This window comes from Canis lupus, chromosome 3 (genome assembly GCF_011100685.1).
Source record: "Canis lupus familiaris isolate Mischka breed German Shepherd chromosome 3, alternate assembly UU_Cfam_GSD_1.0, whole genome shotgun sequence".
In the NCBI taxonomy this organism is placed as follows: domain Eukaryota; kingdom Metazoa; phylum Chordata; class Mammalia; order Carnivora; family Canidae; genus Canis; species Canis lupus.
The window spans coordinates 66,696,640-66,768,728 of NC_049224.1; the positions used below are offsets into that span (position 1 = coordinate 66,696,640).

The following is a 72,089-nucleotide window of genomic DNA, read 5'->3' on the forward strand; positions in this document are numbered from 1 at the left end:
TCTCTGGCAAGCCTGGATACATGATTAATATTTTAAGCCTCCCAGGTTCCGCTTTCCCTAGTTTCAAAAGTGCCTGAATGTTGGACTTTTAAAAAATGTATTTATCTCCCCATCCAGACCACTGAGGAGGAATTGCAAGTAGAAGGCACAGCCACGGGGGCCGAAACAAATCCGGGCAAATCTTTAAATTGCTTCTGCAGTCATCTGGGTTTTCTTTCATTAGCATCTCAGATGCTACTTCTCTCCCCTGCTGACCTTCGTTTTGGAAAGGAAGAGAGAACAGTTTTAGGAGGGTATTATATCTTTTCCTTCTGAAATGTGGACTTGAAATGTATGGTGAGTGTTCTCAGCTCGGTTCAGAGAGAAATCGGTCTGGCTTCTCCTGTCCTGGGCACTGCCGTCCTCTTCAGCTCAGCTCTCAGGAGATTCTTCTAATTTCCCCCTCTCTTTCTCTCCCTCCTTCTCTCCCGGCAGCTCTACTGAAGTTTTCCCTACCAGGCTTCTTGCATTCACCTCACGACTGGCTGCAGGCACTTGGTTACCTCCTCATCCGCAGTCTCCTTACAGCTTGGTTGTTTGGCTCCAGAAGCAGAAATAGCCTTAGATATGGAGGCAGGAAGGGCTGACCACATACCCAAGAACCTGGGATCTGAGTATTTATGTCCAAGTTCATCTTTGACACTAATTCCTAAGCCAGAGCACAGATGTTGATCACGTTAAGCTTCAATTTCTTCACCTGTAAAATCAGGGATGGTAATAATAGTAAATGAATAATAAAGAACAAATAAATAATAAATGAGAACACAAATATGATTCAAATGTCACAAAACATGTGCAACTTGTTACATAGATCTATTGTGTGCATCTACTGCACGGGGGGGGCTGTCATTTGGGAGACTTCAGTCTGGAAAGATGCTCACTCAGTGCAGCCCTTGCATCTCTAAATTCCTAAGCATTGATCCATATAATAGACAACTATTTATTGAGAGACCATATCTGTGTTAGGTACTGGAGACACAAAGAAAAATGGTATTTGTGGTATTCACAGTCTAGTGAGACAAAGTCACCAATAGCCCCAGGAGAAGCTCTGTTCACTGCCCTCCACTTAGCTAAGTAGCCAGGACAATGGAAGCCCTTCTCTCATTGAGAAATATAGACTGACTCATTCCCAGAACATACTGAATGTCTGCAACTAGTAGAGTCTTCTCTATACACTGTGTTCTTCTGCCCCCCACCAGCATTTGATTGAACACCATTGTCCTGATTTCATAGAATCAAAGATCTCTGTGCATTGACAATATATTATGAGGACTTGGAATGCTACAAAGGAGCGCAAAGTAGCAGAGGCACCAGCCTTCAAAGAGCAGTGCTGGAGAGCAGGACAATAACAGGACTTGAAAGCCAAGGACCCAGGAGGAGTCATGGCACTCCCCGGTTCTGTGAGTTTGGGCGATGCACTTGACCAAGCCCATATTCCCCATTTGTAAGATAGAGATAAGTCTACCTGCCTGTCAACAGTGTCATGAGAAATAAATGATACAACTTATATGAAAGTATTGTTTAGATTATAAATGTTCTCTTGTTAGTTTCAGAGCCTGGCATAAAGAAGATGCTAAAGAAAATTCACAGAAGGAATAAGGAAAGATGAAGAGGAGAGAAGAGACAAGATCATAGGTATATTTTTCAAAACTATGAAACAGAAAAATATCTGCCAAGAGCTAGTAGGCTCTAGGAATTGAGTAGGAATTGATGACAGAAGCATATTAGGAGCTGGTTTGTATTTTAGTATTAATTTTAAAATACTCTAGTAAGTTTAAGTATGGTGGATCTGTGAAGGGAAATATCAGAGATAAAAAGACAAGCTAAAAAACATCTATAATAGTCAATAATAACCTAAGGCAACATCATTTGGAATGCACTCAATATATTGGAGGAGCATAAGGAGGACATTTTACGATGTGGGAAGGAAGGGACATGTTGAAAATTAATTTTCAGATTCCTCACTGGGAAGCTGGCTGGAGGAGCATGTCATTTAACTAGGACAGGAAATATATGAGAGAAAGAAGGTTTGAGGAGGCAGTGATGAATGCAGTTACAGACAGGCTGAGTGGCAGTGTCTACAGGACAGTCAGGTGAAGATGGTGGCACCTAGCTGGATGCAGAAATCTGAAGCTCAAAATCACATGTGTGGGGCCGATTCAAAGGGAGTGACTGAGGTCATCCTCTGTAAGCTGTGTCATGTGAGAATAATAAAAATGGGCTCAAGACAGAACCATGAAGAAGTCTGATATTTTCATATGGTTCTAAAAAGTTGTCATCAATCAAAGCTAGACAATTTATATGCAATTTTCAAAGATAGGCTTAAAAGCACCAAATCTGGAGTCAGACTGCCTGGTCTCCAGTGCCAGCTCCACCACTTATTAGCCTGGGCAGGTCAAGTCAGCTCTTTGAACCCCAATTTTGCCATTTGTCAAATGGGAACATGAGAGGAAGCAGCTGTTGGGAGCATTAGCCAAGTTAATGTGGGTAAGATGTTTATCCCAGTGCCTAATTCATAAACACAAAAATATATTTAAAATATTAGATATTTTAAGAGACTTTGGGGGCAAGACTCACATTTGTGTTTTAAGCCTTTTTTAAACTCTGAATGAGAGTTGTTTTCCAGGCCACCAGTCTAGAAAAAGATCAATGAAAGGGTCATTTGTCATTTCCTCTTAGTTTGGTCTTTGAACAGCCTCCAGCCTCCCTCCACCTCTTTCCACCTCTCTCTGCAACCCTCCACCCACCTCAGACATCAATGCTTGCTCTCCATGCTAGAGCTCTCAGTGCTCTTGGCCTCTATGCATACTGGAGGCTCGCAGTGGTACCACTGGGAGTCCTGGGCCAGCGTATCTGCTGCCTGCCATGCAGAGGCCTGCTGCTACCTGCCCCCCAACACCACCACCACAGACTCCTTGTCCCAGCAAACCAGAATAGCCATCCCTCCTGTGCAGGCTATTCCAATACTTCCTGCCTCTGCTGCCCCATCTCTGCCCCAGCTTCCACTTCTTGTAAACAGTGGTCCTATTACCCTTGTCTCTGGCCACCAACACTTCTGAAATTTGAGAATTCATTCACTCCTTCAAGAAATATTTATTAAGTTCCCATCATGAGCCACTGAGCTAGGCATTATTGAGGAGAATAAAACTTTCCCTTATGGAGATTATCACAAGAAAATAATATGTTGTTTTAAGAAAATAATATGTTAATCAACCAAACATAAATCAAGAAATAAGATAATTTCAATGATGAAGGAAATAAATAAAGAGATGAAATAGGATAAGTTAGAGTAGGATACAGTAGGATAGGGTAGAGTAAGATAGGGCAGGGTAAGGTAGCGTAGGATAGGATAAGATAGAGATGGATAAGGTAGGATATGGTAGGAAAGGTAGGATAGGATAGGATAGGATAGGATAGGATAGGATATGGTAAGGTAGTATAGGATACAGTAACACAGAGTAGAGTATGGCAGGGTAGGGGAGGGTAGGATATGGCAGGGTAGAGTAGGGTAGGATAGAATAGGTTTGAGATGGATCTCTAACACAGTGACATTTAACTGAAACCTGGATCCTAATAATGTTGTGTGTGTGAATGTGTAGAGGAGAGGGGAGTGGAGATTTTCTTATTTGAGGTCTTATTAAAGCCAAGCACGTTGCTGGATATCTTCTTAGATTTGCATTTCTCATTTGCAAGTCTCTTTCTCCCTCTTGAATTAAGCAAGCTCAACAAAAGAAATATTCTCCACCCCCTTTCCAATGAAACGAAGAATGCTTTGAATTACATGATAGATTTTTCTGTTTCTGCCACTCTCGGTGTCTCCATATTTTAAGGTGTTTGATGAGTGAGAACATGAGGTTCAAAGATCCTACCACGTAGAAGATGAACTAGAAGAATTTCTTCTCACCAACTAAAATCCACTGTAGCACCAACTAGTTGGAAATAATATAACAGCCTCTCAAACCTGTGCAGAGCTTGACAGTTTGCAAAGTGCTTCTGTAGACTTGATTTATGTAAGATCCACAGCCACTACATGAAATAGTATTTTCTCTATTTTGCCAATGGAGAAACTGAGGCTCAGAGAAATCATGTGACTCTCCAAATATGCCACTTGTAAGCGATGAAACTGAGATTTGAAGCTGTTACCCATCAGTCTTTGGGCACATTTCCTACCACTGTTATTGCACAGCTTCTGAAACAGTCTCAGGTCAATTTATGACATTGGGTCTGTCCTAAATTGCTATGGTTAGTTTTTACTCAGCCATAACTTATCTTTGTGTCCTGTAGTTTTGCCTCCCTAAGGGTCGAGACAGACACCACTGCTTTTCTGGCTTACTCACATGATGAAAGACAAGACTTAACTAAAAGCGTGTCCCCTGCTCACCTGGCAGTCCCGAGTGGGTGTCTAAGAGTCTCCCAATGCAACACCTCTGCTGTCCTGAGGGCTTCCATGGACAATTTGTTCTTGCCTCTCACACTTAAAATCTGGGCAGCCCAGGTGGCTCAGCGGTTTAGCGCCGCCTGCAGCCCGGGGTGTGATCCTGGAGACCCGGGATCGAGTCCTGCGTTGGGCTCCCTGAGTGGAGCGCCTGCTTCTCTCTCTCTCTGTCTCTATGAATAAATAAATAAAATATTTTTAAAAATCTGGCTCCATCAGCCCCTTGCCCCATTGGGCCAGAGAATGCAGTGGCTGCTGGGAGCACTACCGCCCCTATTGGTTCTGGCACTGTCTAATGAAATCTCCCCTCCATGCCCATCTCAGGTCCCAGGAGGTCAAGGCACCTTACTCTGGAGCAGAAAGAATTCTGTTCCTCCTAACATTACTTCATTTAGATTTCCCAGCTGCTCTCTGGTATTGTCCACTCTGAGCATCTTTACATTAAAGGTGATGAAGCCAAGACACAGAGACATTAGCCTCTTACTCAGATCCATACGGTAATAAGTAGAAATGGGATTTGAACCCAGGCAAGTCTGACTGCGGAATCCACATGATGAAACCCTGTCCCCTAAAGGAAAGCACTCAGCCTCAGAGAACAGATGCTGACACACAGGCTTTATCTAGTGAGGCATGTGACTGCCATCTTATAAGGCATGTGACTCGGACTTGTCCCCTGTCCATCCTCAAGGACTTAGGTCAAAAAGCCTGGGATAAACAGGTTGCAGACACATAATCAAATGAAACAAATGGCATTCAGTCATCAAAATATGAGGGATCTGTTTTCACATGCACACATGCATGCATACACACATCAACAGTATATTTGGAGAACAGGCAGCAGCATTTGAGCTCTCAGACACACACTGCCCTGTTAAGAAACCCGAGAGTGTGTCAGAGAGCCAGCAGCTCTCCAACCCTAGTGCACTGTGACATACTAGCTTGTTAAAAAAATTCTTTTGAGTGGATGAATAGAATCTGGAGTGTCTAGATATTATTGCCTTATTACTGAAGCTTTTGAACTAATTATTTTGTAATCCCACATATTCTAATAAAAAAGTAGTGAGTTTTAGAGGCAAGAGCCAGATTTAGCATATACCTAGGTTTGAATGTGACCTTGTAGAAGCTGTTTAATTTTCTGAAGTGTGACACCCCGAGCTACAGTACACAGCTAGTAATGGATAAGGGTTACAAATGCAGCTAAACCTGGCAGCTCCATACTTGCTGGGCACAGCTGGCACTGAACAAAGGCTTATTCCCTTCTTTCAGCTTCCTCATTGGTATTTGTACCTTCAATCTCAGTGACTGCTTATCTGACCCTTCATGGTGTGAACAAAGGGAAATGGTCCTAGGAGTTAGGACACCTGATCTTGGTACTACTAACTCTCTCTGGGCAGTGCTTTAAGCTATTCAGACTTGCCTCATCTCACATTCTAATCAATCAAATAAGACAAGACTAGATGTCTTAGCATGTATTTGTGAGGAGGAAATTAGACTTTATCTTGAGAAGGAGATATAACAAATCCCATTTCTCAACCTCAGCACTATTGACATTTTGGGGTTGGAAACTTCCTCATCGGGGGCTGACCTGTGTACTAGCAGCATGCCCAGTCTCTATCTACTAGCTGCCAGTAGCATCTCTCCTCTCAGTTGTGACAACTAAAAATGGCCTCATTTGAGAACTACTGAGCTAAACAAATGGTGGGCACTATTATTGGCCTTTTTGCAGCATAGAATTAGAATAGGGGTGTGTGGGCAGCCCTGTCCACAATTTCTCTTTAGCTCACTTTCACTCTGTTACAGATGGGGTTTAGGACAGTAATTCTTTACTTCTAATACGTGTGTGATAAACTCTGATTTTCCAAGTGAGCAATATATGACTTAGCCCCTCCTCTCATTGAGTTAAACAAAAGATCTTATAAATTTTAATCCCTACCTCTCACTAATAAGCAAACATATACTCCATTAAGTAAAAGAATTAAGAACAAAATGCACTCCTAGCTACCGATTGATTCCTCTTCACATTTGTGTTCCTTTCTATATGAAGACAGAGACGAATCCTCTCTTGCACTCCCACCCAAAGCTTCAGCTCTTTCTGTGGCCTCCAGAGGTTACTGGAGAACAAGAACCACACTTCCTCCTCTGTAACTTTTCCTTGTGGCCCTTCAAACATTAGCACTGTCTTTCAGCCCCTTAGAAGGCAGCTCTTTAATCCTGCCAGACCCAGAAGACATCCTTCCCCCTCATACCTGTAAATTTCTGGTCTCCAACCTCTGTTTAATCTTCTTCACAGCACCTCACTTTCCTTTGTCAAAACTGAGAACTTGACCCAGCATTTCTGCTTCTGGGTATATATCCAAAAGAACTGAAAGCAAGGTCTCAAAGAGTGAGTTGTACACCCGTGTTCATAGCAGCATTATTCACAAGAAAGAAAAGGTGAAAGTAACACAAGTGAACATCTATCTATGGATGGATGGATAAACCAAATGTGGCATATACATAAAATAAAATATGATTCAGCCTTCAAAAAATGAATTCTGACACAGGCTACAACATGAATAAAATTTGAGGACATTATGCTAAGTTAAAAATAAGCTAATTACAAAAAAAAAAATATGACTCTACTTACATGAAGTCCCTAGAGTAGTCAACGTCATAGAGACAGGCAATAGAGTTGTGGTTGTCAGGGACTGGGTAAAGGAAGCAATAAGGAGTTAGTGGGGTTCTTTTTAGAATTTTAGTTTTGCAAAATGAAAAAGTTCCAGACATTGGCTACACAACAATAGAAATATACACTAGTGAACTGTACACTTGAAAAATGGTTAGCATAGAAAATTTCAGGCTATATATATATTTTGTCACAATTTAAAATAAAATTTAAAAACACTGGGATCCCTGGGTGGCTCAGCAGTTTAGCTCCTGCCTTCGACCCAGGGCATGATTCTGGAGTCCTGGGATCGAGTTCTGCATCAAGCTCCCTGCATGGATCCTGCTTCTCCCTCTACCTGTGTCTTTGCCTATCTCTCTCTCTCTCTCTCTCTCTCTCTCTCTCTCTCTGTGTGTCTCATGAATAAATAAATAAAATCTTTTAAAAAATTAAAAAACAAAGAAAAACCCCAAGAGATCTATGTCCTCTCCTCATCTCTGCATCAGGGATCCCACCACCTCCTCAGTGGCTTCATACGTCTGCAACTTTCCTTGTCTTGCCCCCTATTTCTGGAAGGTACAGGAGAATGTTTTTCCCTCTGCATGATCCTTCCTTGGTCTTTAAAATAAGGAGGGTCATCTTCTTCATTCTTTTTTCTCCACTTCTCACCAGGAAGTGAATCTTCTCTCACTAGACAGTTAAGTAGTGGGCCTTCCTGCATCCCTCCCCTCTCTCTTTTCTACTCCTTAACTCTATGTAGTTACATCTCCATCTTGGTTATACCTGCTCCATTTCCTATATCTTGCCTCCTGGGACATAAATTCTCCAGGCCTTCCAGGGTAGTTTAGTTCATTTCAGACACTTGAGTCAAGTTCTATTGTCCAATTCAAGTTTTAACTGCAATAAAGCTGACTTTTTAATCATTATCTCGCTCCTGGGTTATTTTTCAACTGGTTCAGAACCCACAGAGGAGGGCCTGTGATTAATAAGTGTCCTCAAACTCATTCCAAACATCCAGAGACTCTAGGAGCATTTTTTGTTTGTTTTGTGTCAACCTTGAATGACATAAAGAGCAAAGGCCCAAACTTGATGGCCAAATTACATACAAATCCACCATATAAGGTTATTTAGAAGGCCTTTATGCCACAGTTCTTCAGCTGGCTACCCACTGTGTTAGCATTATTATGTCACCACACTGAGAGCATTGCATGTTCCTTTCACAATTCCAAACTCTGCATCAGGTGCAGAGTGGAGCTGCTCCTGCCTGTTTGCTGCCTGACTGACTGTTATTACAATACAGAAGGGAGATGACTCTCCAAACACTGTCCATTTGGGTCATTCTTCACTTGGACAGATGTCACTCTCAGTTGCTAATAACACATGAAAGCAAAAAAAGGTGGGTGACTAGGGATAAATAATATCTCATCTTACTGATTTAAAGGAGACATACATCTAAATTTGATGAATTTAGGCATCAAGCTTCTTGGAAAATTGCTTTTCCCTTTTGAGTCTCCATTCCATTGTCTATAAAATTAGAGGTTTTGTTCTGATGTCTAAGCTCCCTTCTATTTCAAACATACTTTTAATTTAATGATTCAATTGTGTTTTCAGCCCAGTATTAAGAGATTAAGGCAGAAACACCCCATCCTATCCTTCCTACTGCATAAGTGTCCAGCAAACATTTTCGTTTTTGTGGACATGGGAGGATCCAGCAGCCTGTTGAACCACAGTATCAAACTCCAGTCAGATGGTCCACCTACTGGGTTTTTAAATCATGGAATGGTTCTGACCCAACATGAGGGCAGCTAGAATTGGCAATCCAAGGGTGACTATGGGAGGTGGCCCAAGGGGTACTCTAGATAATCAAAATGAACAAAATTATTCCTTTCATCACGTCATCAAAAATAAATCTAAGCTATGGGTTAGTTCTGGAGGAATACCATCCAACCCTAATCTTATTCATCCCCACAGTCCACTATTCCCTCCCTGGCTTGGCAGCTTGCCGCAGGGGGAAGTGAGCTGCCTGGGGTAATAAGCTGTCAGATTCTGCATTTAAATATTACTCACCCAGCTCAGTTCAAGGTACAGGTCAGCCCATAGTATTAAGTTAAGTACACTGGGAAATACATTATCTTTTGGGTCACAAGGGTACAATTCAGTGAACAGCAACAGGATTTCCTGGTTGATAGATGATTCCACAAGAGGTTATAACTCGCTTGCCCCAGAAATAATAGCAATAATCCTCTACATTCATATTCTGCTCTGGAGTCTGTGAAGGATTTTCACATCTGTTATCAAATAGGATATTCTCAGTGGAGTCAGCCCAGCATGGGAGGAGGTGGGGGCATAGACATAGGCTGGAGCACCTATTTCCCACTGTCCATGCTCTGTTGCTTTAGGTAGTCACTTCACCTCTTGAAACTGAGATTCACTAGCTATAATCAGAATATGCCATTAATGTCCACCTTGTGGGGAAATCAAAGAGATCAAATGAGGTGCTGTTTGTGCATATATTTTTAATTAAATGTCACAGAAAAGAACCTCTTGGGCATGTTCTATAAAAGCAAAATTAAAAATTATGAAAATCAGCCCCAATTTACTTTCTAAAGCCTAAAAACTATAAACACAGGAGAGCTAAAACAGTTTTAAAATGGTCTTCTCTTTATTTTTTCTTTTAATTGGCATTCATTCATTGGGTACCTTTGTATAATAGCTATAAAACTTAGTCACTGCCTTTCAGGAACTTGGAAAATTAAGCTATACATAGTTTTAGCTACAGCAGTGACTTTAGGTAGAGAATAGAAATGGAGAAGACAGGTCAGTTTCACAGACGTAGGTGTCAATGACTGCCATTGATATGATGCCATTTAAAGACACTTAAGGAACAAGATGACCTTGCACCACAGTACTGACATGAAGGAGTTATCAATGTCACTCTTTCAAGATGGGGCAGCTCCTAGACATATTGTCTCTGACTCTCACATACACCCAAGAAGGCATTATTTTTTTTTTATTTTTATAAATTTATTTTTTATTGGTGTTCAATTTGCCAACATATAGAATAACACCCAGTGCTCATCCCGTCAAGTGCCCATCTCAGTACCTGTCACCCAGTCATCCCCACCCCCCGCCCACCTCCCCTTCCACCACCCCTAGTTCATTTCCCAGAGTTAGGAGTCTTTCATGTTCTGTCTCCCTTTCTGATATTTCCCACTCATTTTTTCTCCTTTCCCCTTTATCCCCTTTCACTATTATTTATATTCCCCAAATGAATGAGACCATATAATGTTTGTCCTTCTCCGATTGACTTACTTCACTCAGCATAATACCCTCCAGTTCCATCCACGTCGAAGCAAATGGTGTGTATTTGTCGTTTCTAATGGCTGAGTAATATTCCATTGTATACATAGACCACAGCTTCTTTATCCATTCATCTTTCGATGGACACCGAGGCTCCTTCCACAATTTGGCTGTCGTGGACATTGCTGCTAGAAACATCACGGTGCAGGTGTCCCGGCGTTTCATTGCATCAGTATCTTTGGGGTAAATCCCCAGGAGTGCAATTGCTGGGTCGTAGGGCAGGTCTATTTTTAACTCTTTGAGGAACCTCCACACAGTTTTCCAGAGTGGCTGCACCGGTTCACATTCCCACCAACAGTCCCCCTTTCTCCACATCCTCTCCAACATTTGTGGTTTCCTGCTTTGTTAATTTTCCCCATTCTCACTGGTGTGAGGTGGTATCTCATTGTGGTTTTGATTTGTATTTCCCTGATGGCCAGTGATGTGGAGCATTTTCTCACGTGTTTGTTGGCCATGTCTATGTCTTCCTCTGTGAAATTTCTGTTCACGTCTTTTGAAGAAGGCATTATTATTATCATCATCATCATCATCATCATCATCATCATCAATATCATCCTCAGCTCAGGAAACTGAAGCTTGGGAAAGTTAAATAATATGTCTATATCTGGTAAAGCTTCAGAGCATGGGTGTCTGAACCCAAAACTCTTGTCTGTTGCCCTGCATGGGGAAGTATATCTTCTCAGAAATCAGAGAAGAGAGAACCCCCAAAATAATTGTTTTGCTGGACCCTAAAAGACCAAGAGAGGGAGAGAGTATGAAGAAAGCCATTTCAGGAAGAGGTCACAACATGAATAAATTATGAATGTATATTTTTTAAGATATTGAGGCATCCAGTCTGTCTAGTGCTGATCATTACCAGAATTTTCAGCAACTTGTCATCCACCTTCTAAAGACCAAGTGACTTTAAGATTCTTCTTAAGAGGGACCTGGGTGGCTCAGTGGTTGTGCATCTGCCTTTGGCTTGGGGTATAATCTCGGAGTCCCGGGTTTGAGTCCCTCATCAGGCTTTCTGCAGGGAGCCTGCTTCTCCCTCTGCATATGTCTCTGCCTCTCTGTGTGTCTTTCATGAATGAAGAAATAAAACCTTAGAAAAAAAGATTCTTCTCAAGATAACTTCTTAAGAATCCTTTCTCAAAGTAGACTCAGCTTCCTGATTCTGCAGCCCTATCTGCTGTCACTTCAATCACTCTGCTGCTTCCTATTCCCCCTACCTTCTCCAGGCTAAGCCCTAATGCAGATTCCATATTTAGAATAAGTGCTTGATTGTTCATCAGATGGTGAATGAAACCGTTTTATGGTATACCAGCACTCTGACTTGGTTTGGTTTAGTTTGATTTCCAACTCTACTTGTAGGGTAGAAGTGGCAAGTTCAAATGTCTATGTTGACAGATCCCTGTGATCTTACATTGAAAAAAGTTAAGAAGACCACCATACTTCCATACTAGCACCAGTAGGGAATCAGCAAGCTTTTTTTTTTTTTTAGGCTTTTTATTTTAAGTATTTTATGTTGACTTTGATGCCCTGAGATTATCAAGTATGCAATATTCATGTATGATAAAATACAATTATGGAAAATTCAACTGAAATGGACAAATAAAGGTAAACATGACAAAGAGATGTGGTGCAAACTGCTAACAAGTAGCAAATATAGGCATACCCACATCTCCTTTTTTATTAAAAAGAAATGCACTGTCAATAAGCAGAGTCAATGGCATCTGTTTGCATCACTTTGGGTACTCTGGATGGAAACAGGCAAAATTGATTCTTTCTAATTTAATAGAAGTATTTTAGGACCTCAGAGTCAAAGGAAGATTTGACTATTCAAGCTTCATGCAATATGCGAACCAAGGACCCTCAGAGCATTCTTCATTTGTTCATTCCACAAATATTGTTGAGCACCTGTTTTGCCTGGAATTGCTCTCCATGCTGAAAGCATAGTGGAGATGGAGTCTAGATGTGATTGCAAAAGCTAATGAGCACATGTTCCAGACACAGATGCTAAATGTTCAAATTCCAGTGCCTGCCTTCCTTGTAAGGTTCTGCTCAAGTTTCAATTCCCATAAGAGTCTGAGTAACCTAGCTTGGATCAGGTGCCCACCTCCTTGGTCAATGTTGGAGGATGTTTTCTGAGGAAACTTGATGAACAGCTGCACCATGAAAATAGCCACAAACGATGAAAAAAAAAAAAAAAAAGAAAAAAGAAAAGAATGGTGCTTTCATAAGAAGGGGAAAAGGATGCCAAGAAGGAAAAAGAAAAATTGTCTCATCTTCTGCCTTACAGGATAGAATGAGATCATGAATATGAAGACATCGGCACAGAACGTGGCAAAAAGTAACTGTATGATGGATAAATAAATAACAACAAGAAAAGTAATTTTAAAAATCCATCTTCTATGTGACTAGACATCAGAGTATGGTAAGTAATTATGCAGGGTTTTTTTTAATACAAACATACACTCAATATGTCAGAAGTAAGATACCAGGTTTAAATTATTTATGAAATTTGGTAGAGCATTAATATAAGTATTTAATGAGGAAGTGTTAGTCCTGATTTTCCCTGTGCTTGGAAGACTTCAATTTGGTTGCAAATTTAATTAAACACATGCTATAATCCAAATCCTTGGAGCAACACACATATTTTAAGAGAGATCTCAGAATACAATAACCTACCAAAGAAATAATAGATTATAAACAGATCTGAAAACTATAACATATGTCAATGTTTAAAAGGATGGGGCATCTGACCTAACTCAGCATTATGCACATCAAATTGTATACAACTCTAGTCGGGACAGAGTCCTTCTCCAGAAAAGGAAAGAAAGTTTCTGGTGAATATCTTGTGGCTTCTAGAAGAGAAGTTTTTGAGTCCAGGACAGGACAATGACTCAGCATGGCTAGTTTTGCCTTTAGCTAAAGCATCAACTGTGCTATGTCTTTCACAAAACAGCCCCAATGTACCTTGTCTTTAGAATGGCAGGAAGAAAAAATCTTGCCTAGTGTCTCCATTGTTTCCCAAGAAATTAAGAGTGAATTTTCTTCAAAGCTGGAGAGAAAGAAGAGAAAATCCAAAGGACAAATGTGGGCAAAACACATACTTAAGTCTCTCCATGTGGCTGGGGGTTCCTCACAGTATGGAGGAACTAGGTCCAAGATCAAGGATACCAAGAGACAACTGGGTGGAGATGACATTGCATTTTACGATCTAGTATTGCAATACTATGCCTGGGGTGTTACTGCCCTCACATTCTGTCTGTTAGAATGGAATTACTCAGACCAGCCCATACTCAAGGAGAGTGTAATCAGATCCCATACCTCAATGAGAGAAATGTCAAAGACTTTTCAGATCTGTTTTTAAAACCAACACAGACATGTTTACACTCCTCTCCATGAAAATGACCTTCATCTTCTCCTGTGACATCTCCTTCCTCCAAGTTTTATTTGGTATTACAACAGGTTCAAGCTCCAGATCCAGGATCCAATCACCAAATTCTATAAAGTGGAAATAACACTTTCTCCAACTATATCATAAAGGATCATGTTAAGTGTACACACACATATGCACAATCTATACACAAACCTAAAATCATGATGCCTTTTTCAAAAACACTGACTGTTAATTATACATAAAACACCTCCATTCATGAAATTTTATGTCCCCTCCCAGGTAGTTAATTTTATGGAAATGTACAATCCTTGTCCTTCTGCTTGCACCCCTCCCCTGCCACCTCTACATACACACACTACACTGCTAGCACTTGGGAATACTTGACAAATACTTTCACCAAGAAATTACATTAAGGAGTTAAATTAACATTAAACATTGCATGACACATGCATCAAACAAGTGTTGTTTTTAGATGCTGAGATTTTCTGGGCAACCTCCAAGCGCTAAAGTGTTTAACCTCAACCATTGATTCCTTGTTCTCAGATGGCATTTAAGACATTGAGCTATGTCTCCTCTTGAATTCACCCCCCCCCCCAGCATTTCTGGAAGGTTGTATTTTGCTGACTTTGGACATTAGCCAGGAAAATGTCTCCTATAAGATGAAGATGACTGGTTATTTCCCCAATACCTATTCTCTCCTTCACTTAAAAAATAAAGATTCTAGCTAGGCACATGGCCATGTAGTGAAAGTTTATTTTTGAATTCCCTTGAAGCTTGGTGTAGCCATGTGACTATATTCTGGTCAATAGTATATGAGTGGAAGTGCCAACTTATTAGTTCTGGGTCAGATCCTTAACATATAGTAAGCATGTAATTCCTTTCTCTTCTCTACATCCTGGTTTCTGGAATATGGATGTTATAGTGGGAGCCATAATAGCCATTTTAAACCACAAGGTAGAAGCAACATGCTTGAGGATGGCAAAGGAATAAGAAAGTCCATACCAGATTGACTTGCTATGGTTGCCTGCTTATACTCAGATACTTAAGAGAGGAAGAGCTTTTATCTGGCTTGATTGTGTGATAGGACAAAAAAAAAAAAAGTTAAATAACAGACCCTCTCAGATCCAGGCCCACCATAATCTCTCAGATATGCCAAGCATTGGCCCTAACTCCACTCCTTCACAATCTCTTCTTTTCCAAGAAGTCATGGGCCATCCAGTGGCTGCAGCCTGCTCATAATAGGCAAATGTCTGCAGACATTTGCCACCAAATCTCTCAGACAAAGTTTAATAGCCCACTTCATCCACTAACCCTTTGCTTCTAGTCTTTTCACATCTAATAGATCTTCCAAAGTCCTGTTGACAAGAATAAGAGTGCAAATACTTAAAACTGGAAAGTTCCAGGCAACAAACAATCAGAATGAGCTATCCATAAGCGACCACACCAGCTACTGTCCTAAGCAGCGGCCCAGCCATCTGGTGCCTGCCTGCTAATTCCTGCAGGTGATCTTTCTTGCCTCCTAGCCTGCTCAGTCCTACAGTGCCCATCCCTCTCCACAGCAGAACACAGTAGTGGAGACTTGCTATAAACAAACAAAAAAGACATTACAATTAGAAGATGGAAGCCATCCTTAATTAAAAGTCAAAAAGCGTGTGACCTTAAAATGGATAACAAGCCAGAATATCCACTCTGGGTATTCATTTATACCTATGGAATCCCCAGATGCATTTTAGCATGTGTGTGCTTTCAGACTTGCTACAGACCACTAACTATAGCTCCTGCACTCTTGGTTTTAAATTGTGACTAGCACATTAAGAAACAACATATCGTGGACACAAGCAATCCTGCAATTAGCAAAATATTTCAACACTCAAGTGGGAATACAGTGTTTGCACAAATGCAGCACCTTGTATGCCAAGCAGTTACAAAACAAAGAGACCAGTAGCAGAAGGAATGTATATCTCAGCCTCAATGACATGAGAGCTGTTTTGAGTACCTCAGTGCAACACAATTAAATATTTACTGAGTGGTTATTCTGCACCAGGTGCTGACTCTACCAGGTGTTGGGAGGCAAAGGTTATGAAGACAAGGTCCCAACTCTGAAATGAACAAATTGATAAACAAAAAACCTGGAAGTGTCTTTAAGTACCATAATAGGAAATGTCTAGAAATGTGTAATGAGAACACAAGTGAAGTAGCAATCATCTCTGACTGGCATCAGGCTGCCTGGAAGTGTGCAGAAAGGTCACACTGGAATCAGATCATGAGGATGATGTGATCCTCACCAGGCAGACAAAGAAGGGAGAGTACGCCAGTAGTAAAAGCAGCAGAGGCAAAGGCTATGCAGGCAGGAAGAGGCACAGCATCCAGGGTGGCTCTCTAGCAGGCAATGAGGCTGCAAGGTATCATTTTCAAATGCTGCTGTCAGTTAGAATCACTGAGAATCTTATGGGAACTACCATGCCAGCACCAGCCAAGAATATTAAATCAGAATTTTTAGAATGGATCTGGGCAACAGGACTTTGTAAAAACTCCCCATGGGATGCTAATTGTAAACCAAGGTTAACAACCACTGCCCTGGTGCAGACCGAGTAGGTCTCCAGATGTCATCCTGAAGAACTCTGTTGCACTCTAGGTTATGGGATCCTAGGCAGTCCTGTCCAGCTCTTGCAGATTTTTTATGACAAATACCTGTGTGAAATTGTGTACTATCATACTGCTGGGGAGAAGGGGCAGAAGATAAGTAGCTATTCATTTCTTAGAAGAAATACAGGAATCTCAGTTATAGGCAGAGCCAGATTCCCCTAGAGGGGGTAGATGCTCCATCCCAATCCTGTGAAAACTAGTTCCATCCTGCCTCAGTCTAAATGAACCGGAAGTCATTCTCAGGAGAAGATCCTAGAAATTAAAATATCTAAGACATGTGACTCAACCAAGAGAAATACCATTTCTACAGGAACATAGCTATCATTTCACTCAGCAGGCATTTATGGAATGCCTGTAGGGGCCGAATCCTAGAGATGCAAGAATGAGATATTTACATCTCCAAGCAAGTTTCTATGATTTGAGAAGTAATAGATGGAAGGGTATTAGCATGCAGACCAGCTTGCATCCAAGGAGATGAGAAGCAGTGTGCCTCCCCAAACTTCCCCAACTCCCATAGTCGGCAGTTCTCACCAGCATACCTCACTGTTGTGCTCTGTGTGTTGGAAACATCTATGAGATATTTCTTTTTCTCTGCTGAACTACAGCTTTTCAAAAACAGAAGAATACCCTAAATAATGTAACAGCAGTTCGCATGCACATACTTTTTTAGATACTCCTAGGACACTGCTGTCACTTGGCATATTCAACACATGGCATCAACAGCTTGGAGGAGGTGTTTTAAATACACCAGGCTCCCTTGCAGATGTTTTGAAAACTGCTGGATTCCAAAATTTAAAAGAAGCAGAATTTTCTTTTATATTTTATATTTCATGGAACTCAAAAATCTCTAGTCTTCAAGACTGAAGGCCTGTAGAGTTCAGAGATATTACTTCACTGATCTGGCCAATTTCTACCAAGCACCTACCATGTGCCATCAGTAATGCAGGCACTTAGGAAAGAAATCAATGAGCAAACATATTTGCAAAATTCCTGCCTCTGTAGAACTTACATTCTTGCAGACTCTGACAGAATGTCAACTTCGGAAAGTTATGAACTGAGTGCAAATCACTTATCTGCTGTGACACTCTGAGTACCTGACCAACCCCATATGAGCCTGTTTCATCATTTTGAAATGGAGCTAATAATACCAACCTCCTGAGATTATTGTGAAAATAAATTGCACAACCATAGCAAAGCATCTAGAACAATCTTGGCTAACAGAGGCTCCTAGAGGCCTATTAGATCCCCTTTCCCTTCTACTGTTTATGTCTAGGACCTCATGCTCTCTCAGATAGAAAACCAAAGAAGAGAAGGCATTATTAAGTACTGGATTAATTAGAGACACAAGATACTAAACAAACTCAGAAATAAACTATAAGCCTGATGTTTTGACCAGGGAAACTGCTGCTTCATCTTTCCTCATACAAACTTCACCAAGGCAGTGTGAGGTAGAGAGAAATACCACGGGCCATGGTCAAGAGACTAGATTCTAATTCAAGTTCCTCTAACAACAGCTGTGTGTCTTTGGGCAACTCACTTTCCCTCTCTAAGTCTCCATTCCCTGACCTGCACAATGAAGGGCTATCCTGTATCAGTGTTCTCAGCCTCCACAGCAGAATCCCCTGGGGAGCTCTTAGCACATATTGATGTCCAGAAAATTAAACCAGGATCCCTAGAGGGATTTTTTTATTTTAACTCTCCTGATGTGAAACCAGGATTGAGAACATCTGGTTTGGGCTCCTCTTTGAGCTCTAACATACTAAGACAGGGCTTGCAAATTTAAGTGCCTTCACAGCCAACCACATGATGTAAGTGAATGAAGCCAGGCAATAGGTGATCTTGGCCAGACCACTCTTTCCATATGGGAGCTAGAGATGGAAAGCTGGACTGGGGGTCCAGGGCTGCCAAATATTTCCTTACTCAAGGGAAGCTGGATATCAGGTATGTGTGCATGCCGCATGCATGTGCTTACAGGCAAAAATCTCGAAAATTTAAGATGGTAACCCAACTGGGATTTTTTTCAGTTGTATAAGCAAAAACAAAAAACAAAAAAATCAAACAAAATCAAAAAGCGTTGTATACAGTGGTAATACTAAGGACACCAGTGGTAGACTCCTGTTCTCTGAGACTTGTGACCAATTCAATTCTTGGAACACAAAAGCCATGATTAAAACCTGGGGTTTAGAGATTCCTTTTCTCCCTTTCTTTGTATTCTGTTAAACATTTTTTTTTATTATTGCTCTCCTTCTAGGAGCCATTTAAGACATTTTTTCCCTATTCACCTCCCATTAAATTTTAATACCACAGATATGCTGTGTATCTGTTTATGTGTTCTATGTGCTTTATATATAAAGAGAATATAATCTCTTACCGCCCCCCCTTCACCATCCCCAGACTTACTTCTACAAATTGCCTCACTGAGAATGCATGCCTTTTATAAAAGAATTGAGGCATCTTGACCTGTCTATTCATCTAGCTCAAGTCTGGTTTTGGGCCTGTGTTCTCTACCATGTCCTCACCCACGTCCACTTCTAGGAGAGACTGAGTGAAGCAGAAGAGCTGTGGTCCAGGTCTGAGTACCCAGGTGATCAGTAAGCAGGTGTGCAGTCTACAGTGAGCCTCTTACCCTCATGATCCCATTCTCAGTGCTGCACTGACTTCAGAATTGTTTTAAGCATTCAGTGAATTTCAAGGCTGGCTGAGACCAGAGGCTGGTGAACACTGTACTGTACTATCCAGATCCTCCATCTGTGAAGACCTTGTCCCTGAGGGTGGACAATTTTCAGCTGTCAGCCCCTCTGGAGATAGCCTCTGGGTACCCATATTCTGTGGTCAGTAAGGGAGTAGAAAGGGCTGGTCATCTCAGCCCAACAGGGAACAACCCTGAAATGCCACACTAGCTAGCTCCAGGGTGTCCCTTGGGTCTGGCCAAAGCTGTCACTGGGCTGGGACATCTGAACCCACTTTCATCCTCTGCCCACTCCTGTCTCATTCACTCTCTACTGGATTAAGAGCCCAAGGACACACTTGCACCAGTATCAGACTACACACAAAGCTCCATTTCAGAATCTACTTCCTAGGGAAGTAGATTAGTAGCTAATTACCACAATAACTACATACATAGCTAGTGCAATACTTATTGGCATTATTCAAGAATAATTTCTTTCTGAAATTTTAAGCATTTTCACACTAAGGTGACAACTGAATTTGCAGCTGGAATTTCATATCAAGGATGATGTGTCACATGAAAGTAACCACAATGAAGAGCTTCCAGGCCTGATCCAATCAAAGACCTGAACTCAGGAGAGGGCTTTATTTAACATATTCCCCTCTTTTGTGATCTATCTACCCTTTTTCATTTCTGCTCTGGCAGATCTGCATAATTCCCGCCTAAGGGATTTGTCTCTTCTTTGTCAGATGAGTAAATAAATCCAACTTTGGGTTGGATCAGTCTGGTGATCTTTGTTTCTTACTCTTGACATCACAAATCCCTGGGATGCTCACCCTCCTCATAAACCCATTGCCTAATGCCACTCCTGGGTTCTCCAGGGTCTCTTGTTGGGAAGCTCAGTACACCCTTCCCAATAGCTCATCCCAGATGCTTTATCTTGCCAGAATAATAGTTATTATTTTAAACTAATTATAAAGCTTTCTGGATTCTTTATGTATATTAACTGATTTAATCCTTAAAATCAACTTATGATGTAGCTATCCCTAGGAAACAGGTTAGGAAAAGAGAGATTGATAGCCATGCTATAAGATGCATCTAGTAAGTGGTACAGCTGGCATCTGAACACTTTAGGACTAAAGCCTAAGCTAAGGAACTACTACACTAGAAATCATCTCCACCCTGGTTCTTGTTTCTGAGCAGCTGCTTTCAAGATGGTTCTGTGGATAATATCAAATAAAATCTCACAGGCACACAAATGAATAGGCACAGTTTACAACAGGGGACACAGTAGTGGCAGAGACCTAGATATAGGATCCATGGCAGTAGCCCCAGTCTTCAGGGCATGGTATAGCTCTGTTTTAGGATGAACTGTCCTCTGTGCATTCTGACACTAGGCATCCCTCCTTCCCTTCTCTTTGGTGATTCCAAACTCAATTTGACTTTTTGCCTTAGTTCCTGGTGCTCCTAGACCAGGATTTCTTAACCTCAACTCTGTTGACATTTGGAACCAGTTTATTCTTCATTGTAGGGGCTATCCTGTGCATTGTAGGATGTTAAGCAGCATCCCTGGTCTCTACCTACAGATGGATGCCAATAGTACATGTACTTCCTCCCTCTGTCATCATAATCAGAAACATCTCCGATAATTTCCAAAGATTCCCTAGGAGAGAGAAAATTGTTCCAGGTTGAGAGCCACAGGCTTAGTCTCCTCCCCCCAACTAGGCATTTTCTCCCACTTCTGGAGCAGGTTTGACTTCATGCTGATGACTCAGCACCCCCATCTGGGCAGACACCCCCTGAGTGATTGTTTATCTTGGCATCTTCCTCAGGAGTTTGACCTCTTGACATCCCAGAAACAAACTACGATATTCTTAGCTAAGAGAAATCCTCCTCTGATGGAAAAGTGTGTCTCATGCCCCAGACCAGCCCTACATTTTAACTGGTGCCTCCTATCCAGTACTGGTGTGTTAGAACTCCAACCCATTCTCATAGAAACCCTGGTGAGAGGATGAGACTGAACACATACCTGTAATACTCAGTGTTTCTCCATGCCAAACCCATTACTTTTTATCTTAATTCAAATTTTCATTTTTAAGAAGGCATCAGGCATGTGCCATGTACCCTATTTTATTCCTACTGTGTCTGTCAAGGACTTTTTAAAAAGCCAGCACCAGGGGCCAAATAATAGATTTAACTTTATAAAGGGTCATGTAAATGGCTCATTGACACATCTCCCAGGCCTGGCAAAGCTGGTAGCCAAGCTCCAACAGAGCCTGAAAATGAATGTCCCAGTACTCAGGTTCCAGGGCTGTGAGCCACTGTTCTCCCCCTTGGCAATCAAGCTACTCCCTCAGCCCAGCCCCCTTCTTTCTGCACCAGTACCCTCATCTAAAGGATAAGGATGGACAAGTAACACTTCGGTCTTTGGCTTTTTCAAGGTGTGACTGTTGATAAGACTCTTGGCCTGAATTTCATAATGCAGATCATCCATTCTTCACTTGTTCACCCTCATTATACATCAGTTCTCATGGCCTGCAGAATGGAAAAGGAAAATTTCACTTTATGATCATATTGACCTCAGTTTCATTTTTGCTGTGTGTCCTCAGCAAATTTCTTAACTTCTCGAGACTTGCACTTCTCTTCTATTTGTGGAAATGTTAATAAAAACTGTTTTTTCTGTGTATGCCGTTGAAAAGATAAAGTTACTGTGTGCAAAGTGTCTAGAAGATTCTTACTGACTAAAGGCTGCTGGAGTGCAGGTAATGTTGTTGGTATAAAATAGCAATGAAAATAATGATGTCAATGAATTCCTTTCCCCCTTGGAAAGAGAAGCTACCTAAATTTCCAAATCCTTTCTGACTCTGAGGAAGTAGGTCATCCTAAGAAATAAAACAAACAAAACAAAAAACATACACATTCATTAACTCTCCTTTTTAAGATTAGAGTTCTTTTGAGTCGGTCTTGAGCATCTGGATCCCTGTTCCCTCTTATCTGGGCAGACTGTACAAAACTACAGGAAGTTTCCAAGAAGAAAGTACTCCAAATAGCACTCAGAGATTTAAAACCTAAAAAGCTGCAACAATGATCCTGAAACTGCCTTCCAAAATGTGTGTGTGTGTCTCTTATCATTATCTCCTCATAACACCATTGTTATGAACTTGTCTGAAAACAAGAAATAAAACACTAACTGAGAACCAATTACTATCAGTGCTGGATGGTATACATTTTATAGTACACTATTTAATCCACATGAAAACCATGTAAGGTAAAGATAATTATTAGGCTCATTCCAATGTCCACATTGAAAAACTAAGACTCAGAGCAACAAAGTAAATACCCCCAAGGGGTGTCAAATGTTTATTACAATCTTAGACCCTAATTGAAAATCTAATATTCTTTCCATAATATTGCTTCTCAACCTTGTTTCTCTCAAACCTCTTTCACATCGATTTAACAGAGCTTGAGAGTGGAGAGCCCCGCATGGAGCAATAAGCAGTGAAGGGAATGGTTGTCACATTTTGGATAGAGAATTTGTTGTTAGGTATTGTGACATCTGCCCCAAAATAATTAGGTGTTTTGTTTTTTTTTTAAAGACATTGTAGGAACAAAGTTCACAAACGAAAAATGAGGAAAATTAAAGTTCTATTCCCTTATTAGAATATGGCTGAAACTCTTCCCAGATCATTGGCCTTGTATCCTTTGCCAACACTTGATTTTTTACTGCATTCCTTTGGTTGTACATCTCTTTCCCTCTTCCTTTTAGAGTCTTAGTTGGCTTTGATTGCAAGTGTCTTATTTTACATGATTAGAAAGTTCTGGCATGGATAGGTTCTAGGTTTTTTCTTTCTCTCCATATCTCAGTCCTCTTGAGGTTATCTGATGAAAGGTCCTTACATACCTACCCCCATCTCTAAACCCACATCTTCCTAGTTTGGCAATGCCAATGGGGAAGGGAGAAAAACTCAACTCCCTAATTCTACGTGTTGTTTTTTTTAAGATTTTATTTATTTATTCATGAGAGACACACAGAGAGAGAGAGAGGCAGAGACAAGACAGAGGGAGAAGCAGGCTCCATGCAGGGAGCCCGACGTGGGACTCAATCCCAGGACTCCAGGATCACGCCCTGGGCCAAAGGCAGGCACTCAACCACTGAGCCACCCAGGCATCCCTTAATTCTACATGTTAATTCTAGAAAAGATACTGGCTGATTCTGCTTGGGTTATGCATACACGCATGTAGACAGTAACTCTACCCAGAGGGATAGGCTGTTCTGTCCAGTCAGGGTCACATACCCCCTCTTTAGCTGAGGGTAAGAATAGAATGATTACCATATCCTACCTAACAAGCCCATATGGACTAAGGGAGGGATTCTCCCAAAGGAATCAGAAGAAAGGGGGTTAGAGAGCATGCTGAATACACACAAAAAATACATAACTACCATGCTCTACTATAATAACAAAGTTGAGTGATGTCTGAGTGGATCAGTGGTTCAGCATCTGCCTTTGGCTCAGGGCATGATCCCAGGGTCCTGGGATCGAGTCCCACATCAGCCTCCCCATAGGGAATCTGCTTCTCCCTGTGCCTATGTCTCTGTTCTCTCTCTCTCTCTCTCTCTTTCATGAATAAATAAATAAAAGCCTTTTTAAAAATAATATAGTAGAACAATTTCAGGATCTTCACACCTTACCTAAGCCCTCTAAAACTCTCAAAGGTGTTGCCACTTGTGAGACACAGAAATGTTTCCTCTATGGTGTAAAGTTGTCCTGGTGACATTCTGGTGATTTTCTGTCCCCTAGCCATCCTTTCTGTCCCTACCAACCACTCTGTTACCTATGAACATTTGGAAGCCAAGGAACATTCCCTTATTCCTGCTGTCTCTGAGCAAATTGCTGCCAGATATTATCTCCTATTGTATCTTCTCTATTCTGTGACCCACTATCAGTCTATCAGATATGAATTTTACAGGATGCTACTGGTTGTTCATGAAGTTTCTTTGGCAGGTTTTCTGAATGGTGTGACACAACAAAGCCTCTTTCTTATGTCCCTATTTCATTTCATGGTTTAAAATAATCACAAAAAGAAAGTAGATCTGAAATTCTTTTCCCAAGACATATTGACTTGATAGTGAATAAATCAGAGAAGCATTGCTGTATCAAGGATTGCTCATTCCTTTAGAGTTGGTTCTGGTGAGATATGCTAGAGAGAGTTATGTCAATATTTGACATGACAGGCAGGATATAGAACTAAAGTGATGTGACCAAAAAAAAAGTCCAGTTATTGTAGAAAGAAAATGAAGGAAAAGTTGGTCCTGTTCTAAGAAGGAAATGATGGTTAATGAAATTGTGCAAAAGAACCATCCATCCCATTGCTATGTACTCAATTCAAGTATTTCAACTCTAGCTTCTTAGGGACTTCAAACCTGCCATTATAAAATATGATGCCCAAGTCACATTAAAGATACCATGAAGTGCAGCTTCAGTTATATCTTTGCACTTAATCTGTTAAACTCAGGTTTTTAAAATAAATGTAAATCCCAGTGAAAGTGAGATTCCTCCATATGTGATTCCAGCTCCAAAGACAGTTCCAGAACTAGTAAAGGAAAACATAGTTCAGTGTTCCATTCTTTGCTTTGGCTACCAGGGCTAAATTACCAGGGGGCTAAATTTTGTCCTAACTTATTAAACTTTGCCTATAGATGCTTTTAAAACCATCATCTCAATCTTCACTACAAACCTAAGTTATGTGTTCTTATTCTGAATATATAGATGCAGAACAGGGACTCAGAGTGATTAAGACCCTATAGTGGCAGAGGCACAACTAGACTCTGGTTTGGTAGACTTCAGTTCTGGTGCTCTCTTCTTGCAACCTCTATTCTGAGCCTTATGCAAGTTGGCCTCTGCCCTAACCTCCTGGATTGGCAGACATACTAGATTGGGCTAACATATTGAGGAATATCAATGAGCTACCACATTGAATCAATATTTTTAGAGCATTTTTAGCATCAATGATATACTGTGTTGTCCAAGTACTAAGCAACTGTTTACTTGTCATAAAGGCTCTGTGCTTCAATTCAGTCTTCCAAACATTTATTGAATTGAGTTAATAGACCTACCTTGTGTTTTTCTGGAATATAGGTTTTATGTCACTAATATTGGAGGCTCAAAGGCAGCTCCAAAATTAGTGTTGAAGGGAGGTCAAAGAAGTGACTCTTTGGACACTGTGCCAGTTGCATGCTCATTACCATATTAATGTTGCCCATGTGAGGCCTTCAGTGGCATCCTTCAATACATGCAAATATGCATTGGAAAAAATGGAAATATATGTAAATGACACAGAAGTTATACTGCCCTATTAACATCACAAATCCCTATTTACAGCCCACTCTTAATTTAAGTGATCTTTCTATTAGAAGAACCACTTATGAAGTTAATCTGGAACGGAATCGCAGCATGTCAATTAAAATGGTGAGACAGTGAGACCACCATCAATTGGTAACTCTTTAGCAGATGTCTTAATTAGGCTTCTCAGTGGCAGGTTGACCGACGACACTCTGTGAAAGTCATTTTCAAGTTTGCACCTGAGGACTCTCTTCTCCAAACTTTTTCTGTTTTTCTTCTTTCTGTTTAAATCTTAGCTATTATGAAGTTTCTCTTTGTGCGTATTTTTCCCAAAGATTTGATTCTTTTTCTCTTTTCTTCTTACTGTAAGAGTATTCAAGAGAGAATATTCCATTCCTAGAGACTGGGGCACCACAAGTCTTAATTTAAGTTTTTTGTTTTATTTTAAATATTCATATGAACTTGGTGTTCTTCTTAAAAATATCCAGGCTTGTTTTAATGTAAAAATTTGTTTAAAATCATACACTATTAAAATTGAAGCCATGTTACTTTGCATCTTTGTATATTCTTGGCTCATGCTACATGAGGAGTGTGAAAGTTAGGGCTGCACATTCATTAGTTTGGAAAACACAAGTATCATGTAAAGAGAGCTTTGGAACCATCCAGATTTGAGTTTAAAACCTTCCACTGCTACTTATTAAGTGCATAACTTAGGACAACTTTTGTCATTTAGACTGAGCTCATGGGGCTAGGCTATCTCTCTGAACATTTTTATTTTTCCCCAGCTTCATTGAGATGTAATTCATATATAACATTGTATAAATTTAAGGTAAACATATGTATTACAAAATGATTAACACCATTACTCTTTCTTTTTTGTGGTAAGAACATTAAAGACCTACTTCTTAACAACCATCAAGTATTTACCACAGTACTATCAACTATAATCACCATGCTGTACATTAGATTTCCAGAATCTTTTCATCCTATAACTGGAATTTCGTACCTTATTACCAACATCTCCCATTTCCACCACCCTATTGCCTGGCAACCACCATTCTACTCTCTGTATCTATGAGTTCAGGTTTTTCAGACTCCATGTGCAAGTGATATCATACAGTATTTATTTGTGTCTATCTGACTAATAAATTTGGCATAATGCTCTCAAGTTCTGTCCATGTTGTTATAAATGGGAAGATGTCTTTCTTTCTTGTGGCTAAGTAATATTCCATTGTGTATATATAACAATCTTCTTTATTTATTTATCTGTTGATGGACATTTAGGTTGTTACCATATCATGGCTATTGAAAATTGTTACAATGAATATGGGAGTGTAGCTATCTCTTTGAATTCTTGATTTAATTTCCTTTGAATATATACCCAGAAATGAGATTGCTGGATGATGGTAGTTCTATTTTCAACTTCCATACTGTTTTCCATAGTGGCTACACCAATTTACATTCCCACCCACACTGCAAAGGGATTCCCTTTTCTCTACACCCTTGTCAACACTTGCTATCTTTTGTCTTTCTGATGAAAGCCACTCTAACAGGTAGGAAGTAATATCTTATACTGGTTTTGATTTGCATTTCCCTCATCATTAGTCATGTTGAGCATCTTTTCATGTACTAGGTCACTATTTGTATGCCTTCTTTTAAGAAATATTTATTCAAAAAAAAAAGAAATATTTATTCAGATCTTCTGCCCATTTTGAAAATTGCATCAGTTTTTTGCTATTGAGTTGCATGAGTTTTTAAAATACATTTTGGATATTAACTAACACCTTATCTGGTGGATGATTTTCAAATATTTTCTCCCATTCCATAGGTTAGCTTTTCATTTTGTTGATTATTTCTTTTGCCATACAGACATCTTTAGTTTGATACAATCCCACTGATTTATTTTTTCTTCTGTTGCTTGTGCTTTTGATATCATATCCAAAAACTAGATGCCAACACCAATGTGAAGGAGTTGAGATTTTCCTTATGTTTTCTTCTAGGAGTTTTACCATTTCAAGTCATATTTAAGCCTTTAATCCATTTTGAGTTAATTTTTATAAATAGTATAAGATAGGGGTTGAATTTCATTCTTTTCAACGTGGTTGTCCAGTTTTCCCAGTACCAGTTATTGAAGAGATTATCCTTTTCCTGCTGGATATTCTTGACTCCCTTTTCAAAGACTAGTTGACCATACATGCAAGGGTTTATCTCTGGACTCTCAATTCTGTTCCATTAGCCTATGTATGTATTTCTGTGCCAGCGTCCTACTGTTTTGATTACTTTAGGAATCCTGTCACTTCTACTCCCTTCTCATCTCTATCATTTAATTCAGCACCTGATACATAATAGGCACATAGACTTTTAAATTTTATTTATTTTTTATTGTTTTTTTAAATTTAAATTCAATTAGCCAATATATAGAACATCATTAGTTTCAGATGTTGAGTTCAGTAACATGTCAGTTGCATTTAACACCCAGTACTCATCACATTATGTGTCCTCCTTAATGCCTATCACCCAGATACCCCACCCCCTACCCATCTCCTCTCCAGTAACCCTCAGTTTCTTTCCCATAGTTAAGTCTCTCATGGTCTGTCTCTCTCTCTCTGATGATTTCCCATTCTGTTTTTCCTTCTCTTCCCTTATGATCCTCTGTGCTGTTTCTTATATTCCTCATATGAGTTAAACCATATGATAATTGTCATTTGCTGATTGATTTCTTTCGCCCAGCTTAATACCCTCCAGTTCTATCCATTTCAGTATAAATGGTAAGATTTCATCCTTTCTGATGGCTGAGTAATATTCCATTGTATAAAAATATCACGTCTTCTTTATCCATTTATCTGTTGATGGGCATCTCAGCTCTTTCTATAGTTTGGCTATTGTGGACATGGCTGCTACAAACATTGGAGCACAGGTGCCCCTTCAGATCACTACATTTATGTCTTTGTGGTGGATATCTAGTAGTGCAGCAGATTTTTTTTTAAATGAATACTGTCTCTATACCTAAATATATTTCCTTTCCAAAGTGGATATAACAAGTTCATCAAGAGATGAATTTTTTTAAGATTTTATTTATTTATTAATGAGAGACACAGATAGAGAGAGAGGTAGAGATACAGGCAGAGGGAGAAGCAGGCTCTATGCAGGGAGCCCGATGTGGGACTCAATCCTGGGTCTCCAGGATCAGGCCCTGGGCTGAAGGTGGTGCTAAATAGCTGAGCCACCCAGCCTGCCCAAGACATGAATTTTAAAGAAATGTTTCTACATCTTTAAAAAAAAAAAGTTTCCTGTAGAAAGAAATAAGTATTTTGTGATGAAGAAATGTCCAAGCAAATTCAGATACTATAAGCAGGAGTTTTATAATTTTTTTTTAAACAGACAGAATGAAGCGTTAAGTATAGAGCCCTAATTAGAAATAGAAGATTGATGGGGCATCATTTAAACATCAGACTCTCGATTTTGGCTCAGTTCATGATCTCAGGGTCCTGGGATTAAGCCCCACCCATGGCTCTGTGCTCAGTGGGAGGTCTGCTTGAAGATTCCTTTCCTCCTTCCTTCTCCCTCTCCATCTGCCCCTCCTCCCAGCTCATATTCTCTTTCTTTTTCTCTCTCAAATAAATAAATAAATACGTTTTAAAAAAGAAAAGAAGAAAAAAATTTAAGATTGAGGTATTTCCTGTTGTCACAGACCAGGAGTAAGCAAGTATTTACTGAAAGGGGTCAAATAGTAAATATTTTCAGTTTTGTGGGCCATACTATCTTTGTTCCAACTACTCAAGTCTGCCATGTATCACAAAAAGAGCCACAGACAGTACTAAATGAATAGATGTAGGTAGCTATGTTTCAATAAAACTTTATTTACAGTAATAGGTGGTGATTTTGATTTGGTCCAAAGCTGAATATACTATACAGACCTTTGTACAGACTACACAAATGTTATGACCTTGAGATTGTATTAGGCATAAATGGTTTCTAATGTCTAAAATTAAAATAGATTAAATTAAGTTAAAAAATAAATCATTAAAAAATAAATAAATAAATAAATCATTAAATTCTACCAATGAAACTAATAATACACTATATGTTAAATAAATTGAATTTAAATAAAAAATAAATAATAAATAAATGTAAAACATAAAGCAAAACCTAAACACATAATAGGCTGTCTCTAATACTGATGACAATATTTTTTACCTGTAAGACATGGTGTTCAGCCTTCCCTCTAAGTAAACTTGATTCCAGAACTGTTTGCGTGGACTACAACAATGTCTAGTTGTGAGGTTTCAGGATTGCTTCTGTAGATTTCAAGCTCTAATCCAAAAAGGGTATGGAGCTCTCGTCTGATGATGAGGAAAAATATCCCGACTAGGGAAAGGTTTGGCATGCTGGTGTCTTTGGTTAAGTCACTAACCCATTAACCCAAACAGAAGATAGTACCAGTGATAGAATAAAAATATTTTAGGGATCCCTGGGTGGCTCAGCGGTTTAGCACCTGCCTTCAGCCCAGGGCCTGATCCTAGAATCCAGGGATTGAGTCCCGCATCGGGCTCCCTGCATGGAGCCTGCTTCTCCCTCTGCCTGTCTCTCTGCCTCTCTCTGTGTGTGTCTTTCATGAATAAATAAATAAAATTTTTTTAAAAAAGAATAAAAATATTGTACTTATGCCTTCAGAGAGCCAGAGTGGAAAATACTTTGTAAGAGAAAAAGCAATGATCTTCATTTTCCTGTAGTGATGTAGTTAGTGTCCCAATATAAATCACAGTCAGCAGTTTGGTGGAATAGGAAAAGCATGTGCTTTGGAGACTAAGATCCAAATTCAGGTCTCATTTTTTTTCCACTTAATTTGTGAGAAGTACAGAATTCCTTAATCCCTATAAACCTCAGTTTCCTCATCTGTAGAGTACAGATGACAAATCCTGTCTTGAAGGATGTGGTTGATTAAGAGGTTTCAATGAGTTGCATGTATGAGTTAATAATATATGTTCTTAGCATCGCCGATAATGCACAGTATAAGCTCCATAAATGTACATTTCTTCACTTTACCATCTCCTTTCTCCCAACAATGCATAAAATAAGACCTTTCTACTACTCTCAGCCAAACCATCCATTTGCCCTGCTAATAAATGAAAGTTCTATCGCTCCTTCCCAGATGTGGAATTATACTATTGGTATCATGCCTACTGTATCTTAATCCCTTTACTAATGTACCATTTTACCTTGAATTGTTACACAGAGTTCTGCCCCTCTTACTCCTCTCCTAGCTTGTTATGAAGTCATTAGTCAATTATCTTCAAATATTATTGTTCTAATAATAACACTGGCTCTCAAAACATCTCAAGGACCCTCACCTCATCATAATGTACTGTTTTTAAATCATCTAGCTACCTGTTTACAATTGTTCCTTTTCTTTACATAGCTGTAGTAATCCATTTGAAAGCCTCCATCCTATTTGTACACACACACACACACACAGTGTGTGTGCATATATTTTTTCTATTTTTCTGAGACTTTGTTTTTGCAATTAAATTATTAGCAAACAAGATTTGAGAGAGACACATTAATATATTTAAGACACTGCAAACTCTAGGGTATGGTGAAAAGCATTTTTTAGCAGCATCCATCTGCATTCTCTTGATGTTTTAAATTCCACTTGCTTCTCATCTATTCATGAAAGCAGATCAAATAAGGCTAGTTTTTAGCAAGTTCTGACTTTCCTACTTCATCCACAGCACACAATAAAAGCTCCATGTCTGAGGATTTCACCTTCAAGGCTGATATCTCATACAAGCATAAATTTGAACCCATTGGGCTGAAGACCTGTGAAATGTCAAAGAGAATCTCTCAGCCGAAATATGAGATTAGTTGACTGAACATTCAATTTTGAATATTTGGGGACTCACACAGGTGCTCAGAAATATCTGAAGTGTGTGTCAAGAATTCACTGAATTTTTAGAAATGATGATCATCCCATGCAGGACCAGAAAAGATTGAAGAGGAGTAGACCTCAATAAAATGGTTATCTCTGCAAAAAAAATTTCCAGTCTCCCTCCTCCTTCTTTCCATGTTATTATTATATGAGATTAGGGATATTAGAATGAGAGAGTTCTCATTTAAGAGCAAAGTTCAAGTTCACATTTGGGGAAGATTTCCAGTTTTTAATTGCTTACATGCAATAAAATAGATGCAGAAATGTATGTTTTATAGCATCTCCACCTCCTAAAAATATGAGCTTGGAGAAGTACAGAATCCTTGACCTGGTCATTCAAGGCAGGAAGGGGGAGACCATTCTGAAGTTTCTCTTTTCTCTCGCCCCCCACACTCAATCTCTTCTGAATCTTTGCCACATGGTTATGTTAATGCCATCTCTCCAACCTACTTCTGCTGCTAAGTCAGGTGCCCATCTGCTCCTGCTGTCTCTAGTTCTACCCTTGTCTTGTACACTTTTCCTACTGTGGCCAGAATAATCTTTACAAATGTCTAATCTAGTCTTGCTGTTTTCTTGAATAACATACTTCAATTGCCCTCAATTATAGGCAGCAAGACATTCGAACCTCTTAGGATGATTTATAAAATGATATCACCCTGCCTGTCTCTCTAACTTCATTCCTAATATTCCTTACATATAAGGTTGCCAGCATTAGCAAAAAAAAAAAAAGACACCCAGTTAATAATCTTTGTGTTTATATGTCCCATGCAATATTTGAATGTACTCGTACTAAATATTTTATTCTTCATTTCTCTGAAATTCAAGTTTAACTAGATGTTCTGCATTTTATCTAGCAATCTCAATTTCACAGATACTGTAATCCAGCCAAACCATATACTCGTACACTTTCTTGAATGTGCTCTTTCATCTTTCTCAATTATAACCCTTGTGAATTCAGGACTATGCACTTAAGCCCAAACACTTAACATATTGTTAATATAGACACTCAAGTAAGTATTTATTGAAGGGTGAAAGACAAGCAATGAAAGAAGGAAAGGATGAAAGAAAAGAGGGAAAGAGGTAATAAAAATACCTTTAAGTGTTAAAGACTTACATCCTTCCAAATTTAGAAGTAAAAATCTTCTACTTCTGAATTTCTCTGGAAATCCTTTCCTGCCCCTTCTTGAAAGAGTTACATATTTCTTCTTCTATAGCATCATGTAAAAGCAGCTGTAAACACTTGCATTTTAATCCTATTATTTACTCATCTAAGCTTCCTACTAAACCCTGAGTCCATCAATGGCAGAGTAATTTTTCTTTATCAATTACCCAGAGATCCTTCAAAGGCAAAATGGAGCATTGATAAAGGCTTCCTGGTCCTAAACCATGGGAAAGCAGGTGCTTTAGGAAATTCATGCCAAGGAGCCTTGCAAGGCTGGCTCTACTTTGAATGACTCTCCATAAGAGGATCAACTAAGACCAGTAAGTGCCCTTTGTATCAGATATATTCATGTCAACAGCATCCAGGTGTGCTTCACAGAATTTAGCCAGTATGACAAGGGGACTGCCATCTGGAAACACAAGTACATCTCATAGATTTCCCCAGGAGAGATTTCCTTTAGAGGCAAATAGCTCCTCTTGAGGTGTTGTGAGTGGCCCAATTCCTGAGGCTTTTTCTCCTCCAAATAGCTCTGCATATCTGATTTAGGGCCATCTGGAGTCCCAAGCCCAGTCATTGGACCCAACCTGGAGCTGAGGGATGGAGTACTTCCTATATCTACATATGCAGCAGATAGCACCATGTAGTCCTAAATGAGCAGCTGCCAGATGGATCCTGTTGACATGTGAATCCGATTTTATCACTCCTTTACTCAACACCCTCTTATGAATCTTCATCCTACCCAGAATAAAACCAAGTTTTTGAATGAACCTTGAGGATGTACATAATCTGGCACCCTGCTACCTCTCCATGTCCCATCCTCACATTGTTCCAACCACAATGGCCTCTTGCTGTTTCCAAAATTCTCCAGTGTCTCCAGCATGTTCCCATCTCAGAGCCCTTAAACTGGCTGCTCTCTGGGCCTGGGACACTTCTTCCCAGGAAGTCCACATGGCTGGCATCATTACCTCTGTCAGGTTTTCCTCAAATGTCATCTTCTCCGGGAGGCCTTTCTTTCTTTATTTTTCTGCATAGCCATTTTCCCTTCCTATCATACTATGTCTTATTACAATATATGTAATTTCATCTTCCTCCTGTAGAATGGAAGTTCTGCAAGGGTGGGATTTTTGTCAGCTTTATTTGCTGCTGAATCTCCAGAGCCTAGAATACCTGGGAAGGAAGGAAGGAAGGAAGGAAGGAAGGAAGGAAGGAAGGAAGGAAGGAAGGAAGAAAGAAAGAAAGAAAGAAAGAAAGAAAGAAGAAAAAGACCAGAAGAAGAAAAATCCCGACTCCTCACATCCCCCTTCTGTGTTTATTCGTTTCTTTCGGTGTCCTGCGGATTGTAGGAGGAGAAAATATGATAGGTATCAAAATGCATAGAAAGATCAGATCTTCTTGGCTTTGCCTCTCAAGTCAGGTCTCCAGAGTCTTTGCAAGTCTCAATTTCCTTCTAAGTAAATTAGGAACACTTCTTGCTCTACCTACCTTAATTACAGCTCTTAATCTAGTCTTGCTGTTTTCTTGAATAATATACTTCAATACCTTCAAAGCTGTAGGTATTGACAATTAGGTGCTGAAGCAGCTCTGAGTCTTGTACTGGAGTCTTCCCAGCGGATAGCTTCTACATGAGATCTGGGAACCACTGGTAGAGGGCCTGACATGGTTGAGGAGGCTAATCACTGGGATCCACAAGGCTGAAAACCTTCTCAGCAGCCCCTTTGTGCATGCTCCCCACTTGTAAGATTTGGCACCAGTCACAGTGAAAAGCCCTAAGGCCCATCAGGCTCAAGTCCTGAAATCCCTTCTGGCTGTGTCAGGTTTCTTTCTCCAGACACTAACCCTGATCCTACCAATCCACTTACTTGATCATTTCAGTCCCAAAGGCACCAAGATGCCTCTCTATTCCTAGGGAGAGGTTGAATATGAGGTGGTGTCAGAGGCTCCTCAGTGTAAGACTTGCCTCTTAATTTCCCATCAGGATCACTCTGATCTTGTCATTCTTCTATGTCTTTGTTTCCTCAGTTATTAATGGAGGTATTGTCCAGATCTCAGGGTGATGGTGAAGACTAACTAAGATAGTACAAGTAAATCCCTCAATACAGTATTAGCACAGAGAAAGTATTCAGTGAATTTGACGTCCCTTCTCCTATATTTGAAAAAGGCAAGCCACTCTTCCCTGGCTGTCTTCTTCTACCACCTCCTGACTCACCCTTAGTCATCAGTCCCAACCTTGCTCTGTGCAATGTTTAATGTTCCTCATTGAGCCTGGAGATGAAGCTTGCTGGGCACTCCTCTTAAGAGCTCCTTCTGCTTTCTGCTGAGCAGTCATTTATCCCATAAAACCTTCTGACATGTTCTGCTACCTGAGGAATTATGTGAGAATTGAAGATAGAGTGTGTGTACTGGGTTGCAAACTTTAAAGTAGTATACCAAATATGAGAGACAATTATTTTTAAAGTAAGGTTTTAATCCTGTAGATAAAGGCATGGCATCTGGGTGGCTCAGTTGGTTGAACATCTTACTTTGGCTCAGGTCATGATCTCAGGGTCCTGGGATTGAGCCCCATATATCAGGCTGCATACTTAGCAGGGAGTCAGCTTGTCCCTCTCCTTCTCCCCTTTTTCCTCCCCCAGCTTGTGCTCACTCCCTCTCTCTCAAATAAATAGATAAAAATCCTTTTTTAAAAAATCCTGCAGATAAAGCCAAAGGAAGAAGAAATTCCCATGTATAAGAGACCCCTACAGTCCTTGTGATAATGCTCTTTCTCATACTTCACTTGATTCACAGTAACAGCTAGTTCAACGTTAGTCTTTGCATTTTAAAAAGAGGGACATGGGGGCCCAGACAATTTAATTCCTGTGTTTACATGGCAAGCCTGGAGTGAAGGGGAAATTCAAATACAGATCTGACTTTCTAGATCATATTTTTTGACCTTCACCGTGCTTCCCAGCAGGGTATGTTTAGTAGGCCAGAAAGTATTCCAAGCCAATTCTGACTGACCAAAGAGACCATCATATAAATGTTCTCCACCATTGAGAAGTGATTCTTCTCACCCTTATTTTTTATTTGGACAATTAAGAAAATGTTAGCTCCCTAGAATGAAAACTCCTGGCATAATGAACCATGACTCACTCGTGTGTATTGTCACAGTGATCCTGTCACACAATAGGTTATCACAGAATTTTTGTTGAATGCACTCCTTATATTTAAAATTTTAATTGTTTTTATAATTAAAAATCATAAGGCTCCTTACAAGATACAAAGAAAGTAAAAACAATACTTCTCCTATGTTTACTATGCAGATGTAACTAGTGTTAATATTTTGGGGTATTTTCTTCTAGTTTGAAATGTGCATGTTTTTAATTATTATGTTATGACATTAAAATTAAACATAGCTATTTTTACTACTGTCTACTTTCTTTTCATATCAAGAAACCAAATTTCATTCTGTAGAAAATTTAAAAATTTAACAAGTACAAAGAACAAGATACACAATGCAACCTTTCAAAAATAATGATAATCAAATATATTTCTAATGACAACCACAAATAGCTCCTTTTGTTTATGTCTTCCACTTTTTCTGTGTATTTTAATGTGCTTGAAATAATGGCATTATATACTGCTTTTTAAGCATAAAGAGCTCAGACGTGTTCATAGTTCCTGAATGGAAGACAAAATAAAAAGTGGTTTAATGACAGATAATATCTGTCAGTGGGTGGTATATTTCTCTCCAAAAACTCAGGCTCTTCGTATAAATTTTAAAGATCCAGAAAATAACCACTCAGGTTCTGTGGTATTGAAAGTGGTCATATGTCACTCTCTTCAACTCTACGTTTATAAAGACAAAATGGATTTTTTCTTGTTATTGTTTATTAATCTTCTCAAAAGTGTTTTAAACATTTCAGTATTTTAGCAATAATTACCCAGTCTTTGAACAGAATAGTAAGAACTATTATTTATAGTGAGCATTAATCATAAACACATTCTACCTGAATGATGCCAGTTTTGAGAGGGACTCAGCATAAGAAAAAGGTTCTGCAATAGGTTCAGAGTGCTGTAAAACCCACTCTGCCATGCAGGTCATATGATCCAGCAGATCCAATGATGCCTGGAGTGTCATTGGAAGACAGGGATGTAGTCTGAAGGTTTTGATAGGCCCTTACGGGTGAATTGGGGCACAGGCCTTAGGATTTTGGATCAAAGCCTTTCTATCCTCTGCAGATAACTACACTTCTTTTGAGAAACAGCTCTTGGCTTACTACTGAACCGTTAGTAGAGACTAAATGCTTCACCATGGGCCACCAAGTTATTCTACAACCTGAGTTGCCCATCATGAAATGGGTACAATCTGACTCACATGTCATAGTGTTGGGAGTATACAGCAGCACTCCATCATCAAAAAAAAAAATATATATATATATATATATATATATATATATATATATATATATATAAAATTGGGCCACAGTAGGTCCTGGGAGGCACAAGTAAATCACATGAACAAGTGGCACAAAAACCCAAGGTCCCTGTTCCTTTTACACTGCCTTCTTTGTCCCAGTCTGCAACTATAGCCTCATAGGGAGTTCCCTACAATCAGTTAACAAAGAAAGAGAAGACTTGGGCCTCGTTTACAGATGCTTCTCCACAATGTGCAGGCACAACTCAAAAATGGACAGCTATAGCACTACAGTCGATTTCTGTGACATCCCTGAGGAGAGTGGTAATGGAAAATCTTCCCAGTGGGAACAGCTCTGAGCAATGCACCTGGCTGTTTACTTTGCTTGGAAGGAGAAATAACCAGATATGCAATTATACACCAACTCATGGATTGTGGCCAGTGGTTTGGCTGGATGGTTAAGGGCTTGGAAGAAACAAGATTGGAAAATCAGTGTCGGGGAAATTTGCAGAAGAGGTGTATGGATAGACCTCTTGGAATGGACAAAAATATGAACATATTTGTATCCCATGTGACTTCTCACCAAAGGATGACCTCAACACATAAGAATTTTAATAATCAAGTGGGTAAGATGACCCAGTGGGCTCATGAACACAGTGGCCATGGTCTCATGGGTGAAGAATATGCATGGGCTCAGCAATATGGTCTTCCACTTATCGCAGCCAACCTGGATATGAACATTTCTGAGTACCCAATCTGCCACTGATGTGTCACCATTCCCCTGTAATGATCAGCCAGTTACCTGGTGACAGGTTGATTACTTGGACTGTTTCCATCATGTAAGGGGCAGCATTTTATTCTTACTGGAATAGACACTTGTTCTGGATATAGATTTGCCTTCCCTGCATGCAATGTTTCTTCCAAAACTGCCATCTGTGGACTTATAGAATCCCTTATGCATTGTCATGGTATTCCACATTGTATTGTTTCTGACCAAGAAATTTACTTCGTAGCAAAAGAAATGCAGCAATGGGACCATACTCATAGAATTCACTAGTCTTACAATGTTCCCCACCATTATGAAGTAGCTGACTTGATAGAACAGTAGAATGGCCTTTTGAAGACTCAGTTGCAATGCCAGCTAGGTGGCAGTATCTTTCAGAGCTGACACAAGATTCTCCAGGAGGCTGAATATGCTCTGAATTCCAGTTCGATCTATGGTGCTGTTTCTCCCATGGCCAAGATTCACAGGTCCAGGAACCAAAGGTTGGTGATAGGAGAGATACCACTCACTGTTATCCTTAGAGACCCACTAGAAAAAGTTTTGCTTTCTGTTCCCACAACCCTATATTCTGTTGGTCTACACATCTTAGTTCCAGAGGGAAGAATGCTAAAAAAAAAAAAAAAAAAAAAAAAAAAAGGGAAGAATGATTTCACCAAGAGAAATTACAGTGATTTCACTGAAATGGAAGTTAAGATGAGCACTGGGTGTTATTCTATATGTTGGCAAATCAAATTCCAATAAAAAATATACATATAAAAAAAAATACTGCCATCAAGACACTTTGCATTCCTCCTGAGTCTGAATGAACAGACAAAGAGTAAAAGAAAGTTACTATACTGGCTGGGGTGATTAATCCTCACTACCAAGAGGAAATTGGATTACTTCACATTGGAGGAAGGGAGAATATATCTGGAATATCTAAAAAAAATCCCTTAGAGTGTCTCTTAGTATTACCATGCTCTATGATTAAGTTCAATTGAAAACGACAACAATCTAAACCAGGCAGAAATACTAGTGGCCCAAACCATAGTGAGGCTGAAATGAAAGTTTGTATAACCCCACCAGGTAAAGACCATAACTGCCTGAAATGCTTGCAGAAAGCAAAAGGAATACAGAATAGATAACAGAAGAAAGTATTTATAAATACCAGCTACAACCCTGTAACCAGTTACAGAAACTAGAACTGGAATTATCATGGTATTTCCTCCTTATTTTGCTATGAATGTGTGTGTGTGTGTGTGTGTGTGTGTGTGTAAAGCAACTTGCTCAATATATATGTTATATATATATATACATTAATGGATTTTTCTTTCCTTTCACATTCTCTTGTCACGTAACATAAGATGCAATGATTTTACGTCATAGTACTTAAGTTTTGTTAATTTTACATTACAGTGTTTAAGTTATGGGATATCAAGGAGAAGAGTAAATATCACTCAAAAATTTTATCTCCTCTTCTAGAGAAGGAGTTAGTGCCTTTTCGGTTGCACTCAGGATACTTATTTCATGTTAGGCAAAATTATGACATTGCTATTGTCTTTATTTGGAAATTAAGTATGGTTTAAGGAGACATACATGAACACCAAGTTGACAAGGAGTGGGCTTGTGATGGTTAATATTATGTGTCAATTTGACAGGGCTATGGAGTGCCCAGATTAAATACTATTTCTGCGTGTGTCACTGAGGGTATTGCTGGATGAAATTAGTGCTTGAATGAATAAACTGAGTAAAGTAGATGACCCCCATCTCCCAGAGTGGGTGGGCATCACTCAATCTAGATATCACTCATGAGAACAAAAAGACAGAGGGAAAAGGAACTGACTTTGCCTGACTCCTTGAACTAGAATATGGATCTTCTCCTGCCCTTACTTGGGACTTACATCCTTACACCAAGGATTTCCTGGGCCTCCAGAATGCAGATGGCAGATGTTGTGACTTCTCAGCCTCCATAATCATATGAGTCAGTTTCTTATAATAAATTTCACATATATACATACATGCATCCTATTGCTTCTGTTTAGAACCCTGACAAATATGTACATATTACCTTTTCCCCCACTTAAAAATCTGCAAATGCAATTCTAATAAAAGATACTTTAACATTCAATGCTCCAAAATTCTAAAATGTGTTTCATATCACACTGATTTTCTGTGATTTCAATCATGTTCTTAACTGCATCCTAATGCTAGCTGTAATTCTACTGTCAAAACTTTAGTGCCCTAGAAATTCTCCCTTATCTCACCCAGCTCCTTTCACATTTCACTCTATATTTCTTTATGACATGTCCTATTTTTTAAAGTTTATTGTTCCTTGCATCTCATCTAAGGATGCCAAATACTTTCCTTAAAAAAGCAAAAGCCATTTCTTGCAGCAGATCTTTGGCAAGGGTTTGTTCTTCCTCTGAGTCTTCATAATAATCTCTGATAATCATTGTTCCAAGTTCCTGCAGTGTGATTGTTGTCGCTGTTGGGGTTCAGATCCTCCATGTGTTATGGCTTCCTCATGCTTAAATAAAAAATGTATCAAAGCCCATGGTTTGCCAAAAGACCTCCAGTATGAATGTTTCTTGACCTCGCTTACTTCTGGCTAATTCTTCTTCTCCAGTATTACTACACACCAGTTGAATGTTCATAGCTCCTAAGTAAGTTTCACATTCTAACACATTTTATTAACTGTGACTCTAATTTACCAAAATGGAATTCTTCCCAAGTTATTTCTGGATTTCTGCTGACATGAACAGTTGTCAGATATGAAAATAATCATAAGTTCCCTACATATACTACTAGCACGGTCTTCCTAGATTTCTTTCCCAAGGAAAGGTGCAGAGATTGTATTTTTCCACCTCAAGATGCTATGCATTACTGCCATTAGCCCAACTGACTTTCAAGAGTAACCATATCTGAAGTAGTAAACTAAACAATGAGAAGGGAGTGAGACCAGAATTTGCTTCATAAAATGGAAGAGCCACACGGCATAAGGGTAGCTCTGTGGAACAGACAGGTGGTGGCAAGTTGGTTCTCCACAGGAGGAATCTAACTCAGAGGCATTTGAAATAACACCATTTTTAAACTAAAATTAGTGAAATAACAAATAAAAAAGAAACAGAGAAATAAAACCAGATTTCCAGCTTCTCTTGTTTTTTTAGAAAGATTTGGCAAATCTATGTCTGTGTTCTTACGAGACAGTTTGTTATCTTTACATAAGGCATATCTTCTCTGGTTTGCCTCAGTCTCCTCCCTGGACAGCTCACTCATTTTCATTACTTTAAGTATTTGAATTTTTTTTTATTGAAGTTGACATATAATATTAAGTTAATTAGGGATACAACAAAGTGACTCAGCAACCATATACATTACAAAATGTTCACCATGATAAGTATATGATATTATTGACTATATTCTATATGCTGTACTTTCATCTCCATGACTTATTCATCTTTAAAAAAACAGATTCATAAATATAGAGAACAAACTGGTGGTTGCCAAAGGAGAAGGGGTAGGGAGACAAGCAAAATAAGTGTTTAAATTTTCAACCTTAGTATAAACTGTATTCATTCCCTAGGGCTGCCATAACAATGTATCACAGGTGTAGCAGCTTAAAACAATAGAAATTTATTCTCTCACAGTTGTGAAGATCAGAAGTCCAAAATCAAGATGAGACCTTCCACACCTCTTCCTCTTCTGGTGGCTCCCTGCATTCTTAGCTTGCAGCCACATTACTCCGATCTTTGTCTCAGTCTTCATGTGGCCATATTTTTTTCTATGTTCCTTATTATCTTCCTGATAAGAATACTCTAATTGGATTTAGAACCTACCTGAATCCAGTATGATCTCATCTCAATCCTTACCTTAACTATATCTGCAGAGACCCTATATCGAAATAAGGTCACATTCTGGGATTCTGGGTAGACAAGAATGTCCACCAGGGGATCTCTTCAGGGACACACAAACCCATAATGTGGATAATGAAAGAAGGATAATGACCCTTCCCACCTCTTTCCTGTTGAAAAATTCCCAAAGAGTACACCCAAGCCAATGGAGCATGCTCTTCTCTTCATTTTCATTGACCTCAAAGTTGGGGGCGGGGGGGGGAATCCTCCTGAATCCAGCGTTTAGTTGATTGTCAGTCCAAGTTTATGGCTGTATTTTGAGTTTATATCTTCTTCTAAGCCTTCTTAGGTATTTTACTGTGCATTACAGAGAAGCTGTACCAGGGGCTGTTAGGAGACACCATCTTAAACCAGCAGTCAGTGAATCAACTTTATAAGCTGCAATTTAGAAAATAAAGAAAGGATGAGCTTTTTTTTCCCTTCAAGTATACTCCTCATTTCCTCCACACTCCCTCTGCTCCCGACTCCTCTCCCCAAATGCATCAATCACTATGGTGACTTTAGAGTCCTATGGGAAGAAGGATAGCATTGCGCACAAGCATAGAGCTAGAAACTCCATGGGGCTGAGTGAGACACTATAATACAATTGCTGAGACCTTTAAAGTCTGATCTCTAAAACTTTCATTTCTTAATGTTGATTAAATAATGAAAACAATTCTAGGTTAGGAAAATGTTAGTAATCAGCTTAATATAATAACTATTGTCATTGATTTGTATATTTAATGAAAAAACTAATTACTGCATATTCATTATTTTATTATGATTAATATACCATATCAAATGTTTGGTAATAACAAGAAAAACGTCTTTAAGAACAAGAAAAATGTCTTATCCTAATAAACTGAAGAAAAAACAAAGAAGAAAGAAGAAGAAAAATGTCTTATCCTAATAAACTGAAGAAAAAACAAAGAAGAAAGAACAAGTATCTTAAAATTTTCAAAGCATAGCTCTGGAAACCAAGGTTTATACTTGCAAAAGGATTTGTCCTAAGTCACCCTACTAATTGGCCAATTACTAATTGGCACCATACTAATTGGAAATCAGAACCATAACTCAGGCCTTCTAGCTCATTGTTCTCTGTACATATGACACAATTAAGTCGTTTAAGAAAGTTGGGAATATATTATTTTCTATACTAATTCCATTCATTCTTATGTATCACTTTGCAGTTTCCAAATACTTTTACAAAGGACATTATGTCATTTGATTCCCACAATAATCCTCTGATATGAAAACAGTAGGTGTCCTTTTACAAGTAAGAAAATGGAAGTCCAACGTTCCCAACTTATCACATTTATTCATTGAACACCATTCACCTATCCTATATTAGGCCTCCAAAAGCAAAAATGGCTCCGAACTCTGAAGTTTGGGTAGTCTGGAGAAGGAGATAGATTGACCAGACACCACCAGCAAAGTGTGCTAACAGAGGTGTGCCCGATATGCTAAGGGAATGAAGAACCAGGTAACATAAGAGCAGAAGTTAGAAAAGGATTTATATCTGAACTAAGGCTAAAGGATAAATGTTCACAAGCTAGAGAAGAAAAGAAATGGAATCCCAGCTGAAAGAGGGGTACACAGTAGACAGAAGACACAGGTATATGTCATGGTGAAGCCTTTTGGCATGGCTTCTGGGAAGGATGTGAATCACAAAGGAGATACACAGAGAAATTGAGACCAAGTGAAGAAGGCCTTTCCACACTAGGGTGAAGAGTTGAACTCAATCAGCCAGATGAACAGGTACTGGTTTTTAAAATAGGAGTGTGACATTATCAGATTTGTGTTTGGAATTCAAATATACCTCAAGTTCAGGCATGTAACAAAAAAGAAAGGTAAAAAAACCATAGTGGGAGAAGTGATGACAAACTAGAGAGAAGTCTGATGCCTGAGTGAAAAGAAATGCCCCCTACTGTCCAGTAGGAGCACCTGCCTATTGCTCTGTGTAACCAGTGTGATCCAGATCATTTGAATTTTCAAGAGAAACTGGAAATGTGTATTTTTGTCTAAAACTGTATGATTTGTCTATTTCAACATTTTATTCCAAAAAAGTGATTTGAACAAAAAAGAAAAAGAAATGCATCAGTGGACTGCTTTTATCCAACAAGCCATTATTTGTCGCTTGACCTATGTGCAAGGGAAGAGTCTGGAAGCAGGGAAACAGTTAGGGATCTATAGCAAAAGCATAAAACTAAGGCAGGGCCAATGAGGAAAGAAAAGAAAAGAAAGGGATAGCCGACATCAGAATGTAGAATATAGGGGTACGTGGGTGGCTTAGTCTGTTGGACATTGAACTCTAGATTTCAACTCAGGTCATAATCTCATTCAGCAAAGTAACTGCTTGGGATTTTCCCTCTCTCTCCACCCCTCACCCCACTCGTGCTCTCTTTCTCTTTAAATTGAATTTCAAAATCTTAAAGAAGAAGAATAAAGAAAAGGAGAAGGAAGGAGAAGGAAAAGGAGAATACATACTCTAGAAGAAAGTCACCAAGTGGTAGATGGAGCAATGTGACTAGGTGTTTCAACTCTGGCCTGTGATTTAATCCTTGGTGAGATTGTTGTGATTTAAGTGTAGGTTTTACTAAAAACAGAAACAAAAACAAGCACAGGCAAAACAAAAACAAGCAAGACATAGAAATAAGTATCAAATAATGAGTTCTAAAAAGTGAGCCCTCGCTACCATCAAAGACCAACGTCCCGTGAACCCTCCAAGTTCAAAATGGCACACAGCAGCTCCATTTGGATTCAGAGCTATATTGAGAAAGAAGACTAGTGTTCTTTGTTTCTTTGCTTTAGCCTCTGAGGTATTCAGTTAATGTTCTCTGCCATAAAAAAAGAAATGGTTGGTCTCCTTTCCCTAACTACACTGTCTCTCTGATTTAAGTACTTTTCACCTGTGAATGTCCTTGGTTACTCCTAAACTGCATTCTGTCCTATAAAAGGCACTAAATTAAAGACTGCTTTGGCTCTATGTTTTAGTGAAGTGATTTTGAAAAGTGCTATAAGGTTACTCCTCCCTTTAGAGAGCTAGTGCAGTTCACCTTAAATGTCATCTCCTTTCTGCAACTTGCTTTACAAATGTACCCCCTTAAGACTCAGCTCAGATGACCTCTCCCCTATGAAGCCTTTTCTCATCACACCAGCACCCCCTGGCAACCTCAGTTTGGGTCAATGCACTCTGACTGTGTAAATCATCATTGTTTGTCACCATCTAATTAATTTCCACTCTTGAAAATCTATAAGCAATACCCACTACAGCAGCTAGAGTGGTCTTCTTAAAAATATGTCAAATCATATCACTGCCCAACTTAAATTCTCCACGGTCTTTCCTCTACAAGTAGAATAAAGTATAAATTCCTTTGAATTATTTACAAAAGCCTGGATTATCATTCTGTCTTTAATTTCTGACACTCTTTTCTTTCTTCTGGTTACATTCCAATCACACTGACCTTCTGAGGGACCCTTAGATACCACCAGAAAGCCTTTGTACTTGCTATTCTATTTACAGTGCTTTTCCCAAACTTTACACATAGCTAGATTTTTCTCATCCTCTAGTCCTAGGTTAAATTCCATTTCCCCTTAGAGGCCATTCATCCCTAATCATCTAAATTCTTCTTACTTTTCTAGGTTATTCTCTCTCAGCATCTGGATTACTTAATTCATAATTGTAGCAGCTATAAGAATTGCCTTGTAGACCTAATGCTAAAGTACAATTGTGTAAGAACCCCAGTTTCTCTCTGAAATCCACTCATATACATGTTCTGAGGCCATGCTTCCCATGGATTCCTCCTAGCCAAGGGATGAGGGGGAAAGGGATACACTAAGGCAGTCTGTTCCTGGGGACATGGGAATCCTCTAGCCAACAATTTTGGCTTAGAAACCCACCATCAGTTGAAACTCTCTTAGACTGCATGACAGTCTGAGTCTTTTCCTACCTGCCTGCCTTCCTTCCCTCTCTCCTCATTTCCATGAGTAATGGCTCCCACCAGCACCAGTAATGGTCCCTCCAGCACCTTTCCCCATACTCCTTCAAAGGTCTGTGTGTTACTTTTTAGTCTCTTAGAATCTAAGCCAACACAACAGTACTTAACTAAATGTGTCTATTTTTGTGTAAATATGTGTGTATTGAGTTTCACCAATAAAAGGCTCTCTCCTTGAGGGAAAGGCTCTGGTTAGATTCACTCACTGCCATGTCCATAGCATTAGCACAATCCTTGCATTGAGTAGGTCCTTGTCAATATTTGTCTAATTTTGTACATAGGTCTATCAACACATTGACACATACATTGAAATCATCCAGGGGCACCTGTGTGGCTCAGTTGGTTAAGCATCCAATTCTTCATTTCTGTGAGGTCATATCAGAGTTTAAGATCAAGCCCCACGTCGGGCTCTATGCTAGGTGTGGAGCTTACTTAAGATTCTCCTTCTCCTTCTCCTTCTGCACCTCTCCTCAGTCTAAAAAAAAGAAAGAAAAAGAAAGAGAAAGAAAGAAAGAAAGAGAGAGAGAGAGAGAGAGAGAGAAAGAAAGAAAGAAAGAAAGAAAGAAAGAAAGAAAGAAAGAAAGAGAGAGAGAGAGAAAGAGAGAAAAAAGAAAGAAAGAAAGAGAAAACATCCATGTGCCTACTTTTATCTCTCACTAGGCTATAGAATTTCTTGAGAATATTTATTGATAGGGTTTGGTCCCAGCATGTAGACACAATAGCAGCTCAATTCATGTTTGTTCAATTGAGATAACAATTCCTCCTTCTTTGCTCACTCGGCCGACACACCCCAGGCAATACATGTTGAATCCCTGTCTTCCCTAATACTGTCTAGTTTACCCCCAAGTAGTACCTCTTCCTGTGTCTTACATCTCTGTGAATGTGCCCACCATTCCTCCAGATTCCATGAATACTTCTCCTGGCCTTCTACCTCCCCTCAGGCAATTCCAGGCTACTCAAAAAACCACCAATTCCTATCATTTTTACCTCCTGAGTATTTGCTCATTCAATGCACTTTTCTCAATTTCTACTCCAAGCATCATCTCTCTCCTTAACCAAACACTCCTTTACAGGTTTCTCTTATTCCATATTTGCACCCCTCTCATGCATTCCCTATCCAACAGCAAGTGTTCTTTCTAAAAGGCAATCTAATCAGGCCACACTCTGCTTACAGTCCTTCCAGTTTCAAAGTCTGTTGAGGAGGACTTTCCAGGAAGATGCACTCATTCCAGCCCAGTCTCCTTCCCCACTCTATACACATCTCACCTGATCTTCCAGCCATAGGAGCAGTTTGCTATGCCCAAACTACCTTACTCTTTCAGGAAAGCTGGCTTTCTCAACTCACTTCCACTTTTATCATACTCATTTATGCTGATGTCTCTCTCTTCTTTTGAGAAGCTTTCTAAGAGACAAGTCTAGTCTGGATAAAGTGGTTTTCCATTGAATTCCTATAGAAACCTTAAATACTCCCAAAGTGATATTTGTTTTAGTCAATTTGGGTTGCTATAACAAAAATACCATAGACCAAGTGGCTTAAACAACACACATTTATTTCTGTCTGGAGGCTGGGAAATCTAAGATCAGGGCAAATTGCTGTCTACTGAAAGCTCACTTCCTGGTTCACAGATGGTGGTCTTCTTCCTGTGACCTCACATGACAGAAGAAAGCAAAAGATCCCTCTGGAGTCTCTTGCACAGAGGCATTAATCCCATCCCTGAGGGACCCCACCCTCATAACCTAATTATCTTCCAAAGGCCTCACCTCCTAATACTACCATATTGGGGGGTAGGATTTTAACATATGAATTTGAAGGAAGACACAAACATTCAGTCTATAAAATACTGATTACACGGACTTGTTTAATTGTATTTTAACTAAGCTGTGTAACTCATACTTTAAAACAAACCAAAGATTTGACCAAGTTACCCCATTTCTTCAAATCATTTAAAGATTCTCCATTGCTTCCAGATGTGAACATGCCCTCTTAGATTTCTAGCCTCATCTCTCCACTCCATCCAAAGCTCTTGGCATTCCCAGATATAAACACAGCCTCACCCATGGAGCTAGCTCACAAGTCTTTGCATGTATTGTTTCTTTTGTCTGGACTACCTTTCTTCATGTTTCTTCTGGTCATTAGTCCCTATCCTTCAATACCCATCTTGAGTATCCTCTCTTCCATGAAGTTTTTTGATACTTCTCTCCTTTAGGCAGATGTGAGCTAGTAACTGTCAGAGCTGAGATGTGGCCCTTCTTCTTCTCCTGTGGCCCCATGTTAATTGTACAAATTTCCATTACTTTATGGCATTTCTTGGTTTATAATTCTAATTTTGTGTCTGCCAGTGGACTACAAACTTCTCAAGGGTAGCGTCAAGGTCTTATTCAGCTTCCTTTGTCCATGCCTGCTGCATACAAAGAAGGTGTTCAATACAAACTCATTGAGTGAACAAATGAATGAACACCTTCATCCATTCTTCAGGGATGTACAAGTTTTCACCTCTCCAGTTATTCTATCTTCTGTAAACTACAACAGATGAGATTGCCTTATTTTCTGAGCTCTATACATACATAGCGATACAATCTTTCTTAGTAGATTCTAAACATCTAAAGAGCAGGGGAAAAGCCTTACAGTCTCTTTGTTTCTATGACTTGCACATAGAAGAGCTCAATCTACATTTACTGATTGATTGTTATTGCTCAATTTACTATTCCTTTTTGATTCAGCAAATCACTGAAAAAAATTAAAAAGGAAAGCCTTCTCAGAAATCAAACAACAAAATCACAAAATGTTCTTTTCTAAAAATAACATATCCCCAGAACACTCAAGGCAAAAGCTGTGTGTTTTCTCCTCTCCCATTAATGAGAGAAAGATACGACTTCCTCAGTTTTCATTTTGTCTGCGTCATGTCTGTGTTGCCTGGAGATTTGTAGCTGTTGTTTCAAAAAAGATCAAATGACAACAGGAGATGGATGGTCTCCTTGATTAAAAAGTGGCACTCAGATACATCAGCTTCCTCAAATTCAAGGAGGAGAGGGTTATTTCACAGCTAGTTCCTACTTCAGAGGCACGAATCCCTGGGAGCAGCTGAGGCTGGTCATTCCCCATCAGATCTGCACACACAGGACTCTTAATGCAATGACATGTAGAATAGAATTACAAGGGTTTAGGATTTGTTATTCACTGACTCAAGATAATCTGCATTCAAATCTCAGCTCTGACAGTTACTAGCTGTGTGATCCTGGGCAAGTTACTTAGCCTCTCTAAAGCTTTGGTTTCATCATTGGGAGAATGGGCAGGGGGTGATAATAGCATATGTAATGGAGCTGCTGATGCAGTTGAATGGGATAACACAAAGCATTTACCACTGCCTGTTTCTTAGTGCTCATTAATGGTAGCCATTATCGTTTCACAGCCACAACTGCATGTGTCATAATAGCTACCAAATGTTGAACATTTACTGTGTGCTGTATATACTATGCTAGTTGTTTTTATATAGATGAATTTACTTATAAATCTCAAAACAGTCTTTAATCAGGTACTATCCTCATTTTATAGTTGGGGAAACTAGATTTCCATGAGGCTAAGTAACTTATCCAATATCATGCACCTGTTACAGTGATCTCTGTGACATGAGTTGCCCTCTTTTCCACAGTCCTGTGTTTCTGTTTTCTGTCTTGAGTGCGCAGGAGGGAGAACCCTGAATCCCATACAACTCCCACAGCTTCTGGAAGGATTTGTGAGATGGGGGTAGGCTGGCCTGTTGGATTCTCTTTAGTACTACTAACTTAGTAGTAATTTGGACTGTAACCCCATGAGTCTCTTACATTGGACTCACATTTGAGTTTCAATGGCCCCTTTAATCACTTTAATTGAATAGTATTGGTCCTTAGATCTTTCCACTCCAAGGGAGGAAAAAAAAAAAAGCAGAAAATCCTTCCCTACTATCACCACCAATCTAGAAGGGAAATGGCCTCAGCTGTCCTCCCCTTATTCCTTCCCCATGGACAACATGCTGCCCATAGGTTTTTAGAGACAAAATTGACACCAAGCAGGAAAGGCCCTTTGGCTTTGTTTTATCCCCCACTGGATTCATAGATAAACCCATAGTGAACCACTAGCTCCCTCATCCCCCAATATATCTAACCTTTCCTTTTTCCTTCCTACTAAATATTCTCATCTACCTGGCACTATAGCTTTTATGTATTTGTCAATCCTTAATCTATCAGAGCATCCTCTTTGGGCAGTAGTTGTGGGAGATAGAAAAAGGCCTTGAGCTCCCTCTAGAGGTTGGTATAATGTGACCAAGACACAGGATCCTTGCCTTGACTTCATTGCTTTTTATGACTTTATTGGTAGGGGCAATGTCGCATTCATCTGTGTATGCCAAGAGCCCTACAAGAATGAATTCAAACCAGCATATTCTCCCCTGGAAAAGTGAACCGGGGCCAAAGTGACAATTTTAATAACTCCCTCCAAGTGAGCAGCAGATACAGAGACAACTGCTCTCTCCAGTGTGTAGGCAGGCCACTTTGGCTTCTGGAGCCTGCTGCATCTCAGCAGAAAATGGGAAAGCAACAGAGGGGCTAGCCATCCAACTCTCAGGTTGTGAGGTCTGAGGCCCTACCTGAGATAGAAACAGAAAGAGAAATGTGCTTCCTCCTGGCACCAAACCAGTGAGAGGCACCCAAGGTGATAGACTGCCTAGTGCCAGGCCCTGGAGGTACACAAAGGCTTCCTGATTCAGACAAATAAAAAGCCAGCCACTGTATGAAGCAGGCTTGTGTCTGGAGAATCACTGGCTACATTTCCTGCTCCTGTGCCCATCCTATGCATTGGAAATATTTGGTACTTGCTAAATACATTTTTTGGAATAATGTTGAATGAGTACACACCTAACAGCTGTCCTATGGCTGTTTCCCCTAACTAGTGTAGAGGGCACTTGTGGGAAGAACTATGTCCACCAAAAGAAATATATTCCATTTATAACTTCCAGTGCCTATGAATGCAATCTCATTTGGAAGTAGGGTCTTTGTAGATGTATTCAAAGTCAAAAAGAAGTCATACTGGATTCAGGTTATCCTTAATCCAGTGACAAGTGTCCTTATAAGAAGAGGAAAATTTAGACACAAACACACAGAGGCACGGGGGGAACACTATGTGATGACAGAGGCAAAGATTGGAGCTATATATCCAAAAGCCAAGGGACACCACAGATTTCTGACAACCATAAGAAGCCAGGAGAGATACATGGAATGATCCTTCCCTAGAGTCTTCTGAGGGAGCCTGGCCCTGCTGACATCTCAACTTCAGGCTTCTGGCCTCTATTACTGTGAAAGAATACATTTCTGTTGTTTTAAGTAATTTAATTTATAGTAATTTGATATGGCAGCCCCCAAAAAACTAATACAGGACCTTACTTTTTTCACAGCACAATGAAATGAAAATTTTAGGGTCCCCACAGGGGGAGTATTACATCTCTTACCCCCTCCAAAAAAACCAAACAATATCGAGTTATTATTTTCACTGCTTCCAGTTCTCTGCCTGAAGATAAGGCATTCCAATCATGCAAACAGTTTGGGGCTTAAAATTCAAGGACATACCATGGAGGGGTTGCTGGTAATGTCAGTTAAAGCTCTGTAGTTCCCACAGGGCTTCTGTTCTAAGCAAAAGGAGAATAGAACAGAAACAGAAATTATGGACACACTTCAATTCCCTCATGTGGGACACTGGGAAGCAGCTTTTCCCCTAATCTCTTTGTAAAAATATATTTTGAGAAAGAAGATGTATTTGCAACAATACAGGGCATTACAGACATTACATGCTCTCTGGCCTAGTTGCAGAAATAGCATATCCTCTGCTTAAGGACAATAAACAATCGTCATGGTGTGTTAATCTCATATGCTTCCCAGGAGAAGGGAAAATCATCACATGGAAGTAACAGAGGGTTTCAACATCCTCCCTCCCCACAAAAAGGAATTGTTCTGAGCACCCTCCCTTCCAAAGACCCCACTTCCCAGGAGAGGAACAGCCCCTTTTTGTCATCAAATCCATGATATCTGGCACAAAGGTGGGCATCTTGGAGATTCTCTGAAAAAATTGGAATGGAAGAGCTGGAGATGGACAGGGTCCTCCAGTTGGAGGGATCTGAAGCCACAAAGGTCTCCTGCTCCATCTTTTTCCTACCAAAATCTGTAAAGACATGAGGAGAATCTTTCATCTGAATTTTCTTTAGAAGTTAACATTAATTCAGGGTTAAATCTTCCATTAAAAACCCATTCATGCAATGACTGGGCTTCAATCAAGCCAGCTACACTGCCTAAGAGGACACATTTAAAAATCCTTTCCATTTAAGTGGGCAAGGCAAGGTGAACATAGCATTGCTCAAACCTACCTAGTTTTAGGATAGTTGCTGCTAATCAGCCTGACTCCTTGCAATCTCTTTTGTCAGCATTGACCTTGGATCTCTATTTGCTGACTCTCCTGCTATGTTTTCTTCCCAACAGGGCTCCTGGAAAGCCCCCATTTGGCCCAAGCCCCAAAATTCCCTCTGATCGGCTCTTTTGGAACTCATCCCGCTGAGGCGATGGCTGCCCCTACACATTCTGATTCTAGGAGTTGGAGTCTCTGCTTTGACTGCAGTGAGAAAGAGTCCTGAGAAAGCAGCTCTCCCAGACCTATTGGTTCTCCACAGGCTGCCCTTAGTGGGTTCATCTACCAGCCATGAGAGCAGTGAAGCTCAGCTCACCATTCAGAAATAAGAAATAGTGAAAGGGATTATAAGGGAAAGGAGGAGAATTGAAAGAAAAATTTAGAGAGGGGGACAAACCATGAGAGACTCCTAATTCTGGGAAATGAACAAAGGGTTGCAGAAGGGGAGGTGGGCAGAGGGTTGTGGTAACTGGGTGACAGGCATTAAGGAGGGCATTTGATGGAATAAGCACGGGGTGTTATACTGTATGTTGGCAAATCTAACTTCAATAAAAGCAAAACAAGGGCATCCCAGGTGGCTCAGCGGTTTAGTGCTGCCTTCAGCCCAGGGCCTGATCCTGGAGACCCAGGATCGAGTCCCATGTCAGGCTCCCAGCATGGAGCCTGCTTCTCCCTCTGCCTGTGGTCTCTGCCTCTCTCTCTGTGTGTCTTTCATGAATAAATAAATAAAATCTTTAAAAATAAAACAAAACGAAAAGATCTCTCCTTGCATCATTTAGGTTTTTTAGGCAATATGAGCCTTTAAGAGAATAGAATGGGCCAGATTCCAAATAAATGTTCTATATTATCTTGGCTAAACTTGGTGATGGTTAGACAAAGATGGAATCAGAATGAAAAGAAAAGAGGAAAAATGGTTAGGAATATCAGAACAGCTGGTTTTTGCAAATCTGCCTTAGGGAAGATCCAAAAGCTGCATTTCCATCAATTAGGGACAGGGTAGTTCAGATTCTAGTGGGAAGGGGGGCAAGTGGTATCAGGTCCAAATAGCCTGAGGTGCTATCATAGAAATTTAAAGATCTACACACACACATACACACCTTTTCCTAGCCCAAGCAGCAAAGCATTTGGATCTCTAGGGTCTAGAAGATGGGAGTTAACCCAGTGACTTAGAAAGGAGGCCAACCTAAGATTAGCAGTAAGCACCCCACTGGAAGAAATGTAAATGGACCCAGTGAAGAAGATATTTTTTGAGGGTGAGAGGTCATTAGACCTCACCAACAGTGCACCTGTCCTGTTACCATGATGGTAACAGAAGAATCTTGGGTCAGGCCACTCCTGAATCTTAATCAATCTACAAAGTGGCTGTAATGACAGCATCTCTATATACTGCAAGGACACTTGGAAGGATTACATGAGACAATGATTGTTAAGAACCTTTGAAAATTACCAATTCCAAACAAATAGAAGGGTTATAATTTGTTTATGACAAATTCCTCTCACCTGCTAAAGGCACAGAGCTTGCTTGTGGGAGGAAATGTGGTGTTAAAACTTTGAGAGGTGGTGTGGGTTGACAAAGGTGTTTGTAAAGTGAATCACATCACAATTAGGTGACCTTGTTAAGCAACTTCAGGTGAAAGTATATTTGGTAATATTGGGAAGAATTTCCCTTGAATCTTGGAACAGTGCCAAGAAGAGCACAAAGTGAAATCTGAGTCACAGTGGGGTCAAGTGAAGAGCCCTCAGTGGGAAATCAGGAGAACTGGATTCTCATACCAGGTATAGCTATGCATGGGCCTGTGTCATCAACTGCCACTGTGGCTATTTTCTCACTTGTAAAATAAAGGCAACATCTCCTAGTTGTTTCCATATGTAATGGTGTGTATGTGTGTATGTGTGTGTGTACACATGTCATGCTTATGAAAGAAGCATTAACCTAACTAGTGTTAAGCTCTGGATTTTGCTTCTGATTGCCAGGATTGTGTAGGGCGCCCCCTTTTCCCATATGTTGCACCTATATGGACTGTGCAACCTTGGGCAAATGACTAACACTATTGGGGTCTCAGTTTTTTCATTTGTAAAATAAAGATGGTAACTGTGCCTATCTATGGGATTGGGATGAGAATTCAACAAGATACTTCATGTAAATCATTTACTGTAGTGAGTTTTTAAAAGGGCTAATATGTTATCCCAGCAATGGATAATAGACTATTACTATCATCCTCACTGTTAGTACTCTCACAGCCCTACACAGCCCCAAACTGCAGTTGTATATTTACCTGTAGTATCCTCCCACTGAACAGAGAGGCCCACTGAAGGCAAGGATGGGGCCTGTCTCATCATCACTCTACCACCAACCTTTTCCTGAGTACTTTGACTTTCAACAGGTGCTTGGGATGTGTCCTGTCGAATGAAGGGTTCGAAGCAGTGGTTCTCAGCCCTGCCTGCCACTGACATCACCCTGAGAGCTTTAAAAATCTTGAAGTCCAGGGCAGCCTGGGTGGCTCAGCGGTTTAAGCGCTGCCTTTGGCCCAGGGTGTGACCCTGGAGTCCCAGGATTGAGTCCCATGTCAGACTCCCTGCATGGAGCCTGCTTCTCCCTCTGCCTGTGTCTCTGCCTCTCTCTCTCTCTCTCTCTCTCTCTCTCTCTCTCTCTCTCTCTCTCTCAGTGTGTCTATCACGAATAAATAAATAAAATTTAAAAAGAAAAAACCTTGAAGTCCAGCCCCATCTCCTGAAATTCTGAGTGAATTCATCAAAACTGAGGCCTTGGCATGAATAGTTTTTCAAATGTCCCCTGGGGGCTCCAGGAGGCAGCAGGAGTTGAGAACTACTTCAGAGTCTCAAAGATCAGCCAGCTCAGGCTGGCTCTGAGGCCCGCCCTCCAGCTACCTGCTTCCAACACGGTTTGGAAGGTCCGGGATCCCCTAGGGACACAACTTTCTGGGATTAGAAGCATCTTGTCCTGACTGCTAAGCAGTGTCTCCCCACTACACAGCCCTGCTGGCCTCACCGGCTCCCCATGGAACACAACGCAACCCTCGTCCTGAAACATGGCCCAAGACAAACTGCAACTGCTTTTCTTTTATAGCCAAATTCAGGCACTCTCAGCTCTCAGTGAAAATCATTTGCAGGCCTTGTGGGATAGAGGAGAGAAAATAACGTCTAAAATATATAAATAATTCAAGGCTGAGTTTATTCATGATGCCGTGTTTTCTCCAAGCAGTGGTTTGTATAATCTTTCTTACACTGCCAGTTGGGCTGCCTCCATAGCATTTATTACTGCAGACAACCCGTTAGAAGCTGTTTTGATTTATGCATCTACATTGTATTATGGAGGTAAGTTTATAGCACACTGCGGTTTCTGCTGCTGACATCGTAGGAAGGGGGGGATAAAACCAAAATGACTGGAGGAAAGAATAGGGCATAGTCATTCCACCAGTCTAAGGAGGGCAAGAGAAATGGGCCTATGTACTTTTATGAGATATTTAATTAGTTATCTGGTACACACACTCACACATACCCATGTAAGACCAAAAAAAGTGTTAATCAAACATCTTCTAAGGGACAGTTTATTCTTCTAGGAGATGGTGATACATGGGTGAATAAAGTACATAGAATCCCTGCTCCAATAACATATTGTTGTTCCACCAACATCTTCCTAGGGAAAATGATGCTACCACCATCTCCATCTCCCCAACAGTGCTTAGCACAAGGATAATGCATGGTAGGCATTTCACGTCTATTGACTGAATGAGTGAATCCAAGATGAGGAATAAAATGAAGTTACACTGTCAAGATGCCTTTTTAGCTATCTCTCTTCGTGTCAAGGTTACCTAAGAAAAACCACCCAAAACCTCACTCAATAAGCATTTATTGCTTGGATCTCAAGGATGTTAGACTAGACGGCTCTATTATCTTTGCTTGGCTCACTCACACAGCTCAGACATGGCTGGCTGCCCACTGACCAGGTCAGCCTCTGCTGGAACAATTGGGGTGACTCAGCTGTGCTCCCTGTGTCTCTCCTTCTCCAGTAAACTACACACCATGTCCTCGCAGACAGAAGAACAGAGTGTAGGTAGAAATACACAGGCCAATTGAGGTTTAGGCTTGGAACTAGGAAACCATTACTTCTAATGGATTCTATTGGCTGAAACAGATCACAAGTCCAGCCCAGATTCAAAGCATGAAAGAATACCGTCTTTAGTGGGAGGATTTGGAAAGTCACAGAGCAAAGGACAAGGCTAAAGAGGTGACAAACTGAAGCCACCATTGCAATCTGCCACAGATACCCAGCAAATCAGCAAAGAGCTGTGACTGGAACAAAACTCCTAAGTGGAGTCTACTGTCCTTTCAAGTAGCACCCAAGTACATTCTCACCCAGACTCTGAACAAGGCTCCCTGGTGAGTTTAGGGAGAAAGTATGTGTGTGTTTGAAAATAGTGCAGTGTGCCCTGAGTATCCTCCCACCTATGTCCCTGCTCTCTTCACCTGGGCCCCACCTAGGGTTATCTCCTGCCTCTGATCCCTTGCCCTTGCTCCTACTACTTCTTCCTGCACCTTTCTTTCTTTCTTTCTTTCTTTTTTTAAATACTTCTTTTTTAAAAAAATTTTTTTAATTTATTTATGATAGTCACAGAGAGAGAGAGGCAGAGACATAGGCAGAGGGAGAAGCAGGCTCCATGCACCGAGATCCCGATGTGGGATTCGATCCCGGGTCTCCAGGATTGCGCCCTGGGCCAAAAGGAGGCGCCAAACTGCTGCGCCACCCAGGGATCCCTTCCTGCACCTTTCTTAATACACCACTATAATAGAGAGGATGTGTTTATAGTAAAACAATGAGACAGAATTTTATTTAATTTTTTATTATTTTTTAAAGACCATTCATTCATTCATTCATTCATTCATGAGAGACACAGAAAGACAGGCAGAGACACAGGGAGAAGGAGAAGCAGGTTCCATGCAGGGAGCCGGACATGGGACTCGATCCTGGGTCTCCAGGATTAGACCCTGGGCCAAAGGCGGCAGTAAACTGCTGGGCTACCGGCGCTGCCCAGAGACAGAATTTTAGCTGCAATATACTGAGGGATTACCACATCCCAGGCCCTGCAGTGGCTAAAGGACTTTGCACATGTTACCTCACTGAATCCTTATACCTACCCTATGAGTGAGTGAAAATTATCTCTTATTTTACCTCTGGGGGCTGAAAAATAAATACCAGAGGAGATAAAGTCACTTATCCAAGGTTTTAGAACTAGTAATTAATCAAGTCAGGTTTCAAATCTAGTTTGTCTCCATCAGAGCCCATGTTTCTAACCACTATACCATATCGGCCATCCTTGAACGCATTCGGTCTCCTTCACTAAACCATGACACCAATCTTGGTAAGGAATTTCCATTTTCTTAAAGCAAAAGACCATGATCTTCTGCCCTGCCCCTTCTTATCAGCTATTGCAAAGAAGAATTCAAGTTCACACAACAATATCATGGATTATTTTCCACTGGGAACAAGGATTGGGGGCAGATTGCGAAACTTCCTGTCTTATATGATTTCTACCGGCTCCCACAAGAATATTCCAGGCTTTGTTAGTCAGAGTGACTGCAAATGAGGCCATAGATTCAGTTTCTCCTTAGGCCACTTGGAGTCAATGTAATGCCTGCTGTAATTTGCTTGCCCACACAAGCACCAATAATTCTTTGTGTAATTTCCTATTGTTGGTTGGGAAGGATGCTGATTCTGAACCAGAGAGAAAGTCTGAGAATCTCATGTACGTTATTGCAAAAGTTTGATCCCAACAAGAGTGCCTTGATATGGACAGTGGAAGAGTGTGACCAGAGGAACATGTGGCAGCTTATTCCAAAGTTGAGCTGGGAAAGGAGACTGACTTTCCCATAAGTGGACTGTCTATCCAGTCCTCACCTCTGCAAGCTGAATTTAGCCTTCCCATTAACCTCTATTTAACATTGACACCCAAAGAGCAACAGACAAATGGAAACCTACCACCTGACCCATAGGTTTCCAGGCTCATGAAAGTTCCAATGCAGAACCCTGGGGAAAGCTGGATTCTAAACCACCATGGCTTAGATTTAAAGCCCTGAGAAGAACATGCTCAGAGATGCTGGAGAAAAAATACGTTACATATATATCCATAATACTTTTGGTGCAATTAATCAGCCAACTATATAGGTAAAAATAACAGGCCTGTTTCATTCCATTGGTCAAGGGGAGTTTGCTGGGCACCAACCTTCAATGGGAAAGGAGTATACAATCCTCAATAGTGAAGTTTACCGCATTAGAGAAAAAGGTGGAAGAGTAGAAGAGAGCCTTCTATGCCCAAACAAGGAAGAGTGGAAATCAGAACCCTGTCTTTAAGGCACAGTGACCCCATCCACTAGTAAACATATCCCAGGGAGTGGTAAGCTGGGATCAATCACACTGGCCATTCCTCTCCCCTTGGAGCAGAGTGAATGAAGGATTGGAGACAGGGCCATAGTCTACCTCCTTAACATTCCTGACATGAGAAAAATGGACAGAAATCACCTCACTTTTGAAAGGATGTTTTGATATTAATAAATGGACATCAGTATGTCTACTCTTACAAAAGCCCATGGGGGGTGGCTAATTTTGAAGACAAGTCAAAAAACCAGCTGAGAGTGCAAGAACATGGATAGAGAGAAACTAAAAGGATTTAGAGGCAGTCTGTTCAATGCAGCCTTTGCTCCTTGGAAGCAGACCCGTCCCTTATGCACAGCTGTGATGTGTGGGACAGAGTTGGGTTCATGAGAGAATGCAGAGGCATCATCAGAGAAGCAGATGCTAAATTGTTCTTAGAATGAAGCAGGAGCTGAGGTGTGAGCCAAATGGGAAGCAGGGAACCAGAAAAAGGAGGGAGGAGACCACCAAAGAGGACAAAAGGGAGGTGGCAGGAACCCACTCTGGACATGGCCGTCTTCCCTTGCAGGTGGACTGCTACCTCCCCCAGAGGGCTCAGGCTAGAGTGGGATGGATGCTGTCCAAGGGAGGCTTAATGACCTCTTCATGTTGGTTTCTTTGTTCTATAAAGGCATGTACAACTGCATTAGTATGCTCAGCAAAGGGCCTCCTTTTGTTGTGGCAGGTGCTGTAGGAATTCAGAACAGCTGATGTTTCATAAAATCATGAGCCTGCAGAGAGCCCTGGGAGGTCAGAAAGCCCAGGCCCCTGCCCCTCACATCTGGTCCCTCTGTTGAATGGTGCTGCAGCTCAGAAATATTTTTAAAATCATGTTTATTGTACTTCATCTTCTTTCAAAAGTGATACATTTTCATTAGAAAAACGTGCAGCATGCAGTAAAGCAGAGAAGAAAACAAAAATAATTTCTAATCTTACCACCACCGAATGAGAGCCACTGTCAAATCTCAGTGGGGAACCAATCGTTCTCTCTCAATCTCTTACCTGCGGGATACAGGTATGCGTATGTGTCTGTATGTGTCTGTGTGTATTGTAAATGTACAAAAAGAAAGTGGGACTTTTCCTACTACTACAGAATTATCAGATAAAGATGTGAACAAAGAGGCATTAAGTGCCACACATTTTAAATAGAGTCAAACGCCTCTCACAAGCCTTGTCAAAAAGTGACCAAACTCACATGGTTACCTTCAACTATCACCCTGCATCACACCATCACCTGCCTTCCCATCTATGAAAGAAGACCAAGGAGAAGAGAAAGAGGCACTCTATGACTATTGAGTGGCAATGCTATAGCATATCAAGATCCCAGCAAAAATTCTATGACATATGGAAGAGGAGAAGCTTTCCAAGAAGATAAGTTTTAAATATATGGAACACTGGCAAGAAGAGAATACTGACACTGCATCCTCCAGTTGGCCACCTGAGTAAACAGCAGTCTTTTTACTGTTGATTTGCTTGGTTCCTGCTTAAGTATGAAAATAGAGCATTTAGAGAGAGAGAGAGAGAGAAAGAGAGAGAAAGTGGAGCTGGGGGTACATCCACAAAGCAGCCTGTTCCTTCAGCTGTCCTTGCAAAGATGCACCAACTTTCAGGAGGTTAGGTGGACACTGTAGAAGATAATTTTGACCCATCTTTCTGGCAATCCCATTAAAGACTGGGTTGTGCAGGAAGAGGAGCTAAAACTCAGGAGGCTGTGGATGAACTCCTAAGGGAGCATCTGAGGGAGAGTCAGAAATTGTCAGCTGGAGTTCCATCTCTGTAGTTGAAAGGCCCCTGAAGAGGAACCCGAGAAAACTGACAATGTGCCCACCAGGAGGGACCCACAGAGAGGGGAATCCACCATGGAGAGGGCCCTGAGGGCCTATCAGTGTGGACCAAAGAAACTATGACTGCCATCAGAGAACCTCAGCAGCAGCCAGCTCAATAAGCAGCGCAGTCCTTGCTCTCTTTGTCTCTCCCGCCAAACACACGAGAGGAGCTGTTGCCTCCAAGGGGGGGGTGAAAAGACTGCCTCCAGAGAAGGGAAGGAAGAGGAAGAGTAAAGAGCCAGCTGGGTCCCTCCTCCTCACGTGTCCTAGGTCTCAAGCCCTGATAGCATTGGAAGGATGAGAAAAGATGAGATTGGTCATTTATGCTGGAAAGATTTATTATAACCAAAGGGAATAGGAAATTATGGAATCTGCTACCTGTTAGGTAAGAGATTTAACACCACATCATTGGGAACAGAGCCTAGGGTCACAGTAACTGGGCGAAAATCCCTTGATGTTTGTAACCCAGCATGTTAACATGTTTCTATAGACTTAAAACACACTCGCACACATATGCAATGCATACACAATACACACATGCATATACACACATGTGTATATACATATACACACATATACATGCACACACATACACACATGTATTGATACACATGCATATATACACAGTTACATATATATGCACGCATATACATGCATACACAATACACATACACACATGCATACACACATAATACACACGTGCACTCATGTGCACATATATACACATATGTGTACATGTATGTATACATACACACATCAAAATACACATTTTTTTTAATCTGGACAAAATAAAACACAGCCAAAGGCGACTTTATTTTTTCACATCCCTGCCTTTTCTCCCTGATTCTGTGACCCTTCCTTCTCAGCACCTGCATGAAATCTCAAGCGGCTTCCAACATTTCTCTATTTACTGTCACATAGAACCAAGACCCCTCACCCAACCTTGCATCCTATTTAAAGTCCCTCTCCTCCCTGCAGCTCACACTTGCCTCAAGTGGGGGAACCTGGGGGAGGAAGCATATGGTGGTGTCAAGGTCAGCTTCCATACATTGTGGAATCACTATGTTGTACTCCTGAAGGGAACATAACATTGTGTCCCAACTATACTCAAATTAAAAAAAATAAAAATAAAAAATCCGGTTAGTGTAACACCCAACATTTGTGAAGTTGTAAAGAAAGTAATATAATCTACTTACTGCTAGTGGCTATAAGCATACTCTTTTATGATGACCAAATAACGAAATGTATGAACAGTCAAAAAATAAAATATTTAAAAGAAAATAAAGAGACTAGAGGGTGTGGTGGCTTTGTTATGAGGGAAGTTAATTCCCAGGATTCCATATCTGTGAGGTTGCAGGGAGGGGACAATATAAGAGAAGTGTACATGAAATGTAAAAAGGCTTAGTGGAGCAGTGGCCATTTTTTACATCTTAAAGTTTGGTCCCTAGACCAAACCAGGGACCACACCAGGGACCACACCAGGGACCATGACAGCTTGTACACGTGGTCACTGATGCTCCAGCTCCCCTTGTTGGTGTGGAGCAGAGCCAGGGCCTGCAGCACCTCTAGCTCCCACTAGATTGCTTCTTTCAGCTTCTCCAAGTCCCAAGTCAGGAGCATGCACAGCTCCATGGCAAAGGGCACTAGCTGCTCCTGCATGACACCAGATCATCAAAGTGGGAGGGCATGAGAGACACACAGCAGTTTCAGTTTATTCTTGTGGGATCCAGTGCATCACCTGTTCCAGTTTTTTCCTTGTTCTCCTCCACTTCGTGTCCATTTAATTTTTTTTATTTTTTTTATTGGAGTTCAATTTGCCAACATATCGCATAATACCCAGTGCTCATCACGTCAAGTGCCCCCCACAGTGCCCATTTCTTATCCCAACTGCTAGCCAAGCAAACCTATAGTGACTTCAAGCCCAGCACCAGAGGCAGAGTGCCAGACTTTTATGACTTCTATGTCAACTCCCGCAATGGAAGAAAGTCTAACCCCTTATTTTCTATCACCTATAGTGGTTCTGCTTCTCTGATTAAACTCTGAGAAAAAAAGAACCAATTCCTAGCACCTTGATGCCCTCACTGGCTGGTCATGCATTACTGTCCTGCAGTGCATGGCTTCCTTTCTACCTACACTTAATCCCTTTTTGGTCACCTCATATGTCCATGCAGTCCTCTTCCCTGATACCTCTTTCAAGGAAGTCCACATCTACCACCCCTTCCATGGAGTCAATTTCTGGCCCACAAGGAACATACATAAAATGTAGACCTACAGACTCCAGAACTGCAGTCTCTTTTCACTAGAGCCCTCTATAAATAGTTTGAAGCATGGATCAGATACTAGTCCTTAGGTTCCCCAAATACCAAGGGAAGCATATCAAGTTCTCCAGTTGATTTTCTCCATCAAATTGCTTTTTGTTAGGCAATACAATCTCCCTAAGAGGTAGGATATATTTCTCCATTTCCACTGGCTTGGAGCTTAGCCAAATGACTGGTTTTGTCCAATTATGAGAAAAAGTAATACTGTGTTAATTTTGAATCAAGGTATAAAAAGGCATTTTTCAACTAATTCTTATACTTCTGCCACCACTATTAAAACTTGTCTTGGGCAACTTGCTGGTTCAAGAATAAAAACTTGAATCCACCTATAGCTAAAAATAAACCTAATTAAACCATAGTCTGAAGTAGAGCTTCCCAGAAGAGTCCAGCTTAGATCATCCAAATTGTAGTCAATCTGCAAATCCATGAACATAAACATTTATTATTATAACCTAATGAGATTATGAGGGGGCTTTTTTGTTGAGTTATGCGGCATTATATTATTATGGCAGTAGTTGACTGGTACATTTGGCTTATAGTGAAAAGGAAGTATATGCCTTCGGTAATTCTCTCCAAACACTTTCTCATATATCCAGACTCCTAATAATTCTTTTTTTTATTTGAATTCAATTAGCCAACAAATAGAACACCATTAGTTTCAGATAATTTATCAGTTAATAATTTATCGGTTTTGCATAACACCCAGTGTGAATTACATCTCATGCCTTCCTTAATGCTCTCACCCAATTACCCCATCCCCTCACCTCCCCTCCAGCAACGCTATTTCTTTCCCATTGTTAAGAGTCTCTCATGGTTTGTCTCTCCCTCTGAGGACTTCCCATTCAGCTTTCCCTCCCTTACTGTATGAGCCTCCGCACTGTTTCTTACATTCCAATATATGTGAAACCATATAATAATTTTCTTTCTCTGATTGATTTATTTCCTTTGGCATGATACCCTCCAGTTTTATCCACATCAATGTAAATGGTAGGTATTCATCCTTTCTGATGGCTGAGTAATATTCTATTCTCTCTATATATATATATATAGAATATATATATTCTTCTTTATCCATTCATGTGTTGATGGACATCTCAGCTCTTTTCACAGTTTGGACATTGCTGCTATGAATATTGGGGTGCGGGTGCCCCTTTGGATCACTACATTTGTATCTTTGGGTCAAATAACTAACAGTGTTATTGCTAGATCATAGGGTAGCTCTATTTTTAACTTCTTGAGGAATCTCCATACTGTTTTCCATAGTGGCTGTACCAGCTTGCATTCCATTCTACAGTGTAAGAAGGCTCCCCTTTCTCCACATCTTCACCAACATTTGTTGTTTCTTGTCTTGTTAATTCTAGCCATTCTGTTGGGTGTAAGGTGGTATCTCATTGTGGCTTTGATTTATATTTCCCTGATGCCAAGTGATGTGGAGCATTTTTCACGTCTGTTAGCCATTTGTATGTCTTTGGAGAGATGTCTGCTCATGTCTTCTGCCCATTTCTTGACTGTATTATTTGTTGTTTGGGTGTTGAGTTTGATAAGTTCTTTATAGATCTTGGATACTAGCCCTTTATGTGATATGTCATTTGCAAATATCTTCTCTCATTTTGTAGGTTGCCTCTTAGTTTTTTTGACTGTTTCCTTTGCTGTGCAGAAGCTTTTGATCTTGATGAAGTACCAATAGTTCATTTTTGCTTTTGTTTCCCCTGCCTTTGGAGACATGTCTGGCAAGAAGTTGCTGCGGCCGAGGTCGAAGAGGTTGCTGCCCATGTTCTCCTCTAGGATTTTGATGGATTCCTCTCTCACATTTAAATCTTTCATCCATTTTGAGTTTATCTTTCTGTACAATGTAAGAAAATGGTCATTTCATTCTTCTACATGTGGCTGTCCAATTTTCCCAGCACTGTTTATTGAAAAGACTGTCTTGGGCAGCCCAGGTGGCTCAGCGGTTTAGCTCCTGCCTTCAGCCCAGAGTGTGATCCTAGAGACCAGGGATTGAGTCCCATGTCAGACTCCCTGCATGGAGCCTGCTTCTCCCTCTGCCTGTGTCTCTGCCTCTCTCTCTCTCTCTCTCTCTTTCTCTCTCTCTCTCTCTCTCAAATAAATAAATAAAATCTTTAAATCTAAAAAAAATACTGCATTTTTTCCCATTGGATATTCTTTCCTGCTTTGTCAAAGATTAGTTGACTATAGACTTGAGGGTCCATTTCTGGGTTCTCAATTCTGTTCCATTGATCTATGTGTCTGTCAAACTCTCACTATTCGCAGATGACATGAAACTTTATATGGGAAAACCAAAACACCACCCCAAAATTGCTAGAACTCATACAGCAATTCAGCAACATGGCAGGATATGAAATCAATGCACAGAAATCAGTTGCATTTCTATATACTAACTATGGGTCAGGAGAAAGAGAAATTAAGGAATCAATCCCATTTACAATTGCACCAAAAACCATAAGATACCTTAGAATAAACCTAACCAAAGAGGTAAAGGATCTGTACTCTAAAAACTACAGGATACTTATGAGAGAAATTGAGGAAGACAAAAAGAAATGAACATTCCATGCTCATGGATTGAAAGAATAAATATTGTTGAAATGTCTATGTTACCCAGAGCAATCTACACTTTCAATTCAATCCCTATCAAAATATGTATACAATGGAATATTATTCAGCCATTAGAAACGACAAATACCCACCATTTGCTTCAACGTGGATGGAACTAGAGGGTATTATGCTGAGTGAAATAAGTCAATCAGAGAAGGACAAACATTATATGGTCTCATTCATTTGGGGAATATAAAAAATAGTGAAAGGGAATAAAGGGAAAAGGAGGAAAAATGAGTGGGAAATATCAGAAAGGGAGACAGAACATGAGAGACTCCTAACTCTGGGAAACGAACAAGGGGTGGTAGAAAGGGAGGTGGGCAGGGGGTGGGGGTGACTGGGTGATGGGCACTGAGGGGGGCACTTGGTGGGATGAGCACTGGGTGTTATGTTATATGTTGGCAAATTGAACTCCAATAAAAAATAAATTTAAAAAAGAAAACAAAATACCATCGACATGAGGCATGGTAGATGATGTGCAAGTGCCTCTTCCCACCTGCATCTGTGCACTTCACTCCTTCACTCTGAAGGTTCTTGCAAAGAATGAAGCCTCAATGCTACCTGATGAGGCCCCCAGTCTACCAAGGATTGAGGTAGTATCACATCCTTCATTGTGGCTAAAGTTATCTGGGTGCATTTAAATACCTGATGAATAAGAAATAAGTTAAAAGTTATATTAAATTCAACTGAAATAAAACATATTGAATTGAATTAATGAACCACAGAGAAACAAACAAACAAACAAAAAGACTCCATGCTGTTTCCAGCATGAAGGCTCCCCCAAATCAAATGTGGCAGAAAATATTTTTAAATGATATTTTAAATATTTTCAATAAAGGCAGTAAAAAAAAATTGTCCAACTGTTTAGAGATTTCTCTTCCAAGGTTTTAGAGATTTTTACTCCTGAGCCAGGCTTTTAGATTAAAAAAAAGAAGAAGAAGAAGAAGAACACAAGTTACATGACAAATGTTTTATTTTGCTAAACAATATAATAAATTTAGATCTCTAAAGGACATTATAAAGCTTTAATATTTCCATTTTCACAAAAGGTTCATTCCCCTTCTCATTCTAACATTATCATCAAAGAAATATACTTGCCTTAAAATTTTCTCAAAATGCCCTATCTCCTATCTTTGTCCTTGATTTTCTCCAAACCAACATGGTTATTCAGGTTCAGTAGTGTTACATAAAAATGCATGGCTATTTACTCATATGCAGAATTTAAGTACCAAAACAACCGAACAAAGAAAAAAGAGACAAAATGAAAACACTCTTAAATACAGAGAACAAATTGGTGGTTGCCAAAGGGGAGGTGGAGGGTGGGGAAATAGATAAAAGGGATAAGACTAAAATTATCCTGATGAGCACTAAGAAATGTATAAAATTGTTGAATCATATCGAACAGCTAAAACTAATACAGCATATCTGTTAGTTACACACCCAGTTAAAAAAAAAATAAAGAAAGAAAAGAAAACGCATGGCTAGTCTCAAAGCATTTTTTTAAGCATACATATAGTTGACCATAAAGCATCCCAGAACCCTCTGGAGTGGTGTTAATAAGCATAGTGCAAATAGAATTGATGGTCTTAAATGTCTGCCTTCCTACACTGATGTTTAGGAATGATGATAGGGAAGCACAAAGCTTCCTTCAATAGCTACTACACAATTCTGATCAATATTATTAATAAAAGCTATCAATGATTGATCAATTAGGCAAGCCAAACATGGTTCTATCATTTAACCCTTATGACCAAAAGCACTCTATGAGAGATACTCTTAATATCTGCACTTACAGATGAAGAGACAGGATCAAGGGGGTTTAGTGACTTAACCTAAGAGAAAATCTAGATGGTAAGTGATGGAACCTATTCTTTCCCTAATCCCAAGACACCAACTCTTAACTAAATTGTATGTCTCAAACTCCATCTCACTATCAGAAAGAATAAAAACAGCAGTAGCTACTACTATTCACTAAGTTTTACTGATTATGCCCTAACTTGTTTGGTGTTGATACATGTGTGCAATGCGAATTTATTCCACATTAGTGTACAAAATATGTCACATAGTTTTATTTGTCTAAATCAAGTTCACTTTACCTGTGAGCTCCTAATGGACAGATTGGCAGAAAGCTCAACAGCAACCATTACAGGGGGAACCTTCCTCTTCTCTAGTGTTGTACATATGCTCCATCCTCCTTCCTGGTCTAGAACATTTGGGGATGGACCTTCTAATCCTCACTCTGTCTACATGATCCCTAAAGTATGCTGCCCAGTACCTAGCCTCCTTAGGTTTGTAACTGACCACACTTCATCCAGGATAAATACATCAAACAGTGCCCAAGCCTCTGCCATTTCCAGAAGCCCCAAATTCCTTTTCTTTGCCAACTCATAGAAATAACCCATGCCAGGTATAAGCTAGTGTTTGAGAATCATTCTTCCAGCGTTGATGCTTAAGAACTAATATCCTCCACTCTGAGAACCTCAAAGAGCTGTTTCAAGAGATTGGACATATGAGGGTGATCTTTAATCAACCATTAATAGAGAGAGGAAAAAGAAATGTGTTGAGCAGTTACACTGTGCCAGACAATTTGCCATATAATATTCCATTTCCCCTACAAAACTGCAAGGCAAAAAAATATTATAACTGTTCTTTAAGATGAATAAACAAAAGATCAAGGATGTTTTTGTAAAGTCTTGAAATCAGGGGATCCTCAGTGGCTCAGTCAGTTAAGCATCTGCCTTCAGCTCAGGTCATGATCTCAGGGTGCTGGGATCAAGCCCCATGTTGGGGTCCCTGCTCAGAGGGGAGTCTGCTTCTCCCTCTCTGTCTCCTGCCCAACCCCGCCACCTGCTTATATGTGTTCTTTCTCTCTCTCTGTCTCTCTCTGTCTCTCTGTCTGTCTCTCTCTCTCTCTTTGTCTTAAATAAATAAATATAATATTTTTTTTAAAAGTCTCCAGATCATACAGCTATTTTATCCTCCAGAGATGACCTGGTAAAAACTTGTAGCTAATCTGAATAATAATTACCATTTCTTAAGTTTTCACTCTACCTACACATTGCATAGGCACTTTACATTCATTAGTGCCCACAACAACTCTAAAACATTTCATCATATCTGCCTGAGAAATGAGAAACACAGGAGCTCAGAGAAGCCAAGTCCTTTGCCCAAGGTCACACACCTGGGGAAGGATGGAGCCTGCATGTGGAGCTGCCATATTAAACCCAAAGTCTGACTCTCAACCTGTGCATAGCACAGCTCTCCTCCAGTTATTAAAATGGAGTTGCAGCCCCAATGGGACTGGAAACTGTGGGAGGCATGAGTGGATGAAGGAGGCATGGACAGGAGAGCAAAGAACACGGATTAGTAGTCCTGCTGTTCCTCTGCCTTACTGCTGAGTATTTTGCAGGATAGAATCACAGAACAAAAGGGCAGAGGTCTTGCTTACTTTGTTTTACAAACCATACACTGCAGAATGAGAATAATTATTAGTCATCTGTGAGGCTTGTGATGCTAGTGGCTTAGTCATTCAAGAAGTATTACAGATCACGCATCTGTAAGCCTCTAGGTAGATCCTCAAGTCACCTACAGAATCCTTAAACAGGCACCAACTTCTCAGACTCCTTGGGGCAGGGGGAAGCACAGACACACTGCAGGAGCTATGCAGTCTTCCTCTTAATAGATGGAAATCTTTTGGTCAATAGCTTTGTGAGAAGTTCAGCAGAATGCACAGGAGTCCCTCACCTGCTTCCAACCAATTTCCTTTTCAGCAAGACAAGATACTCCAAGCAGTTTTATGTCTCCCTATGGGCACTGGAGTTTCCATCTCAATTATGTTTGCTTGGCATTTATGAGAGATGCTGTATGTGTGAAAGAGGTAGGAGAGGAAAAAACAACAGGCGTATAAATGGGTAAAAGAACCCCAAAAAAGCACTGAGGTTGGCTTCATGATGGAAGAGCTGAAAAGTACATGTGACCTTTACCCTGGTTGCAACACCCCAGGAAATTCATACTATGGAAATCATTTAAACTGTCAGAAAATCTTTAAGCACAAAGATACTCATCAAAATGTTACTTATCAACAGCAAAAGCATAAAACACCTGCATACCCAGCCCTAAGGCTTTGTTTGTGAACAGTGTGCTGTATCCAAATAGTGGGTTATCATCATTAAAGTGTTTGTTTTTAAAAGTCTTATAACATGTAGAAAGTTATCTCTTCTATGTGGAAAACAGTACTGAATTTGATGTACAGTATAATAATAATCATATAAACCAGCAAGCCAGTTTTTTGAAGAGAAGGGGAAAAAAAACCCTGAAAGCAAACAGGCCCAACTGTGCACAGTGTTTGCCTTGGGAACTGACTCAAAGGTCAATTGTTTTTCTTTCTATTTTTCAGCATTTTCCAAATGTTTATAATGAGCATGCATCACTCTTATAATGGAGAAAAGCAGTAAAAATCACTGATGAATTATTTGATTGATTATCCTTAACAACTCAGTTCTGCCTATAATTAATCCATATTATGGTTGTTGACAGCAATAATCCAAGTGTTTAAAAGGGAGCCCTTTTTTAGCTTGGCATTCCAAGCCTTGCTTCTTATCAAGCCCACTTTCCAGTCTGAAGTTCTTTCTTGTTACGGCCTCCAAGTAAATGTTAAACAAATCTTTGCAGAACCCACCCTGGTCTGGCTGCCTCCTTTCTTTTGTCTTACCAATTCCTCTTCCCAATGTACCCTTACTCCTTCACACCATCCCTCCATGACAGCCGATATCAAAAGGCTCAGCCCAAACACCTCATACCTTCTGGAATGATCTTAGGCTCTGGGGCAAATTATTTCACTTCTCAGAGTTTCGATTTCTGCATTTGTATAAAATGAAAATAACTTCTACCTTGATTTTGGTCAATATTACATAAATGTATCTATAGCAAGTGTCTAGCACATAGTAGGCACACAAAATGTATTTAAATGGTAGATATTATTTATGGGGCATTTTTCCCTCTGAATTCTATCCCCAACCTGTAGCTGGCTCAGTGCTGGGCACATAGAAATCACTTGATGCGTGTTCATTGGATTGAAAGATACCACCGGTGATGAAGAAGGCCCTAGTAGATAAGGACATGTGGCTGTATGATTTTGGATACTTTAACTTCATAAGGAGGCACAAATTAAAAAGCTAGTCCAAAACAGAACATTCTTCCTACATAGAGGATGAGTTTTATCAACTTTGATCAGAAAGAGGCTTTGGAAAATTGCCTGCAGGCATCACTGGAAAATCTCACTCCCAAAGCAAAGAACATCAGAAAATAAGATGGAAAATTTCCTACTTTTCCTCCCCACCCCCACAGCAGGCCCCTATCTTTAAAGGAGGATTTGGTTGTTTTTAAATGAGCTTTTGCATTTTTTTCAAAAATCAGCTAGATACCAATGCATCCCCACAGCTGAATAAGCACAATTAAGATGAAAGATGTATCCTGGGGACAGCATAAACTGTGATCCAGCCACCCCTCGGGCTTGTGTAACTTCTCCTGTTTGATGAGAACAGAAGACGAGTGGAGTGTCTGTATCCTATGTCATGCAGGGTTAGCAGCCTCAAAGTTCATTTTGAAAGGAGAATTTCAATGCCTAGGGACTGAATTTCATCTGGGTCTTGTCTACTCAGAAAATCCATGGCTATAATGGTGGTGAAGCTCCTTCAGCTCAGCCCTTATAGAGAAACTAGCCTGATCCATAGGCAAGCAAATAATCTTCTTCTTCAATCTGCAAAAGCTTGGAGCAGCTCTTTAGCAAAAGAAATAAAAACAAAATATTGTACAAGCTATACTGTCTTGTTGGTAGATGATTCTAAGGGAGGGGTGCTTCAGAGGTTGGTGAGTTGAGGAGAAACCCAGAAGTTTCAGCATAACATTTTAAAACACCTTTTGGTTCAGTGAAAAGCAGTGTGCTTGAGCAATTTTCTTCCAAATCCATTAAATTATTCATTCATTCAATACTCAACAACAAACTACTTTCCATTTGCTGTTTCATTTATTCATTAAATAAACATTTACTGAGCAAGGAATGGATACCATGTACTGTCCCGTGTGTTATGAGGAATATAAATAGTAAATGCTGACATTTGTTGAGTGATTACAATATGCCAGCAATGGGCTACAATCACACAGCTGGTTAGTAGTAGATCTAGTTTGTATCTATCCAGAAGCCAGACCTGGAAGCCATATATTTGGCTTCATGCTCTATTGCCTCTCAAAGATGTTAGCTATCCAGATGTTGAGATGCAAATCCTGTCATCAAGGAGCTTAGATTTTAGGAGAACTGAGACATGTGTGCTAAGAGAAGTTCAGGAAAAAGTGTCAAGGACATTTGGAGAAATAAACGAATTCTTCTTTGCTAGACAAAGAGAGATGGCTCCTCAAAAGTGGTGGCACTCTTGATGGACAAGTAGGATTTGAACAAGCACCACTGGGCAGAAATGGTATTCTATTTTTTTTTGTATATTTTTTATTGGAGTTCGATTTGCCAACATATAGTATAACACCCAGTGCTCATCCTGTCAAGTGCCTGCCTCAGTGCCCATCACCCAGTCACCCCATCCCCCCCCCCACCTCCCCTTCCACTACCACTTGTTCATTTCCCAGAGTTAGGAGTCTCTCATGTGCTGTCACCCTCTCTGATTTTTCCCACTCATTTTCTCTCCTTTCCCCTATAATCCCTTTCCCTGTTCTTTATATTGTCACATGAGTGAAACCATATAATGTTTGTCCTTAATACCCTCCAGTTCCATCCACATCGAAGCAAATGGTAGGTATTCGTCATCTCTAATGGCT

General features: G+C 40.2%; 2 long non-coding RNA genes across 2 annotated transcripts; one reads left to right on the forward strand and one right to left on the reverse strand.

The window, feature by feature from the left end:
* Window positions 1-513: 513 nt before the first annotated feature.
* Window positions 514-7,993, reverse strand: LOC102156944. Its single transcript, XR_005356398.1, has 5 exons — window positions 7,902-7,993; window positions 7,101-7,161; window positions 4,421-4,647; window positions 2,617-2,674; window positions 514-736 (listed from the first exon to the last, which is right to left on the reverse strand). It is a non-coding gene; the product is annotated as an uncharacterized LOC102156944 (long non-coding RNA).
* A 369-nt stretch (window positions 7,994-8,362) lies between these two features.
* On the forward strand, window positions 8,363-52,477 carry LOC119870837. Its single transcript, XR_005356399.1, has 3 exons — window positions 8,363-8,514; window positions 12,760-12,894; window positions 52,152-52,477. It is a non-coding gene; the product is annotated as an uncharacterized LOC119870837 (long non-coding RNA).
* The last annotated feature ends 19,612 nt before the right edge of the window (window positions 52,478-72,089 follow it).